Source organism: Melospiza melodia, chromosome Z (assembly GCF_035770615.1).
Source record: "Melospiza melodia melodia isolate bMelMel2 chromosome Z, bMelMel2.pri, whole genome shotgun sequence".
In the NCBI taxonomy this organism is placed as follows: domain Eukaryota; kingdom Metazoa; phylum Chordata; class Aves; order Passeriformes; family Passerellidae; genus Melospiza; species Melospiza melodia.
This window is the reverse complement of record NC_086226.1, coordinates 31,686,567-31,758,655: the sequence shown is the minus strand read 5'-3', so window position 1 is coordinate 31,758,655 and position 72,089 is coordinate 31,686,567. Positions and strand designations below refer to the sequence as shown.

Genomic DNA, 72,089 nt, shown 5'->3' with positions numbered 1-72,089 from the left:
TCAAGAAATTATATGACAGTGCATTTAAAGCTCCCAGAACGGTAAAGTAAAGCAGCTAATTAAAATAGCCATGTACTACATAGTAACCTGTTCAGGATATTACTGTTGTAAGTGTTTAAAAACTAACAAGTTCAAAGAATAAATTTTGTCACAGAACTTTGGAATTTCGAGTTAAAGCTCACATACTGTTTGGCAGTCTGACAAAACCGGAACTTTGCCTGGATTGGAATGAAAATTTGATGAAAATTTACTTTGCTTACGTACTTGGCTTCTTTTAGAAGAAAGTTGTTGCTACTGTTGTGGAGGAAAGTAAAGCCTTTTATCCACTGGAAACAGGCAGCTGGATGTTTTGAGTGAATTGTTAATATTAATTTCACTGAAACCTACATATTTAGTTATGGTGGTGTTCTTAGCTCTAAGTTGCTATTAAGTGACTAAGGAAGTATGCTTTCAAGTAAAGTTTACACTTTTTATAATGCATATTTCTTTCTTCAGACCTTAAATAAGGACCACAACAGTAAAGCTATCAAAGGAACATCTTAACACTTTGCCTTTCCTAAACAATTTGGGCCTAGCAAATCAGCATTTGTTTCAACAGTTGCAATCCTGATATACATTGACTCCTGTCACATTGCAGTTTGCACTCCTGATGAATAACTTCCCTTTCTCCTTCATCTATCTTATTTGTGACTACACACAAATAATCATCAGATTGGCAAACTGTGTTGCAAATGGAAAGTAAATACTAGTAGACCAATCATCACCACTGGCACTGTTCTAGTAGGAAAACAACTCCCATTTGTTATTTATTGACTATATTCAGTCGACTCTTTACTTGCTGTTTTGAAGTTTATAAGGCAAAGTTTGTAGAGAGAGGTGACAACACTTTCAGGCCAACTGATGATAGAATTTTATTGGGAAAAAAATACCAACTCGATAAAGAAAGTGAAAATGGAGACCTACCCTCGGTACTTCCAATGCTCTGAATGGCTATCTGTTTTATTTATGTATGTATTTATTTGTTCTAGCCTCTGGACATGTCTCACACATTGAAATAAAACTACTAAACTCAAAGTACTTCAGTGCCATCAGAAGGCAGTTAAAAACTACTCAATCAATTCCATGTTTGGTTGCAACTTGTTAATGAGTTACAGATTACTTCCTTAACAATAAAAATCAGAGCAGCAATTTATTTTTCCCAGTTTTTAGCTGAAAATTTTCAATGTCTTCATTTAACAGATTGACCAGACTGGTATTCCAGACTCTCCACTTCAGAATCTGATCTGCAAGTCACTGCCAAATTTATGACACCTTCTACTTCTGAGAAAATTCTTAGGCTGTGATCTTTCATACCTTATCAAATGCTGGTTAGGGTTAACTGCACTTTGTGGCAGAAACACGTTTCATCAGCTCAATGACAACAACCAATCATAATTCCCATTCTCAGTTATGTTTTGACTTTGCATTGGGAATGATTTATGTATAAAAGAAATTAAAGCAATGGCTACCAAAAGGATTTGGCAAATGACAAGCCATTGGCCTGAGAAGAGATTAAAGAAAGAGTTTGATGTGCTTAGTTTGTAATCAAATCCTAAAAAGGAATCCGATTAGTTATTTTAATTCAGAAAGCTCTTACCAGAGAGGGAATATTGGTTAAAGCATATAAGTGGAAATTTGTATAAACTGGTTATAAATAACACTAGTTTGTAAATAAGAGTAGAGTTTTGAAGATAAGCCATTCTGGAGTAGCATTTGAAATAATGACCACAAGGAATAAAATATTTTATGCTAGCAACTCACAAGTGTGTAAGTGGGACTTGATGACAGGATATAAGTGATCCTGTTGTTCAAAGTTAAAACTTGTGATTTATATCTTTGAGTGGTTAACTTCTTGTATCTGTAGCAGAGCCTTGAAAGGAGACTGCATTTCCATATACCTTTTTTGTACCATGTTTTAAATACTTTAATGCTGCCAGCTGTTTACCTGCAGGGGCCAGATTTACATTTGCCTTCAGTGTATAATTTGGCTTTTGGGGAGTGAAGGTAGACAGGGTTACTTTCTTTGAAAGCATCAGAAAATGGCCACAGAAAGTGATGGGATACTGGGGCAGAATTTACTAGTATTTTCATGATATTGAAAAAACCCCTTGCCTGCTTCTGATCAAAGAGGTTCAAAGAGGACCCTGATTGTCAGATCTGTAGTCATAGAGGTTCCTATCCTGTTTTCATAATGGAGTTAACAATCCTGTCTGTTTTCTGCCTTTATACATGGGGTTAGGCAGTGCTTACTTTCTAGATCCACTAGGCAGTTTCTCTTAAAAATTATCTCCTATTGCTAATGCCATGGTTGGGACAAGGGTGGCATGTTTAATTTTCCCACTTTTACTCTCACGTATTATCCTCCATGGTAGATAGTGTGGTATTTTTGTTTGGTTTCTTCTTGTTTTTCCTTTACACTGAATCTGCATTTACGGAAGATATTTTTGTAGACAACAGCAAAATATATATCCATGGTTGGCTGTGATTGATTCCAGGTCCTCAAGACTTGTGATTCTTATTATTTAAGTTCACCAAAGAGTTGTTAAACCTCTGTGAGTGTGATGAGCTGGAAAATGTTTGATGCCCTAAGGAACTTTAAGCATAGTGAACTGCTCCATATGTCCTTTGCCTGAACATTCTGCAAATGTGGAGTTTGCAGAGGAGATGTTTAGGTTTTTTGTAATGTAGGCACTCTTAATTCTCTTGTAATCTCCTAAACTCTAATTCACCAATTGATCAGCTAGAAGAGTAAGTTCTAGCTTCTGGGGATGCAGGTTTGTAATAATCACTTCACCTTGGTTTCCATTCTAAATTCAGCATATAGGCATGTTGGCAATATATCCAGATTTGGTCTTTGGAGAATGATTTTGAAGATGTGAGGTCAGAGTCATAGTCTTCTATGCCAGAGGGCATAAAAAACATCTTGGCAACTTACTTATCACTGATATTTTCTGGTACCATTCTGAAAGCAATGTAAAAGATTGGACAATGTGCCGTAGGGTCCCTGCTCAGCTTTCTAAGATGCCATTCACCACCTCCTATCCTTTGTCTTGACACTTGGAGAATACAGGACACTTCTTTTATTGCTTCCAGATGTATAAAGGCAACCTTTAGTTCTAGAATTAGATTTATGATGAGTGAGACATTTTTTGGAGGAAGAACAGTCACTTCTACTAACTCAGCTCATTTTATGTATTCATCAGCACCTTGATGATGCTGCCACACACATAGCAAAAGGAAATCCTATTTTCCCTTGAACGTGAGAAATTCCGGAGCTAAAAACACTTCACAATATATTACGAATTTTCTGTTGAACATACTGACTAACCAGAACAGTTATTCAAGAAAGGATCAGTCTTGGGAAACTACTCTGAACCACCCTGCTGGAACTAATATGATGTCCATTCACTAAGCAGACTTGTGAAGATCCCAGAAAGAACAGTAATTTATGCATCCTTAGTTGTTATTATGATATCATCTACTTGGAATTACAGCTCAGCTGTGGATAAAATGGGATGGGATGTAGAGAGAATACCAAGAGCTGGCTAACAGTATGCAGACATCAAACCAGTTGGACACCCTTAGGGAAACATCTGAACATAATCTTATTTGATTAAACAGCATTTCAATCTTTATTTAGCTGGATGACAAACATCACTTCCTATCACTGGATTAGCATCTGCAAGGTACCAACAGTGAAACACACAAACACACAAACACTCACTCTAAGGACACTCCACTGTTGCTCTGATGATCACTGTTTTATAGCACCAGTTTGTGCAGTGACTCTTCACCTGTTGCACACATGCCACAAATGCACAGACAGAATACTTTGTCCTGAGTTGTTAGATGGTCTTCAGTGGAGTCCCAGATATCTCCTTCGTTTATAATTCTGTTTAAAGCTTTGAAATAGCAGCATGCTGCCTTCATGTATACAATACAATGAGCAGTTAATTTGGGGAAATTGAAATGAGAGGGAAAAGGTATAATATATTCTACTTCTGGACATAACTTCATTAGCAGGAGGTAATTACTTAGTGTCTGAAGATTAAAGTAGTGCTTTATCAAAATAAGCATACAACCCAGACTTGTCCCGCAGGGAGCAGCATTTCATAAATACATAAACAGGTGGCACAGTGCATACTCCAAAGATGGGAATATTTCCAAAAGAAGTTGCAGAAGCTTTTATGAAGTAAATCTTTATCTGACTGGGGAGAAGGTTCTCATTTAGCTATCTGTTAACATAGAGTATTTGAGTTAGCAATCCATATGGGTTCATTTTGGGAGAAAATCTGTAGTACTGCTTGCAAAATGGTTTGTTCGTTCTCTCTTTCAACAAAGTCAGTCACCTCAATCAGGGCTGGGAATATTTTAATAAGATCCAAATAACTGTAAAGTGTTCTAACCATAGAATGGTTTGGGTTAGAAGGGACATTAAAGATCATCTAGTTCCAACCCTGCCAGTACACCTTTCACTAGACCAGGCTACTTGAAGTCCCATCCAGTCTGGTATTTAACCCCTCCAGGAATGGGGCAGCCACAACCTCTCCAGGCAACCCTCAGAGTAATGAATTTTTTCCAAATATTCAATCTAAGCCTACTCTTTTTCTGTTTGAAGTCATTTCCCTTTGTCCGATCATTACACACCCATGTGAAAAGTGCTTCACCAGCTTTCCTGTAGGCTCCCTTTAGGTATTGAAAGGCTGTTCTAAGGTATTCCCAAGGTCTTCTCCAGACTGTGCAGCCCTGACTCTCTCAGCTTGTCTTCAGAGGAGATTTTCTTAATAGTAATGAAGTTATTGACATAAAAAACTACAACTGCTTTAAGGAGAAATTTTGTTTGAAATTAAGGAAAGGTGAACTTCTCTTGGTTTTCAAAAAGTCGAATCAAAATGCTCATGAAGAATTATATATTCACACTAAGATTTAAGAAACAAAAAGAGTTAAAAACCAGTCCTTGTACATTTCAGTGGTAATGCTAAGTACATTAAGGGCTCAATAACTGCAGTAATGCTTTTGAGACTATAAGAAGCTGGACTAATAGCTGCTAAATTAAGCACAAAGAAACCTTTAAACTTGCTCAGACTACTCAGGGAAACAGCAGGAGAGCTTATTTGGATGAATGTAAGATTGCAAATCTTTTTATCAGCATCACTGCAGGTGAAGGTTGTGAGAACAGCCTTATATATACTGCAAGAGGACTGTTCCACCTGATATGCTAGAATGTTTTAGTCTCTGAACCAGGATGCCAGGCCAGAAACACTTGCACATAACAAAGACAAAATTTGGCTTCAAGAGAAACAAGTGCACCCCATGTCACATGATTAAATATTCTCAGATTCAGGTTATTATTGCCCAGGGACTTCCTTAAAATTGAAGCAAGTTTAACTGATTGCTATTGATGCTCTGACAGCCAAAGTTTACAAATTCACTTCAGTAAGATGGGGTTAGAAATTGGATTTCTTTTTCTTTCTAAGCTGAGATTTTGGCAGAGAATTGTGAGGCAGCATATTCTGTCTGTGATCTGGCAAAGAAGATACTCTAAATTAATTAGAAGTGGGTGGGGAAATATTATCCCTGAGGACCTTGTCTGGAAATAAAACCTGGAGCTTTTGAAGTTCCTTGCAAAGAAAAACAGAAAAATAGTAAGACAGAAATAAACTACAGCCATTAACAGTCACAGCAGTTTCCTAGGAGACATTAAGATCCACAACTGAAGTTCTGGCTTCAAACCAGACCTGGGTCATTCCTACACAAGATGAGCAAGTATCCCATCAGTATCTATTTCTTTGTTTCAGTCAAGTCAGGGACTGTTCTCTGGAACAGTCCTATTTCTGTAAATAACTGGGTATTCTGTCAGCAAAAAGAGGAATTATGTAGCCTAACATTTAAGGAATTCACCTGGGTTGTAGCAGCAGCATGTGCCACACCCTTAACTGCACCTCCCCAGATACTGTATTTTCCTGCTACTGGCTACTCTCATGCATGTTTAGTGGTTTTGATCTGAAATCATTCCCAGGCTGCAAAATATTTCAAAACTAATATTACTTCAGATTGAATCTTTCCCCAAATCACAATGATTTCAACAAATCAACATTTCCCAATATTACCTAATTTTTTGCAGAGTATTTCCAAGCTGCCAAGACTCAGAGAACTTTTTACATTGCTGACAACTCAAACAGCAGGGCTGTAATAGGTAAGAAAAAAAATCAAAATGACGCCTAAAACCAACACTTAATTTTGATTTAGCCTGCTACTAGATTAGCAATACGCTACAGATTAAAAGAATCAAAAACCTAGACACAACTAGTAATTCTAATCACAGATGAGACAGTTGACTACACTGCCATTTTATGCCCTCAGGAGATGGTGAAGGTCATTTAAGTGCACCAATGTGGGACGCTGAGCCCACTGGCCAAAAAAGAAATTCCAAACTCCAGCAAACACAGCAGCAGAATAGAGAATACACAACCACATCACTCAAAGACTGACTGTGAATCTTTAAGGCAATGCCTATGGAAAAGAATAAAAGGCCCAGGAGGCGCCAGTAAGAACTGGATTTTTGTTTCTGTGACACCATTTGTTTTCTGTTATGGGGTATTTGTGTCCTAGGTTAACATTCTTCTGAGATAAGGCCTCCTACCTGATAACATTCATCCCCAGGCCAGGCCACTGATCTATGCCCCTGGCACGACACAACTGTTTCTGTCTGGAACCCAGAATACTTCCAAGAACACATCACTTTGAGTAGTTTTTCGTATAGAGAACTGGTCAGAAAAATGGTCCAGTGAGAGAAAAATAAATTGTGAACCTGGAAAGAGACCCTGAGCACGTATGAAAGACCATATGGTAACGATTAAAGCTGAGGAAAAACAAAAAGCTGCTTTCCACCTGCAAAAAAATTGTCTGAAGATAGTGAAATGGGAATGCTTTGAAGATAAGCCATCATGTAGTGTGGGAAAAGGAGGCAAGAAGTGAAACCTGGTATTGAAACAATTTCCTAAGGTGCATTCTGTGATTGGGGGGTGGTGGAGCCAGGTGCTGATTATTTTCTACCCTGTTCTAACATGTAAAAATCAGCAGAAGAAGTGGTAATTGTATTTGTTTCCCGCTTTTCCTCATAACCGGCTTTCCAGTGTATAGAAAGCAGGCACAGGTGGGTCTAAAAATTATCTTGGCTTTTTTTTTAAATAATACCAGGTTGTAAAGTAAATCATCTGCCCTTCCTGAAAAGAAATTCCTATATTATCTTTCTTCTGGTCTTCTGGCTCTCTTCAGGAAAATAAAGACTTGATTTCAAACACTGGGCCAGCAATTTCTCTCTTCTGTGCTTCCTAATCAGCCTGAAATCTGAAGATAGGCATTGATGTGAAGATGCTTTTTTTGAGGGTACCTGAACACAACTGACTACACCCAACTTTTTCCATGCCTCTGTTGCACTGACTGGGTCCATCTATGCCTCATTCAGAAAGCATATGGAATTTCGAGACACAGGCAGGACTTTGACACCAAACTAAACTACTAGTCTGGAGGAAAGAAAAAAGCAAAAAATAATTTCTTAGCTATTCTTAGTAACAGCAGAGGATGCTTCAGCCATCATTTTTTAAACAGGCAGGATAAAAACCTGAAGGAACTTCACATAATACAACAAAATAAAAATATGTAATTCAACCCTAAGCTGTGCAAAGCATGGAATTTCAGATATAGAGATATGAATCCAACAGTTTAATCATCACTCAGATAATATTTAATTCAACAGACATTAATTATCTCTCAGACATGAAGAGTGGTATTGATGACTGAACTTCAGGTGTTTACACCTGAGATGGCAGTCATTTAACTGGTCTCTGTTTACAGTCATGTAAGAACAAAAGGTGGTTACGGTGGATCTGTCTAGCTCAGGTCCTGTTTCAGAAGGGGAGCAAATGTAGACAGCTGTCTAGCTTTGCAGGGATGCCTGCTGAGTCGTGTTCCTTTGCTTATTCTGACAGCCTTCAGCCGTTTGTGCTTTAGGGAATTCTATGCTGAAGGTGGCTGCTATGTGTTTAAAAACCCCTTGGGGTTTTTTTCCCCCCCCAAACAACTTGTTTAGTCTCTCTTTTGAGACATGCACTTTTAACATTCATTCACAACACGCCCACAGCAATAGACAAGAAGGTATTTCTATAGCTCCATGCATTTTACCTGTTCAGATTTCTGCATCAGCTAAATTAGTCTAAATCCACCAGCTACTAAAGGAACCCAGTAAGTTCCTCATATTTTGAATATGTGCAAATATCCTCACACTGTGAACAGGTGGGCAATTCTCACTTCACCTCATTTTAAAACAGATACTCTAAGATTGTGGATTTGCAATTTTACTCCAAGTTACAGTGATGGGCTGCAACAAAGTTGTTTCCAATTTACTCTTATTTTTAAAATTTGGATTATATTAACAGTAGCAAGTTTTGATTTCTTATAGCCTACTTATTTTAAGTAATTTTTAAAAAATCATTTTACTTAGGTAGTTATTGCACCTTTGCAAGTGCAGCCTGTGGAATTCAGTTACTGTGCATTCTGAATGCTGTGGTTCAGTATTCTGAGGCACACGTATCTTTTACTCCAGCTTTGCTTTATGCATAACTGCAAACAGCAGTTGCAAACTAAGAATAATTAGAAATCAGAAATTACCCCCCACTTCCTCCCCCCCCCATTTAGTAATTTATTTTGTAGTGGCTCTGTGAAGCTCCTTAGATTGTGATGAGATTTTATGCCTGTTCTAGAAATTGGGTATTTTACATGTCTGAACACTGTACTTTGGGGTGTTGACTGGTAAAGGAACATTGCTATCATATCCCAATAATAAACTGAAAAACAAAAAATGCACCATTGGAAAGCTAAAACCTGAATGTTCCATGCAACAGAGTAACGAACAAGATATTCTGAAATGTCAAGAGCACTGTAGCATTTCTCCAGTCATACCCAGAAATATTTTCTCAAGCACTGTGCAGACATCCCAGGTGAAGCAATAAAAGTGGTCAGGTGGGGGAAAGGGTAAAAAAGCAAAAATAAATTTCATTCATAAGCAGACTGTAATTTTGACAGAACTATTTGGGAGCAACACTGGATCATGTAAACAAAAATAATGAAGCATCCAAGAACTTATCAAAAAAAGGTGCAGGAATAAGCACAGAATTTAGTAGGGACTGTTTGCAATAAGAAGTGTGTCCTGGTTTTAAATTTACAGTGCTTCTCAGTTTGATGTTTAACTTCCCTTAGCTGGTTAAGGAAGAAGGCAGCAATGACAAGCTTGCATTCAATTACAGAAATCATCTCAGTAGACTGACTACAACTTTGCATACATATTCCGGTAACAGACAACCAAGGCATGCCAGAAGACAACTGCTTTACTTGATAGACATGATAAGAATTTTCTCATTTTCTCTACCTAATAACAGAGAAATTAAAATATCTTCCAGTATTTACAGGCACAGTACCAGAATAAACAGTTTTCTTCACGTCTTCTAAATGACATTTTCAAGAATAATTGTAGTTATTTATCAAGACTAGCCATTGTTTTACCAGAATGTTTTAGGAGGAAAACTGTATCTGAATCTTCATTTAAGTATTTCTGAAGTCCTAGAGAATACTCTTGAATCAGTGGAATTTGGTTACATGTAGGTATTCATTTTAAGAAATGCGATGATCACTAAAGATCATGATGGTCAACAGTGAATGTTGTTCAGCTTCAAAGTGGGAAATGTTTGTGGTCACTTCTTCAGTAAGAGGGATGTATTTAATTATCACAAAACACTGACAAAACACAATAGCATACAATGTTGGAACACCATACTGGCAAACAGTTCAAACAATATCCATTCTGAGCCAGATCAGGATAGACACCTGAACAAATCCAGCTTCGGCAACGGTTGATAAAAACAGGGATACACTCCAAGGATCCAGGATACTCTAGGATACTTTCCTAGCTGCAGCATGTTTAGGTCAGGGATTTTACTAATCAGGATACTATTTTATATTTAATGCAGATTTTTATAGCATGCATTTTTTGTATTGAATCTAGTGTAAAGCTAGTTTTGGCAGTCAAAAAATTCCCAATGAATTTCAAAATCTGCTATGTGAAAATGCACTTATCCTCATGAGATTGTTGATGTACCTGTTTAAAAGCCAGTGAATGATACAGTTTTCCCTGGATTACTTGTGATTTTAGAGGCCACCCATACTAATCCTCAATCCTCTCTCCTCCATGTTAAAGATTTGCTCCTCAAAAAAAGATACTTACATCTTCAGGTGTATTATTTCTCTGTAACTTTGCAAGAGCCTTCTGAAAGCCCTCTCTAAATCAAATTAACTACTCAAATCATCCTGCCCCATAATCACCAGCTGCAATGAAGAATGCGAAAATAATTATTTTTAGGGTTTTTCGAGGTGTAAGGAGGAATGAAAGAAAACCCAATAAACAAAAAACCCCAAACTATGTCACCTGTTATTCAGAGGAGACTTTTAAGAAAAATGTTTACACCATAAGTTATAGCTACACAGTTCCAAATTTCAGTTACTTCAAGATTTCGGTCTTATTCTAATCAACTTACTTGTACTTATTCTAATCAACTTGTCCTAAAAGGTGTTAAATTCACTTTTTCACTTTTTGTGCAGGAGGCATTCACGACAGCAATCTGTTTACCTTCCCTCATGATGAACATGGATGTGAAGAATCAGTATTTTACATCCACTGAAATCAACATTTTAATACCTATTCAAAACTATTTTGCACCCCCTTTTATATACCACATACCTTATAGAGTTGATGGGAGTAAAAAGTAGCATATGGGAGGAAAGATATTGTGATGCTGCTTGTTTCTTTGAAGAAGGAACTTTCACCAAGACTTGACAGGAATAATCCAAAACTCATTATGATATGCTGGCTGAGACAGCAATGACAGATAATAAGCCTCTTTCAGAAAACTGGCGGCTCTGTGGAACAATTTGCTAGAAATGGGAAAGGACTTTGTCTCTAGCAGCAGCATACTGCCTCCACTACTTCACACAACATAACTACCGAAGCCAAAGCGCAAAAATACTTCAGATCAGCCCACTCTTTGCACAGGGCTTTCCACAATAATGGAAGCTACCAAACTGGAAGGAAAACATCTCAATTCTAAAACAGCTCGGTGAAAGAATGTAAATGTAACATTTGTGGTAATTACTCTGTAATACTGCAACTGCCTAGTAATTCTTTAACATTCTTTTGCTATTGCCATGTAAGGTGGCAAGACATGTGACCTGCAAACAAATCTCACTGGGTAAAGAACATATTCAGTCTACTTGTGAGCTTTACACTTTTTCTCTACTCAGTAATGATCTTTTTACTTTCACAGGTTTCAAATATTCCTCCCATTAAAAGCTTAGATGCAGCACAGCCAAATCTATCACCAAAGTGAATTTGTAATCTCATTCAACATTCTAATTCTCCTTCACATGAACTGCTAATCTCATTCATCATAAATGACTAATTATAGTAGTTTACTTGTTGTGCCTTTTGACATATTCAAAGTTCAGGAGCAATTTTACTTATCCCAATACATTGTGGACTAAAGTAGAAGCTGGAATTCACCTATCAAATATTCACTTCAGAAGGTACTTAACTAAAGACAGTCAAATCATGTACAATTTCAGTTCCAGCCTAGAGTTGTAATAATTTTGTAAATTAATGAAAGAGTAAAGAAGTTTAGTATCTAATACAACTTCTGATCTCTAAAATATATTCTTGTTGCAACTGATCCTTTCCAAGGTCAGTACTAGTACTCAGTAGTACTGCCCTCAGTACTACTTCTCAGGTTTGAAGACCGAAGTGACTACAATCAATTCTATTTCCACTGTCACCAGAGTCATTCTTAAACTATGCAACAGGATCAAAAATCCAAGTCCTAGGAAAATGGAAAAGGAAAAAGAAGATCAGAGCTCAAATACAACTTAAAGACTTCAAGGTGGCATGAATTATACACAATCATAAAAAAAGAAACAAACAAAAAGATTTCTTCCTTAAAATTCTCCTTTTAAGAATTTACATTATCTTTCCAGGAGAAACGAAGAAATAAGAAACTGTGCTTTATGTGAAACTGGTTTTAGTTATGAGAAGTCTAAATTAACAGACAGCAATTTCACTAATTAGGGGTCCAAAGATAATGTCAGGTATCTAACACTTATCAGTCAATTCCACAGACCATGTAATTTCAAAAACCAAGCTGTGTGGATTTCTTACTTTGATAATCTGATCATGCTTGAAGATCATTAAATTAAGAACTTGCTGCTCTTTACTTGGAAAAAAACAGAAGAAAAACACTCCAATGAATGGCTTTTGCTTTTACTGTCTTCTTTGTAAGACAAGCATATTAAGCTGAGCTGGAATACAAAAAGATGCAGTAGATTCTGGCTGTTAAGATTCCAGTTTGGTGCACTTTGGCATTCCTGGAGGACTTCAGGCTCCACTGCAAAATACAGCATTCAAAATTCAACAGAAGATGAATTGGAATAACAGTTTTTGTCTGTAATAGGAAAATAGCAACTTCTTCCAACTGGTTGATTATGCTAAAACTGGGTAAGAACCAATGCCTTACACAAATGCTAGCCAGCATATAGGGAGCTGGTTAAACCTGAAACAAGAATACACAATATAATAATAAAACCTGGGCAGTACAAGATAGTTTTATGCCTTCTTTTCATTAAAATCTAACACAGCACTCACACCATTACTTAGGTCTATGTGGAGAGAGCTATTTCAACTGTATCTTTTGTGACATCTGGGATAAAACTTCCAGTTGCATAGCAGAAAGGTGTACAATCCCCCATTTTTAAAACGTTTTACTGATCATGTGCCAATGCCATAACTTGTTAAGTTAAAGCAGATAAAGCAACAGCCAAAGATATGTAAACAAAGATTTCAAATATAACATTATGCACTTTTAAAATGAATCATTTAATACCATTGAAGACAAATTGAGTGTACAATATATACTTGCTGTTAAGGCTGAGATGCTATCACCCACATCTCCTGTTAAGCAACAGGAAACCTCAATTCAGATAAACATGTAACCAGCAATAAAATACCCAGAACTGTAATTATGTAATTAGTATAAGCTGATACTGTGTGAGGCACTCAAGTATTTTGACTTCATTTGTGAATGTTTAACTGGCTTAGTTTCACTTCTCAAGAATATCACAGAAAAACAACTACAATCTTAATCTTTCAGACTAAACTTTTGTTTTGCTCCATAAGCAAAACAAAACCCAGTGCTTTCTATTCCAGTCATGAATGCTTCTGGAATAACGACAGTATTAATTTCAGCAGAAAGGAGTTATATAATACACATCTATACAGAAGAGTCTTGAGTTATACCCACCCTTTGCTCTTCAACTGCCAACACTGTCTTGCACAGAAAGAAAAAACCACAGCTTTTATTGAAAGACTTTGTCTATGCAAAGCTTACTGAACTTGTTAAACTTCAGAAGTTTAAACAGGATAGTAGATATAGAATTACCATCAAAGATCAATCATAACCTCTAAAGTTGCAGCTGATTTCAAACATTCCTTTTGATAGGAATGTACAGCAAGTTTTTAGAAGTAAGAACACTTCAAATCTCCTCTATTTATAGGGAAGTTTGTAACAGGTTCAATTGGAGATATGAAAACCATTTTAAATAGACATCACAAGATGCATCTGCAGTTTAAAGGTCAAATTTATTAGGAGATTAAGAGATGTATTATACATGGACTATAAATACAGCACAGCTGACTTTATTCACAGTCACACACCCAATGCCAACCTATTTCGTAGACACTCTTGTTCTTTTGTTCCAAGAAAAATTTGCACCATAAGACTTGGATTTAGGTTTTGGCATCTTCTTCTCTTCAACATCATAACTCCAGCCTAGAGGTTATGGGGTAATGGCAGGGTGAGACAAGAAAGAATGAGAATTATATCCTCAGCATACAATATACAGCAGATCCAACTTAAAGGCTTTAACTTTAATATGTTTTTTTCAATGTAAGCACCCACTAATCTGTTCCTTTCTAGTTGGCAACAGAGAATAATAAAATACCATAAATGTGGCAAATGACCATTCTGTGAGATGGCAAGACTTGACCATACTACAGACCTCCATGCAAAAAATCCTGACAGTCTTCAATGAAAAGCTCAACAGGGAAGATTGACTGTCCTGTAAGTTCATGGCACCACTATTCTACAGCACACAGGAGCACTAAGGCTCCTGTGCATGTTGGCACAGGAAAAGAAGAAGGTAAGAAAACATATGCCATAAAATAACATACAAAAGCTCATTCTCAAAGGCTAGGAGACAATGGAGACCTTGGAAAGCTGATAAAAAAAGAAGGGTGGGAGGGAGGACCAAAAAAACTAAAAAGCAAAGAAAAAACTTCAACATTAGAAAGGAGTTTAATACTTAACATTTTAAAGAACTTTAATACTTAACATTTTTTATAAGAACATAAAAAATTAGGAGTAAAAAGAAAAGGGAATTAAGTGATAGAAGACAAGTAAATTATGCGATAGTTAAGCAAGAGAAATGCTTAAAAATGTCAGAAAAGAGGAGGTGGAGACATTAGTGTTTATGTAAATCAAAATGCAAATTGATTGCAGTCTCCAGGTGCCTGGAAAGTTGCCAGGGCAGCACTCAGTATTCCGAAGTTTGGTCTCTTTAGCTGCAGTATTTCACTCAAAGTTGAGATACTTCTGTTGAAGCCAGAAGTGGTTAAATATGCAGTTTTAAGTGATACTCATAAGACACTACTTTACTTGGTTTTAAAACTGAAACTTGCAAGCCCTAAAATTCTTAACATATATCTGAATTTTTATACTTAAGGTGCTCGCAGTAAACAGTCAAGATACAGCTACACATCAAAATATTCTGTAAGATACACAAGTTGTCAAGTCACTGCATCAATTTTGCGTATTCACAAACGTCACATAAACATTTTCTTCATGTTTATCAGCCTCAATCAGTGTTAATTTCCAAGTTAACTATTCTCTGTAAGAAACACTGAACAGGGACTTTAAAAACATATTCTTTCCATCTGTGAAAATACTGGCTTTTGCCTCCTGTTCTGATTAAAAAATACAAGCTTGAGTAAACAGCCAGAACTAGATCCAGAGACAGACTTCAGTGTTGCAACATTCAACATTGTAACACCTAACATTGAGACACTTGGCTGCTGGAATGGAATCTACAGCCCCAAGGTATTGCTTCATCTTTTTATACACCAGATGGAGAGGGGCCGAGTGCCTCTAAAAGAGATTTGCAACTGCCAGCACAATGACTTGCACTGCCACAGATAGCCAAAATGCATAAAGTCAGTTACATGTAACTAATGACTGCAAGAGGCCACCATTCTTTGGAACAGACTCCTTCAGACCAGCATTTTGAGGTGTTCACAACAGAGAGCAGAGGTCACTTTTATAAAAATACCAGAATGCTGGGAGAAGTGACTCTTGCCCAGAGCGCTGCTATACAAGCCAAGTAGACAGAAAGCAGATTTCACCTTCTCTGGAAGAACACCCTCACCACCTGACTAAAGGTTACTGTGGAGTAGAAAAACTCTCCATCCTTGTTACTTAAGCTGTATGTTTTTAAACAATTGCTTCAGTGATTCGGACAGGACAAAAAAATTTGGTCAACAGTCAGAATTTTTCATTTCTTCCAATTAAAAATGTTACCTCCCTGCCTAGAACTCAGACCATCCTCAGCTGTAATTTTGGACAGCAATGTCTCCTGTTACTGTATCCATTGCTGCTACTCCAACATTAGAAAACACATCAGATGGGGCAGGCAGAAAGAAATCTCCTTAAGTTGTTAGGTGAGGAAGAACTCTTAAGTTCTTAAGTTTAAGTTTACTAACTGTACCAAAATAACCTCCAATATCTAGAATTTTCAGAAATTACATTCCAGGTTCTTAAGGAATTTTGTCATGGAAAATTTGTGCGGTTCACACAGGAGCCACAGGGAGAGGTAGTTATTTGTGGTCCTAGACATAGCTATGTCTCAATACTATCTTGGTTATGAAGCTAACTTCCAGTGTAAATGTCTGCCTAAATTTCTAATGTCTCTTAAAAAGCAGAACTAAATAATGTAAAATTTGTATTTCTCAATATTGAAGCTATCACTACAGAAAATACTATGCACGTATCATACACAAAAATGAAAAATGAAATTAAAAGTTAGGCAAGTCAGTGTCTACAGAAAAGTACAGTGCATCTCAATTATGGTAAAATTAGAAGTGCAAGCTAAGTGAATATTGAACTACTAATATTAATACCAAGTCATAGCCTTAGTTTAGTTGGTTTCATGCACAATGGAGTAATTTCTAACTCAGGGAAGGCATAAACTTTCTACACTGAACAAATGCATTTTACTTAGTCTGCATTTTGAAAAGATAAAACATAACATCTACAAAGAGATGACATAAGCAGGTCATTACAATAATTTTTTTCTCCTATATGCTGAATTGTTCAAGAAATAATATGAACAATACAGAAACATAGCGCCAAATTCTCCCAAATTTCATTTGTTCATAAAACAGTAAAATACACTAATAAAATTGCACAGGTAATCCAATGCAAATGTGATCCTATCCATTTCTTAGATAATAGAACCTATTTTTCAATAAAATTAGTACTACTAAGCCAAAAAATTTTCCATTTAAAGAGGAACAGACAAATTATATTCTACCTTTTACTATTAAAAAGTGCAAGTAAATTGAACTTTAAATGGTTTAGTTTCTTAGATGCACAGGCTAAAGGACTTACCGTGTTTGTGATGCATAATATCAACCTCTAACAACTTTGCATAATTTGGTCCGGCCAAGGAACTTTACTATTTACCCCAGCCTAAATATAGTTGAAAGCTGCACACCACAGGGAAGATTTCTGAAGAACCTTACACTTCATGTACATTATTCCTGGCTTTATCTCAATGTAATTAATCACCTTCACATCCACAGGGACTAAGCATCAAGCTAACCTTTTTAAGGAAAATGAAGTTGATTTAAAAGAAGAAAAAAAGAAAAAGAAAAGAGAGCAGCAAAAAATTCATGCTAACAGAAAAAAAGGACTGCTGAATATTCAAAAGGCTGAGATTATGGGTATGGTTTGTGGTACCTTCATTCTGTCAGGAAATACAAGCCTAACTAAGTTTACAGATAAATTTCCTGTGATATAACATTGCCTTAATAACTATTAAGTAATTACACTGGCTTTTCTACTGTCTTTTTCACAAATAAGAATAATCACCAAGCATATGTGTTTAGACTCTAATGCTGGGCAGAGTTAGGTGTAACATCCTAAATCTACAGGTTCCTCATGGGGAGCAGCGAGGGGATGTGCTCATCTCCCCTCTGGTGACCAGAGACAGGACACAAGGAATAGAATGAAACTGCTTCTGGGCAAGCCCAGACTCAACAACAGGAAAACCTTATTCACAGAGAGAGTGTGGTCATGGGAACAGGCTTCCCAGGAAAGTGACCAGAACACTAAGTTTCTCAGAGCTCAACATTGGGGTGACGCTTTTAGTCACATGGTTTCCTTTTAGGTAGTCATGTGAGGAGCAGTGAGTTGGATTTGATGATCCTCTTGGGTTTCTTCTACAATAAATCTATGCTACAATATAGCCAAAAATGAAGTCCAAGATGCTTACTTGGTAATAATTTAATTCTGTTTTTTTTATTATCAAACATTCACAGGACCTCTGACAGTTTTCCTTAGTAAGAACTGAGATGCTCATATTAAACCTTCAGGCAAAGATCACACCACCATGCAGCTGGAACACCAACCCTGGGATACACCTGAAGTATTAACTTTCCTCCAAGACCTGAGCAAGGTCTGATTCAGCTCTCATTTAAAACAGAGACAGGTGCAAAAGAATTTTAACATTAATATTACATTTCAATAATAATAATAATAATGGCTGAAACACCTTTCTAGACAGTGGAAAGTCTAAAGTCAATGCCTTCAGCACCCCTGAAAATATCCTCCCTTCCCATTTTCCTCCTCCCATGTAGAACACTAGTTTACCAACTCTGCAGAAAAGAGGGAAGGTACTTTATCCTGTACTTATTCTATTGTTAATACTTTGAGATCAAGATTGCCTATGGAAGGATGAACCTCTCAAGGCCCATACATACAATACATACCATTTTTTTCAGCAAAAGCAATGGCATCTTCTTTAGTAGAGAAAGTAAGAACCATGTTGGATAAAGGGTCAGCTCTGTAAGTAAACAGATGACAATTTTTAGGTATACTGGAAATAGAAAAAGATTGCATCTGTATCTCAAATGTTAAATCAAATACTGTATTATGCAGCTCACAGTAGTATGCCAACTCATAAAACTATTCAACAGACTTCTAAAATTTATCTTCAGGGTCAACACTTACTTTTGGCAAAGTATTGTTTTACTCTTTCAGTGCATTAGACTTCCCTCACAGCTACTTGCAAAAATTAACTGCGTTGCTAGACACACACGTCTAACCACTTGCTGAGGTTATAGGAAGTGCTCTGCAAGACTCTGTAGTTTAAATCTGCAAAATTCCTTTCTTTTTGTAAGATCAGGAGGTCTAAAGTAATTCTGAACATTTCAAGGAGACCAAGTGTCTGTAGACTAGTTAGGCGAAGAATAATCTTGGACAGAAAAGAACAGAATACTGAAGTGAGCAGAGAAGGAACTAACCAGAAACTGAAAAGCACATTAAAAAAATATTGAGAGTACTGCTTTAGCGGAGGTCACATGACCCCCACAAATCATTTCTACACACACAGCAAGCAGATCACAGGCCACAACGGAAAATGAAGCTCCAAAATGCAAACAGCTAGCTAAGTAATTACATAGTAGCTTGTTTTAGATGACCAGCTATTCCTCAAGTGCATGAATGAAGTACCATAAAGGTTTTTGAAACAAATTAAATTCTCAGTGAAAACACAAAATTGCCTTATTTGTTGCTATAAAAGCTCAATTTACGAACAATGACAAAGAATAGGGGAAAAAAAGAAGAAGAGTTCTAACTCTTAAAGAAATTAGATACTGGTTGTAGCAAAACAAAGACAGATAAAACCTCCCTGTGACAACACTGCCTATGAGCCTGGGAGACAACTGGAAAGACGACCAAATTGCAACAAACTATAGAAGGAGCTGCCTCTCAACTCTTCTCTCTTTGAAGCTAGAAGGATAAATGAAGAGAAAAGACTGAAGATACACTGAACTCTCTACAATAAAGGGCACAGCCTGTGACTGGAGAAGGGGGAGGGGAAAAGGGGGAATCTCGCTTCCAGCAAAGACAACAGTGTAATTTTATCTCATGTACACGTGGAAAAATGGAGTTCACTACATATCCAATATATTCCCCAATAAAAATATCAGAAACAAATAAACAAAAACCACACAACAAACGAACAAACAAACAAACCTAGGATAAAGACAGAAATTACACTTTTGCAAGCCACTGCGGATAGGTTCTCTTAAAGATATTTAAAGATTTCTCTTATAACAGCATCTAAGTGAATTAAGAACTAAGAATTAGTTGATGACATGACCAGTGGAGAACTAAGTGGCCCCAGTATACTGCAATATTGTGACAACTTCTGCTTATTGTTATTCTCTTCCATAATTGGGGCTGGAAAAATCTTTTCAACACTGCTAAAAAGGAACAAAGAAGCTTTAGGTCTGAAGTGTGGTGAGGGACCAGTGCCTGTTCAGAACAGCAAATATGGCAAAAGCCTTCCAGGACAGAGGCAGTTGGGAAATGAGAACTGTGCAGACATTATTAGTTCTGTTTAATGTGCAATCATCTTTCATTCAATCTAAATAGGTTTCTGATTTATTTCCATAAATGAGCTATCTGTGTGAGAAAACTGGATTTCAGGATGTCCAGCATGACGTCCTGATAGTGTCAGCAGTACCAGTGTTGCAGAATTTCCCATGCCTATCCCCATTTGTTCTATCAATCACTGAAAATTAGGATTCCATGTTTTGTTCTCCTATGAGATCTCATACAACGAAAACTTCACACTTCCCACATTTTTTTGTTTACAGTTTTAAATTAAAAGGTGTACCCAAGAAATATATTTAGCCATTCTCATAATGAAACCTCCCAATTACAAAAAAAAAAACATGCCATGGGTCCATTTTACTTAGATCTGTAACTGGATAATTTTCACTTTAAAAAAGCTGGAATAGCCAAGAAACAAGTGCAAAAAACCTCCAGCCCCAAATAAGACTGCAAAATGACAGAAATATAGGAAAGACCTACAGGTCTTTCCAATATATTGAAGTATATGGAGTTCAGACAAAAAAGGGCTTTAACACGTAGACCCTAGAGAGCTCTTACCCACTAATCCCATTACATTACTCAAAAGTAAATGGAAAACTGTCTGTGAGATGTTTTTTGCAGAAATTAAATCTCAATGGAAGAAACTCTTCTTGGGTATTTTTGGGTGTCAAATGGTAACACCAGAATTACTAGAGTTAGTACACTAACAGTTTTCACAAGCATGCCTTAAAAATGAATGGATACAAACTAATTTACAAAACCTTTAACCTACTAGCATTGATTCTCAATGGAGCACTTTTTTTTTATCTTACCTGGAGCCTGCTTACCCATGAGAAATTCCTTTCCCTACCCCAAAATAAACACATATGTAGAGCCTTCTCAAATTTTTATGAGAAATCAATGCAACAGGAAGACTTAATTTCAGAGTTACTTTGAACTAAATTTCTGGATACATTTATGTTATATATATATAAAAAAAAATTTCTGTGACTGGATTTGGAATGTTAATACATCTTAAAAACGCATCCTGAAATTATTTCATGTTTAAGGTTTTACAGTTTTTTTCATAACATTTTGTGATATTCGATGATAAGTGCTAATATGGTAGCAAGCAGATATTCTCAGTACACATAGTACTCTTTACTGAAGTTTGAAAAAAAATCTATAGTGGTTGATTTCAGTTTATGTCTAACCATTAACTATTCTGAATATTGCCTCTGAGATTACAATATTGTCAGAGGAATTGCTGATATAGTTCTCCGAGTCAACAGGAATTCTAACCACACCGTGAAATGTAGGTACTGTATTCATATGAAAAAAAAAATTAAGAATTAGATGCATACAAGTTGCAATTACATTTCCAAAATACAGCATATTTAGCTAAGACTAGTACCTTTCTGGATTTTTCGTGTATTTAAATATTTTAATGCTAATACTGACAATCCTGTAACAAACAGAATAATATTTTAAATAGCTGGGCTTCTTGTGGTTTTTTTATTAGTCATGACTCCTCATTTTAGATCCTCAGGATAAAAAAAAATCTGGAAATATTGTTGTTTTTGTTTAAAAAATGCAACTGAGAGCTAAGAATGATTAACTACTTTATGGACCTTCTGGTCCTGATGCTGCCACACAATAACATCATCCCAATGTAATTACTGAAATGTGTGGTTGTTAAAATCTTTTTTGAACTCTTCCAGATGATGAAATGAGCTTTAAAAATCTGTTTTTAAACTTAACGGGTCATACAACAAACAAACCCAACCCAACTTTCTGTAAGTACTGTTATAATACAATCAGATTTAGGTAGAAATATTTGATATTTCAAATTTAATAAGTAGTGAGAGCCAAATATAGAAGAAAAGTACTTTCAAATTCAGTAAGTACTCACGTAGATGCCCAGCCCATTAAAGGGTTCTCCCAGCGCTCCCTGTTATCAAATTCCATCTTCCATTTCTTTGTATTGTTAGCTCCTGACTGCATTGCATTACGTGCTGGAACAAAAATGTGAACTTTTCTGGTTTTGATGTGCTCATCCGGAACACCAGTTAAAGTAGAGATATCCTAGAAAAAACATAATGTGACTTTTTAGAAAAGAGTTCATCCGAAACGTGTAAGATAATACTGCTTATGCTTTATACATAAGTTCATGCTTTATATTTAAAGTTACAAAGCTGAAAAAAACTTAGAAAACTAAATTGTAGTTTCAACAGAACACAACGGAAGGTGATACATGCTAGGGCTGCTATTATTCTGCTTCCCCTGACTGGTTAGATTTTGCTCGGACCAGTTACCTGAACTTGCCCATCTCCCATGTACAAAACGGCTACAGCCAGAGGAGGGACAGGACATTTCCCCCATCCTTCTCTGTCCACAGCTGCAAAGTCAGGACGGCTTCAACTTGCACCAGCTAAACCAAATGAGGAAAAGTGCAAATGCTTTCTTCCTTCAGGAAAATATTAAGAGTGTTGACTGAAACATTGACAAATTCCAAAACATGAACAGGACTATTCACCAAAATATTTGCCAGCCAAGTATGCACTGCAGTATAAGCACTTTCCCTTGGGCTTAACTCTGTATATTGTTCAGAGACAGCAACACCTATGGTGACTCAAGAAGCTATCCTTTGCATGAAGGAAGAGGCAGAAGCTAGTATCTTTTGCACAATATGCTACTGATTGTTTGAGACTGCAGAGAAGGTGCTAAAAGTCAGCTCTTATCTCTCTAGCCATAAGTAATTAAATAAAGTTGACCCCTCGTCATGTTTCAAGTTATGACTCAGCATTTGACAGTCAGCTCTTCTGTTGACATTCAAGATCAACAGAGGGACATTTGATGCTGGTAACTTTCTTCAGTGTGTTTGTGAGGAACAAAATGATTAAGGAGATTCCAACCTTCAAAGAAAAAAAAAAGATTTGTAACATTGTATATAATCAACAGTAGGATGCCCTCCTCTTCTAGAGGGATAAGCCTTCAAAATAAACGTAACAAAGATAAATCCTTCAAACCAGCCTAAAAATATTAACTGACTTTAACAAAGCATAAGATAGGGAAAAACCTCACAAGCATTGCTGTGAAAAATTACCCTCAGCAACATCTGATATAATTAAAGTGAACATTTTTGCTAAAAACTAAACAGTAATTATGTAAAATTAACTTGTCAGTTCACCCTAGTAAAGACTGAAATCAAACATCAAATCCATCTCCAAGGAGGTTAAACTACTCCTGTTCCTTACATACTTAAAAGGCCAGTGGGAGCTCCTTAGTCTCCCTTTGCCCCTCCCCTCCCTCCAGGAACAAGTTCTAAACTGGTCAAATTCCAGAAGGCTGCAGCAAAACTTTCGGCATATTGAACTTATCTTGACAGTATTGCCATGACTTGAACGAAATGAGAACCTTAAATAGAACACTGTCATTTTACATAAATGTACCTATTAACATTATGGGATTTTCCTTTGTGGCAAACGTGAAACTTCCTGATGCAGCCACCAGATCATCCTTTGAAAAGCAGCAGTTCTCATTTCCAATTTTATTTTACACAATTTGGGAGATCAGTCCCTTAAAACTATAAAAGGGAAGAAGTGTAAAGCATTTGACTTGCATTTACAATTAGGACAGCAGGGGCAACAAACAAGCATCCACACTCTAGCTTTCCAACTTCTGACATTTCTACCCAAATGATCACAAAAAACTGTCAAAGTATCTTAACGATTCCATTATAAATGCCTTCATTAGGACCAAGTCATTTTAATATGAGTTAGCAGTGATATGAAAGAGAAGCAGTACCAGCTACCAGAATGTTGCAGCACCTATGCAAAAATACCTTCTGACAGACTGGCACTTCTCACTGCTGAAGCTTAAACTGCAGTTTAGGAAGGAATTTGCTTAAATTTTTCTGATTTGAATTGGCAAAGTGCTTTGTTTAACAAAAAAGAGTTTTCACCTGCAGTAAAGTTTGGTGAGGATTCAATGTTTCAGCTTGCTTATTTATACAAATAGGTAGAAATATTAGCCTTTATTTCTGTATATAACAAACATGAGAAAATGTAGTAATATTCACAAAAAATTTCTTTTACTGCTCTTTAACAATATACTATGTGCAAAAATGCTGGGGTTGTTATCATCAAACACTTTCCGACATGTAAAATCCAAAACAGCCCAAAATTATTATATTTTTTTACTATTATTACTCTCAGCAACTCTTAAGTCCATTATGAATTTTATGCTTCAGTTTTAGAAGTTTTTGAATTCTTACAGAATAATCTGGAACTACTGAAAAAAAAAGATACTACATTATATAACATCATGGACATAAACTATTTTCTCTTTTGAAACCTTAACACAAGGAAATCATAAAAATGTTATACAGTGCATACAGAACACAATCTAAAAAGAGGGTTAAAATCAGCAAATGCTATATTTGTGATATTACCATAGTAAAGAAATGCCTAGACTTGTTTATCTGGATGAAAGTAAAATGAAAACCCCAGACATAGCCTTCAAGCCATGTTTTTCGGGCACTCAGTTGGCTCTAAATCAAGGTTATTTCACTAATAATATAGGATTAATCCCATAAAAATCTTTTCAAACTTAAAATTAAAACCTGCCTGCTTTCCCAAATTGAAATATCTACTTGGTGTTGCTAACTCTCCATACTTACACTCATTATAGCTAGAGTTTCCGTGCCTTCTAGCAATCATTTATTGATATCTTCCCCATTTTAAAAGCTGGCAATTGAACAGACAGTTGTTAGGACAATGAGTTTCTGGTTGCTGAAGCTCAAGTTGTCCTGACATAAAATCACTGATTTTTGCTTGCTGTAGACATGTAAGGTACTGTAGCATAGCTGAGCTGTTGCCAAAGATATGGAATAAAAAGGCTTGGCATCTATCACATACTTGACACCTAAAGAGCACAGAAGCTCTAAGATTCCTATTCCCTGTAGGCGCACTCTTAGTCTAGACAAACTGATTTCTCACAGTTTTAAAATGCATTACAACACTCTATTGTGATCATTTCATCCACACAGCTCCAGCTAGTGACAGAAGAACCTGTCCTTTAAACGACATTTCAATGGGCTAAAGCTCCCGCTCCAAGATGCCATTAAAACAATATAATACTTGAAAAGAACTATGCTGCATTGGGTTGAACTCTTAGCTGGGTCTTCAGTGCTTTGTTCTGAGTTTAAGTTCTCATTGAAACTACCTGTGAACCAACTTTCCAAAACAAAGATATTTTTGACAGCTGGTTTCACATTAGAACCTTTTTTTTTCAAGTGTTCCTTAATTTTGCTGTATTAGCAATTTAAGATACTAGTGAGGTGTTCAGCATTCAAAATCTTAAAGATATTAGATGACAGTAAAAAAGACTTGAGAATTGAACTGTATAGGTTTACTAAAAATTAATAAACCTGTTTCAGATTTTTAAAATTGGCTGCCATCTAAAAAGTGCATTCTGACACTGTTTTTCTTAATATATATGCCTTTTGAATAGTAAATTCTGATTTATTTTTTTTTTGTAACTCAAGAAAAATTTAATACTAATTTTGAGGCATTTTGTCTCTTTTTGGAATAAGCTCAAAGGGACAACCCCCCTTTTTTTTTTTAAAACCGTGGAAATCATATAAAATTTCTTAAAAACACAGGGGTTTTTCTTTATTACAATTTAGATTACTTAAGAATGTTTGTCATGGTGGAAAGCCTGCTAAAGCTGTTCTGGAAAGGGTAGTAACAGACAAAATGTGCTATGCAGCAATAAGAAAACTGATTCATAGAGGCAGTGTCAATGAAAGCACTATTCAGCACGAAGATGACTTTTAAAGGGAATGAGAATTTCCTTCTTTTAAATATTCCACTAATAGCAGAAATTCCAAAGGGGACAAGAAATAGAACTCTCTAATTAAAGGAGATAGACAAAATGATTGAAAGTAGCTTTGAAAACAAATGCTTTCGAATAGATGGGTCAGGTATCCATAAAGGTGTTATGTTTCTTCTTTGGCATTTCCTTCACCATGAAGACAGAAACTGTACATAACTACTATTAACTACCTACAGTTTAGCACTCCCCCCTTTTTTTTTTCTTTTTTTTTTTCTTTTTTTTTTTTTTAATAAAGGAAACAGGGAACAAGCAATGGGAAGTTGATGTCAAAACACAGAAAAACCTCCCAGCAAGCTTCCAGCAACCACCCAGGATTCAGAGTCTTGCTAGCCGCTCTCTTTTCAATACCAGAATTTCACACATTTCAATGACCATTATGACTTCAAAGAATCAAATTTTCATCATTGTCCGTCATCTGCCGGTTGATTTGTATAAAGCAGTTCTTCTGCATGCATTCCAGACAAAGGGCTCCTTACTTTCGTGGCTATATATCAAGTTTAAAAGTTCTATTTGTGACAGTTGTGTCTGTGGTAAATTAGGGTAACACTGAAGGAGTGCAGCTGCTCCACAGGAACCTCCTTTTTGGCATCATTTCACTTAAATAAAAACTGAATAATTAGTTTCTGCCTTTATTAAACCACAAAAATGCCACTGGCCTTAGCAATTACTTCCGGTTGCCCCACCTACTTAACCTCAATAGTTTTACACTTGTTAGAATGGAAAGTAGAAGTTTTCTGTACTTTATAAGAGTTTACAACAGCTTGCTCTCTTCCCCACCTCCAACATGTTTTACCAGACTAACTACGTAAAGTTTTACTATAAGTCCATGTTGCAATTCACTTTATTTAGAAGTTGTTATATCAAAGCACAGAACATCTTGCATAATACCCACAGAGTAGATGCTGTGAAAAAAGTTTTTTATTTAATGCGCTCAGCTGCTTAACTGTACGTCAGGATCAGAACATTTTTGTTTCTATATTTCAAAACAATATTTTTGAAGGCAATGCAAGAGAATAGAATCTGCTATGTAAACTGCAAATGGAAAAATGGAGCAGAATGAACTAAACATGGTCAGACAACATTTATCTAACAGCTACAAACAAAACAAGGGGAAAAAGCATATTTGCCCTTAGGAAACTTTGTATCACACGGGATACAGTTTTCTTCCAGACTTCACAATCATTTTGCATTATCACAGTAAATGATGAACAACGTGGTATTATTCATAACATATTCTTCCATGTAGCCATCCTGCAGAATGATTAATAAAGAGGCTGAAAAAAGCACCTAAAGAACTGGGTTTTTAAAAAGAAAACAAAACACTGTAAGCAGAAAACAGAATGTGATAATAACAAAGATTTCATGAAGGTTTCCATTTAAAGAAAATCTCTTTTTACAAGCAGTTTGGTAAAAAATTAAAGAGAAACTCAAAATGCAGAAAAGTAGGTCTAACAGAAGCAGAAACCGTCACATTACTGGAATCAAGCTAAGTCCACTATAATACTTTTTAGGTTGCTGACTGCCATTATGCAAAGGAAGTGTCAGCATCCAAAACAAGCACTGGTAGGTTCAGCATTTCTATTCATTAGTTTGTGTTTCACAGCTGAGGCAATACTATAGTAACCATGATGTCTGAGCATTCACTGCAGTTGCAAAAACTCCTTGAGAACTTCCCTGTTGCCCTGCTCCAATGGCTCACTACACTTCCCCAATATTTTACATGCTTAATATTATTCTATACTTGCTGGTATGAGACACTTCAAATAAAATTATGTAACACATTTCAAACACCATTAAACCAGCATCTCTTTGAATCTGTGATTTGAGAAAAACACCAGGAAAGAGCAAACAGGAATAAGGACTAGAACATGACTTCACAATAATAACTAGAAAACATCCTTCTCACCTGCCCTTTTTTCATGTCTTTAAAACACTTCACTTGAGGCTTGCAATGCACCCCCAAATTTTCTAGTCACATCTCCTCCAAAAGTCACAGAAAATTGGTATTTATAAAAGTGATTACTGGTAAGTTATAGAAAAAGCTGCTGAGTTGTGCTTTTGTTAGTTTAAACTAAAACACTGAAAAGAAAAACAAAAATCCATGATTTGCACTTCTCAGTACCTTCACAAGACTCGAAACAGAGAGGCATTTTTCTTGACACACTTGCAAAAAATACCAACCATTTAGTCTGCATTCTGATAGACAAGTAAACAACATTTTACAAACTTAAAAATGAAACAGTTGAAACACCTAAGTCCCACTTTCAGCATCGACAGGCTATTTCTTGTTCCATATCATTTTTTCTGCCAATAAACAATTGCAAGAAACAAAAATGTATTTTTTATTAATACCGTATTTTTTTCCTGTAACAGTATGTCTTAGCTGCGTAGATATTGTCTAAGTAAATAAAAAGATGTTAAAAAGAAAGGAAATCAAATACCTGGGTTTATAATTTGATTTCCGTATATATCTCTATTAAGAAAATCACTATTAAATAGAGGAAAGCAGGGGCACTCAGGGGCAAAGAGCATATTTCATAAAATCAGATATTGCTACTAGTACTTATAAGAGAATTCAGTGTAGATGTGATGTTCTTCAAAGTGACAGAATGACAAACAGCATGATTATCTTCAACAAGATGGAAAAAAGTCTGAATTACAGAAGATCTTGCAAATTACTTTTTATTCTAACCCAACTATATTTAGAGAAAGTATATTTTCTAGAACTCATCTAAACCATATGTTAGCAAATTTTTTGCTTGCACACACAGACAAGTGTGTGCAAGCAAAGGCTAGGTCTTTTTCTGAGGCCTTTTAAAAACAGTTTTCTACAGTGCACGGATTTCAAGCACTCTACTATAAATTCACAAGAAAGTGCAAGAAAATCAATTACTGAAGAATAAGACTACAGCCACATTTTTAGATGACAGACTTTCAAATCAAAGAAGAGGCAGTCTTAATTTACCTGCATTTAGAAAATGAAAGAGGGTAACCAAACAATTGAAACAATCTCATTTATGTTAGAATAATTTACGTTATGGTAACACTTCCCTGCTGTACTACCATAAGCAACTGCTCGTACAGACACTATTACTCAATGAAAAACAAGAGAATAGGCAGGAAAAGCTTTGAAAGAAAGCAGACAGAAGTACTAGCAGATAGACACTACCTAGGATAAAGAACTTTGTACCTATTCCCCCAGTTAGTTCAATTTTTTATATACTATTAAATAAATAACATATTGTAGTTTACTTGTAGCTCAGTGATGGCATGTTTTTCAAACATAATTTATTCAGTTTGAAGTATTTATAATACAATCCTAGCATAAGTCACAGTAAAGCAGATTGTCTTGCAAAGCTAAACACAGTATTTCAATAATATCCTGGTGAATTATTCATTACCGATGATTTATAGTCTATAAAATGCAATTTTGATCATGGACACCAAGAGCCTTAACCAGCAGTTCAAGATGAGGTCTTCATATCTGAGGTGAAAGCCAAAATTCAGGCTACTCTTGTGCACTGGAAATAATTTCTGTATTTTTTGTGTGTTTCTGATACCATTTTAATAAAATACTTACTTTTAACTTTCACTAAAAGTTAAGCGTATTTACAAAATAAACCATAAGCATATGACTCAAATGAATTTTTTAAGGTTACGGTTTTTCAGGAATAAGAAAATGAAAAATTATTATCTACTTAATGCCCATCTGAAAAACTTACAATGCTTCCTTAGAAGTACCAATTAAAAAAATTTCCAAATAAGGCCTCAGTAGAGTTCCCAAATTCAGGTACCACTTGTTTCATAATCTTCAGCTTTCAGAAATGGCTTCAGTTGATGTTAAATATGTGGCTCTTTCTCAAAGCTCCCTTATCCACTGAAGCTGCAAAAGACCCAAGGGAGAAAAAGACTCAGAGCCTGCATGGAATTAGGAAATTACTTACACACAGGCAGTGGAATTGCTGCTGCAAGGCAGGAACACCTTGATCAATTCCTAATTTAACCTGGACAGCAAATATTCTAAGGTCTGAGCTACTGAATACCCATTTGGATGTACAGCAACATCTTAGGAACTGATAACTCTGGTAAGACTTTTTATGATGAAATCATAAGAAAGATTGTCACTACAGTGTATGAAACACTAATTGCGAATTCAGTTTTAACTAACTAACTATGTCCTAAGGCTGGAAGCTAGAGCAAAGAACACTAAAATTCAAATCTCGTTATTGTGCATTTTCTAGTGTTCTTTTCCTTTCACCTCACAACTACCAATTAATTAATTTCCTATTGAATGGTAGCTATGGAGAAGCATTTAACTTTAAGGTTTAAAAATTAGCAAACAATTCAGGATTCTGTTTATTAAGATAAAGATACTCATCAAAGGTGAGGGTAAAAAAAAAGGCAAAAAGTAGTTTTTAAAGTTTATCTTGACAGTTCTGACATACTACTTTATGGTCTTCTACTAAGAAGAGTATCAGGAAATTCAACCAATGTCTGCCTTAATTGTTCTCTATTCTTCACATCTCTTTTATAGAGAAAATGATTTCTGTAACAGATCTTTGCCCATATAGTTACAAGTGGTGTGAGACGTAAGAGACAAAAACAGAAGCAAATCCCCAATCAAGAAATGCAAATTTAGAGCAAAATCCCTGTTAGTGCATGCTTCTTAGAAGAAGAAAAGTTGCACTTCAGAAACTACAAGGAAATCAGACCTGTTAAAAGCTGCCCCTTACCCTAATGCAGGATGTAATGCTTCTGTGTAATATGCATGCACTTTAGAAGTTGAAAGGAAGCGCTAAATAGTGTACATAATTTCCATACACAGCAGGTAGTGAAGCAAGAAAAGAACTGACACAGTTACCCTCATTAAAGAGATGCACAATAGAGAACTGTTATGCAGTGTTAGCATATTGAAGGTCTATGCATCAGGGATGTTGCGGCTATTAACAGCTTAAATGTTCTCTGCATTTTGTTAATTAGTGCATATAGCTTTCAAACCTTAACTGTGTTTTAGAAGGTTCTTTTCTAGCAGTAGCACAGCCATTAATTACTTCCTGGTGAGGATCGAAAGAGTTGATGGCGCTTCAACTGTTTCAATGTTATCAATAAAATACATCTAAACTCCATTGGACAAAATGGGTTTTTTTCACATTTATCTATATAGCTAGTTTAAATGGATGGTTTCAAAAATCCCTCTCTAAAAAAGCTGAAGTGTAACTAGAATATATTGTATTACTTCGCAACAGGTGTTAGCTAGTTACCTCTAGAAATACGTTCGTGTAATTAGTGCTTTGGCCTTTATATGCTTGGCCTTTACTTACAGGAAAGAAATTATGGTCTTATACTTTCTAATAAAATACAAAGAAATCCATCATCAAAGAAAATTAACTTGAAACATTAAGGTTTCCTTTCACTTTTGCATTATTGTGGGGGGAAAAAAATCAAGAGAGAGTACAATGCACATTTGTGTTTACTAAATGGTGATAAAAAATTAAGAATTTTTATTGGAACCAGACATTAGAGAGAAGATATTCAACTTCTGACTCAACAGAGGCAGAATGAGTTGACTCAAAAATGCTTTCAAATAGAGTCAAAAACAAAACAACAAAAATGTGGTCCTAAGAAAGAACACAAACCAGAAGAATAGAAAATGAAACACTAGTGCAACCTACAATATTTATCTTAAAATAGCTTCTGCCTGGTTAATATGATACGCAGTAAGAACTTCAAATACATGATTTGTATACGGATTATGTTTGCCTACATAGGAAAACAGTTACTTATTTTCATACATGAATTTATGTGCACATCCAGAAAATGAACTGATAAGTAAAATTAACAACTTCTGCAGAAATTTTAATCTGAATTACTACCAGTCATAATTTTTCAGAACTATCTGAAACATCTTTTAAAAAATACTGTCTTTGATATGTCTTACTAGTATTTTGTAGAAATTCCTTGTAGCTCAGTTTCTTATCACCTGTTAACCAAGTTTTCAGGCTAACAGGTAATAGGATAGAAGTTATTTTCCAATCAGCAAAGACTTCCTTTTGCTTTAAGCTTAGAGTGAGTAAAACTGAGTATGCCAAAAATATAGATAAGAGACTAAGCAACTGCCCTACTGTGCATGTTCCACAGCACAAGAACTAAATGGCATATTAAAACTCTGGTTCTGAACATCAGATGCTCTCTCCATGGTCCCACTCTCCATTAATACAGGTTAATTTGCCAGTTTGAGAAAAGACACATGAAAGTACTTCAAAGATTCCTCAGAAACATGCCATAAAGAATTTGAAAAACATTTGATTCCGTCATTGATGATATGAGTACAGCCAGAAAGCACTGAAGAAGCCCCAGGCTCTCTGGCAGCATGATCAAGATGTTCAAGAATTCCCATGAAACTACCAGGCTTTCCAGACAAGAAAAGCTTTTCCCTCCTGACTTGATAAAATGGTTCACCTAGACCTCCATGACTAGAACCAGGTTTCATGTCTGTACAAGAAACTTAGGATTTGTGGTTTTCTAGCCTTTCTTAGGCTAGGATTTGTGGTTTAATTCTACAACTTAGTACTACATAAATGCAGAAAGACCCACCTGAATGCACAGAAAAACTAGCAATGTACAGGGAATTTAATCACTATTCCTGGCAACACAAGAAGAATTCATGTCAACTACATTAATAACATAACATGGGATACTAACTTGGGTTTTTTAGAAAAGGTTCAGATAATGGAACTGTTTTATGAGAACATGGACATATCCTCCTTTAAAAACAAAAACTATTGAACAAAACAGCTCTAAAAATGAAGTTACTTCTTACTCCTGTTGATTACTTGGTTGTACCAATGACTTAGTCTTATTCTTTCTAGCAGTTAGAAACATGGTTTGCATATTTAGACTTCCAAAGCTGAGTAGGCGTCTAGATGTTGAATAACCCTTTGGAATCCAAACTAAACACAACACAATGATGCTCCTTTAATTTGTTCTGAGCAGCCATCACAGCAAACTCTTCAAAAGCATTATTCGTTCACAGAAAATGAAATACTATGCAATGAAATGAAAAAAACCCAACCCTAAAAACATACTTTGACCAAGTAGACTAGACTGAAACCTTGAAATTTTTGCACAGTAATGCTGTATGAAGGAAGCCCAGACAAAACAGACACTCCGAAGGGTTGTGTAACCTCAATCACAAACATTCCTCCTTCCAACAGCCAGCAGAGAGAGCACTACTGTGTACCAAAAGAAAAGATTCTCAGACCAAGGAAATACAATTCCTTTACCCCAGCCTAAACCCAAAATAAACCTACACAGGGATGAGAGGGAAATTGCTCTCATGGATACAACGATCCTGTCACTTTATACAGGGTTCTGAGCTACCTGCAAAATGTAGTCTTCTAAACTGAACATCAGAAGTATCTTCAACTGAATTTTAGTCATATAGCAATATTTTTTGCTCTTAGAAGACAGATAAAGGTGATGGCATTTTCTACTTGGACTGTCCGAGTTATAGAGAGCTTCTTCATCACAGGGAGTAACTTGTTGCCTACAGACATTCTTACAGAAAGCACTTTATCACACAATTGGGCTTTCTAAACCACTGCAAGCCTCATCGAACTACAGCTGCTTAGAAAAACAAGTTGTAGCAAGTAATACAGACTGAATTGAGTTAGGATATTCCAACTAAGAAGGGATTTAATTGCAAAACAACAAAAGATGATAAATAAGCAGCATTTAAAATATGTACGTAACTAGATAAACTGGTAACTACACCTGAACTTGTACTGTAATTAAGCCCAAATGCAACTACCAACGATAAATATAAAGAAGAATATGTCTAATTATTTCAATTAGAAACAAACAAAAAAAATAATGTTTAGAAACAAACATATACTCTGGCAGACCAGAATGGTGTACATGAAGTAAGAAAGGTTATCAGCATCTCCAGAGTCATTAAACCCTTCAAATATTACACTTCACTTAATCTGTTTTTTTAACTTAAACAAGGTTTTTTTCCTCCCCAAAGCAGTATTTCTTAATCTTCACTGGGTGAGGGGAGAGTGGGCATGGTATAACAGAGAAATAGAAAAACAACTTTTTAATCTATTATGTTTTGCAGCAAAAATGCAGTTTCACACATAAACTATCAGTGACTGCAGAGTAAAGGCCTTTAAACATTTAACCCTATGCAAGTCCACCCTTAAATTAGACAGTTTTATTAATGTAGATGTGCATTTTCACTTACTAATGGTCTTCTCTTTTGAATATTTCACTTTTATAGAAATAATTGAAGTTTGAAATAATTCTAGAATGTAGTTTTATACCTTAGTCAGCCTCTAGCATCTTTCAAACATCAGGGCAGTTAAACACAGAACTGTAGATGACCAAAGGCAAACAAAACACTTTTTATAATTTTGAATCTCAAGTACAACACAGTTCAAATAAGCTGATCACCTGCTTACTCAACACAACCATGACTGAAGAAAGTACTTCTCCATATCAAAGGCTTCATATGCAAAGCCCCTCTGTGCAAAACTAGAAACTGTTTCTCAAAACGTATTTGCAAAGTAAAGGATGAAAAAAAATCTTGATTAGCCTAATTTTACATAGCAGCTTTATTATTTTTTAATAATTTTCTACTATTCTATTAGCAGGCTGCTAATCTAATTTAGAGAAAGAAAAAAGAGAAGGAAGACAAGCCAAAGGAGGAAAATTTGAGGCTAGGGGGAGGGAATGAGTAAGTCTAAGCCCTCAAAGAAATTACCATCCTCGTCCTGCATATGCTTTGAATATGACAATTCCTTTTCAGAGCTATACATATAAAGTACAGAAGAACTTGTCAGTTAGATCCTCATCTACAGAGCAACACTGTCCTGAATTGAATCCTTTATGGTAGCCACTTGAATAAAGCAGAATGGAAAACAGCTAGAATGGATTAAATGAAAGATTATTGTAAATTCTTTTATTCCATTAAGGTAATTTAGGAACAGCTTCAACTCATCCTTAAGGAATTAACCCACAATGGGTTAACAGCATTTTAAAAACCAAAACAGAACATCCACTATATCCTTATTGTTTAACATAGTGGTAATGCTTGGAGAATTCTTGGCTAGTATTGAAATAGTAGTTTCAATAAAAGAAAATCTAGCAAGCCTGTCCTTAATACATACATACTTTGCCAAGTGTTTCTCCTCACTGAGTTGAAAAAACAGTTCCTACACACAGTCCTCAATGCAATGTCACGCTGTTTCACACATAATTTTATGACACATTACTGCTTTGGTTTTCTGAGTAGTGTATTATGTACTCTCAGGTCTTGGGAAAGCAATGATAACACTTTAAAATGCATGTTAAAGTGTGATTTGCTATGTCCTTTGTTTCATAGCACAGTAGAGTATCAGACTGAGTTTTGAAGAAGTTTCATCATTCCAGACTATTTTTCACTTGTTTGTATATTTTACTTTGAGCTGCAGTATTATCACTGTTTATTATAGTAAAGTCTAGGGTTCTTTAATCAAACAAAGATTATACAATTTCACTAATTTTTAATCCTAGCCAAATTTGGGATTTGGATGGTGAACAAACTATGACTCAATCCTGAAAACACCGTGTGATGTTTGCTAATAACACAGTCTTCTAGAAAAAAATGGACTGGAGTGTTTTCACAACATTTTTGCGTAAAAGGTTCATATTCTGAGAATCCTATTAATACACTGTTACCCCTGAATTATCTAGCAGTAAGGATTTAAGACAGACACTAAATCATACCTCTACACAGCCAAAAGGAAGCTGCTAAGATTCTTTACACAGATATCACAATAGTTTTAAGAGTCACAGAAATCACTGCAAAGGCCTGTAAGATAATTGAATCCAATTATTAACTCAGGACTGCCAAGCCCATCACCAAACGATGTTCTGAAGTGCCACATCTACACATCTTTTATACATCTCGTGGAATGGCGACTCAACCACATCCTGAGGCAGCCTGTTCTAATGCTTTACACCCTTTCCTGTGAAGAAATTTTTCCTAATATCCAACCCATTTCCTTTTCTCCTATCAACTGCTGCTTAAGAGAAGAGACCAATCTCACCTATGTCCTCCTTCCAAGTAATTGTAGGAAACAATGATGTGTGCTCTGAGCCTCCTTTTCTCCAAGCTGAACACCCCCACCTCCCTCAGTAAATATCATCACTTCCCCAGCTCTGTTGCCCTTCTCGGCACTCACTCCAGCCCTCAATGTCTTTCCTGGAGTCTTTCTGGAGGGGTCCAGAATTGGACACAGCACTGGAGGTGTGGCCTCAGCAGGGCCCAGCACAGGGGGACAATCCCTGCCCTGGCCCTGCTGGCCACAGCATTGCTGATCCAGGCCAGGATGCCATTGGCCTTCTTGGCCCCCTGGGCACAGCCTGGCTCATGTCCAGCTGCTGCCACCAGCACCCCCAGCTCCTTTCCAGCCACTCTGCCCCAGCCTGTGGCACTGCCTGGGGCTGTTGTGACCCAAGAGCAGGATTTAGGTCTTGCTGAACTTCACACCACTGGCCTCAACCCACCAATCAGCCTGCTCAGAGCCCTCCTACCTTCCAGCAGATGGAACCACTCCTGTTCAAGTTGGTGGCGTCTACAAACTGACTCAGGGTACACTCGATCCCCGTGACCAGATCATCAATACAGAAATCAAACAGGAATGGCTCTGATACTGAGCCCTGGGGATATACATTTATGATCAGTACAAACTGGACTTCATCCACCACCACGCTCTAGACTTGGCCTTTCAGTACTTAACTCTTGACCATCCAGGCTTCCCCTGAGTGAAAAGTACACCCATCTGGGCCATGGGCAGGTATTTTTTTTTCAGGAGGAAGACGTGGGAAAGGATTTACTAAAATTCATGTAGATGACATCATGGCCTTTCCTTCATCCACACTGACTTACATCACTGGTCTAGGCTGCTGAGCAGCATATGCTGATTTTGAGTGCCCTTTCAAAAGTATGAACTGCTCACCCTCAAATAAAGGGTCAGATATTCTGTGCCCAGTTTGGTTTATACAAGTTATCTTCAGTGAGTTACACAGTTTGTCTACAGTCTGACAGAAAATGATCCTTTACTGAGGTTCAGTACTAAGACTTCTGAACCATTACTTAGAAAAGATTAACTAGCAGTATAGACAAAACATCTTCAGGACACACGATGAAATGTTAATAGCATCATTCTGTTTAGCCTTTCATGCTTGTAATAGTCTGCCCCTAGATGTTCTCACCATGCTGAAAAAACTACTTTAGTACCGTTTAAACTGCACGGTGTAGCTCTCTCTGGAATGCTTAACCCTGTGCCCTAATATATATATTTTTATATATATATATATTCTGTTTTAGCAGTGCAACAGATAATTTCTGACAGTAGTTCTAATCTAGAAACATTCTTGAAATATCATCATTTAACCAATTAAAAAGGCCTTTTATTGGCAGATATTGGTGGGAACCTTTCAGCTGCAAACAGCAACCTCCACCAAAGTGCCTACTGGGAAGTACTGACTGGGAAGCCTCCTTAAACATTCCCAGACATGCTGTACTGGATGACTTTTAGCTACACACAGTATTGGTGCACCCTACTCACAACAACTGAAATAAATCACAGGAACTAGAATAGCTCAAATTCCCATTTTCAGGCAAGACCATTTCAACTTTTTATAATTATGATATAATGATTTAAGTTATACCATACACACAGTTAAATAATTTGGAACATTACCTGAATGAGATTTGCTGCTGACAGCCTTTGCCCTCTATAGCCCAGATTTCCTAATGCAAGCATGGTCTCAAGAGACTACTTTTCACACAGCTATTTGCCCAGACTCTTGGAATATGACCTAATTGGTGGCCAGAGAATCAAAATGGGATGCAAGAACTGTATTTCTGTTGAGCTTTGTTCATTTTGTGTGTTATTTTATTCAGGTTTTACTGTTCATTAAACGTTATTTTATTCAGTATTCACTGAAAACAGCTAATAACTGAGACAAAGATACAATTTCTTGGATATGTTCTACATAGACTCAGCATTTAACTCCTTTTACATTAAAGAGACACACCTTTTTTCTAGTGTGACAAATGAATGTGGCTAAACTATTGGTTCTCCTACTATTTCATTAGTACTCATTTTTCTGTTGTATTCAACAGAGTAGAGTCTAGGTTGTAGTAACGAAGTGACTGACTACTGCCTAATTATTCAATCTCAGGAAGCTCATACATCTTCTATTTAATTTGTGTTTCTTAATACAAGGAATATTTTAGCACTGCTAGAACCAAATCATTCTGTTGAACAAGTTCTAGCATATGCATGTACACATATGAATACTGGGTCTACAAGAGCACTGGAAATACAGATTAATTTCACTACAATACGCAGTTAAAAGTTTTCAACAACTTTAGCATTACTCTCCCAGCCTTGTAAACACCAAGTCACAGAAGAATTCAGTTTCAAAATAAGTCACAAGATGAGAGTGGCTCACAAGGATAACCATATCCCCTCTTCCACCTGTTCTTGCTCCTTCTGAAATGCAAGTAAAAGGTAATGAGGTGATGTCCAGCTTTAAAAGTAAAAAAATTCAAAATATGGCAAAGATGAAAAATTTGTCAAAATACGATTTAATAATCTGTAACAGAAAATAAGTACTTTTCAATTAAATGTAATGCATCAATTTCCACAGTACAGTTTAAATACAACTTGCCTGGAAATAATAGTTTTCTGCTTTGTAACATTAATTAACAGAAAACACCTGTAATATGCTAAATTAATTTCAATTGGTAGTAATTAATCATACTTAAACTTAGGAAATATATTGCAGCAACCTAAAATAAGGTAAGATAGCACTCTACATTAAAATGAGATTTAACAGGTGTCTAGAGAACTTCTTCTAATGCTGAAAGAGCTGAAAACCACACCAAACACTGAGACAATTTTCCTTGCTAATGTGATATAATTTTTGCCCACTAAAAGAACATGAATTTACAACATTACGGAAACTATTCCCAAACTTAAATGAAATCTACAAATGAAGTTTCTAATTTTCTGTCATTTTGTTTCAGGTCCTATAATAATTTAATAAAGAAAAAAAAGATTTTTGCATTTAGCATGTGGGCCTACGTGCACAATATTGTAAGAAAACACTATTCAGTCTGACATTTAGCCTAACACTTAAAGAAATAAAGATAAAATAATAATTTAGATACATTATATCTATCAACATAAAAAAACTTATAAATGGATGCTATATGAGATCTCAAAAAACCTCAGGAAATATGATATTAGAGTTTTCAACTTGATGACAATATATAATGACGTTAGAAATATGCACTCCATGTACAGTGTATTTACAATAACACTAAAGGAACTCAATAGCTGTACTTCAAACTAATTTCACTTTAACTCAACTGGAAGTATAAACTCTCATAGCTAGACAGGGTGACAAACAAAACTAACTTTGGATAATGTACATTTGAATTCAATATAGAATAGTATTTCTTTTTGTGGGTCTGTCTTTGCATTGTAGTCTTTTCAGACGTATGTGTACATCACCCAGGGCCACCACAGGGAAACATGATACTTTCCAGGTGATATAAAAGCTGTATTAAAATATATATATATGTACATATGTATTTTAACATTAAAGAACAGTACATTTAGAAGTCATTTAGGAAAATGTATGTCTAATGACTTGTTCAATCTTACTTACACACTGACTCAGGATCTCTACAAATTTCCCGATCCCAACTTATGCAACTAGACTAGCAATATAATCATATCTGTGAGAATAAAGTACTATTTTTTCCTTAATTTTTTAAATCCAAGATTATACTGTTACTTCTCAAATTCAGAAAGAAGTTTATGAAGTAACGGATTAATTTTTTTACTCACATGTAATTATTATTGCTACATCTATATACAAAGCATAAGAGAAAAAAGCCCTAAAGAGCAGTTAAAGTGTGGTTTTTTTCCAACAGTCTGTTAAACTTCAGCTGTTTCAACTTGTACATATCATCACAAATGCACAATTTATAAATATAAATTCCAAAGATTTCTTAGGTAGTTCATATAGCTTCAGGGATACAAAAAGATAAATACAATGTGAACTGTCTGGTACATAGGATAGGAACATTTTTTTCCTGGAGATTCAAAAGCGATATGAAAACCAATGAAAGGCATGCTTCTGCTGTGATGCATTCCCCCAAGAAGTCTTACAAAAATTATACTATTGAATAATGTAAACATAAGTGTCAGGTTGCATCTAGAGTAACAGACCACACATTATGGAAAAAGTTACAAGAAAAGATTGCCAAATTTCTGATCTGCTACTGATTAGCAGAAGAATGTTATGCATTTGTTTCCAGTTGTAATCTAACTTTCATGCATATTCAAAAGCTAGAGTGTATGTGCATAGTAACAATAATCTTCCATGATATATCTTTACACAGTATCTTGGGCACCAATGAAGAAAATTTCAGGAAGCTGGCAAATTCCGTATAATTTCACTACACAGAAAATATACCTAAACTTCAAAAAGAATAAACTCATTATCAATTACAGCTCACATTGGTCTTTGACTAAAATATAACAATAATAAACAAGGTACTCATCATTTTACATTGTTTAACACTTTGAATGCCATATTCATTTGCATACTTATGTTTTACTGATGTTCCACTTTTAAAAGCGTATAAAGGACTGTTGCTTTGTAGTTCACATTTAAACAGCTTTCCTAGAAGAACGCAGAATACCATACTGAATGCCTATTGTGCAGAAATAACCCTGAAGGCTGTATCATAGTATTCAGTAGAAAACTCTTACCAATTTTTCATCAACTGTGATGAGTTGCGTGTCTCGAGTTTGGTTCTGCGCCAGCCGCCATGTGGAAGTGCTCAGTGACCTGCAGTGCAAGACTTGAAGTTAAAAAATGATTCATGCAATGAGAAAATAGAGGCAGACAAATCTTACATAAACAAGTTACTTTAACAATATCCGTCTTGTAAAAAAAATTGAAGAGGGAGAGATGAGGGCACAAAAATCCTTTTTCTCCCCAATTAGTTCTGTCTGCTGAGTTTTTGGCAGACTCCCACTTAGCAGTTCACAACAGGCTGCACTTTATGTCAGCCTACAGGCTCTCTGTCACAGAGAGACTGCCAGTGGCAAGGACTGTACTGCTCTATATGAATGTACAGTAGCTGATTTGTCACGAACAGACAGAAAAATACAAGGCTGCTGCAAGCATTCTGGAACTCTGATCCTTAAACTGATGGCATCAGAGGAAAAAATCCTAAATCTATTTGCAATGGTAAAGCTCCAATTCTACACATCAATAACAGGACATTAACAAATTCAAAAAAACCCAAGCCAATCAAAAAAAAATGACTAAACAAACTCTAAGCTGATACTGCAAACATAGTTTTCAGGTTGTGAGTGGGCAAAACAACTATTTTGCCTAATTTCTAAATAATTTTGGGTCAGCTTATTCATTTCCAAGAAATACAATTTATCTTCTTGCATAACTGCTAAATCTGTAAGATACATATGGAAACAGAGAACACAATTCCACATCACTGAATTAACTAGATTTGCACTTTGCTTACATTATGTCACTAATGACAGGATTAGGCCCTTTGAGTACAAATCATCTTTTGGCGAAATAATGCAACAGCAGGTGAAACAAGCCAAGAAACTTAATTCTCTGACCTCATGATAGAATACCAGGTTGGAAGAGAACCTCAAGGACCATCTGTTTCAACCTTTCTTGGCAAAAGCATGGTCTAGACAAGATGGCCCAACACCCAGTCCAGCTGAATCTTTGAATTGTCCAACTCTGAGGAACCCACCACTACCCAGGGGAGATTGTTCCAATAGCGGACTGACTTAACTGCACTGTGAAAAATTTTCCCCGTGTCTAATCAAAATCTCAACAGGAGTAACTTCTACCATTAGCTACCATTAGCTTCTTTTGCATGTGACTCACTGTAAAAAGGAATGTCCACCTTCTCTGTAACCACCTTTTAAAATACTGGAACACGGTGATGGTCTTGAGTCTTTGCTCAAGACTAAACCAATCCAATTTTTCAGCCTTTCCTACAGGATGAATTTCCTTTCCAAAGTGTCCACTTCCCCACTCAGTTTGGTATCACCAGCAAACTTTTATCAGGGTTTGCCAGGATCCCACCATGGATCACTTATGAAGAAATCAAAGAGTGCTGGGCCCAAAGCTGATCCCTGGGGACCCCACTTGCAACAGGTTGCCAATGTGAAAAGGAGCGAGGCACCACCACCCTCTGAGTGCTGCCTGTCAGCCAGTTCCCCACCCACTGCATGGACCACTTCACTAGACTGCGGTGCACCAGCTGTTCTGGGAGGAGGCTTTGACAAAGCACATCAAAACCCTCGGAGAAATCCAGGCAGACAACAGTGTGCTCCACATTTGATTAAGGCCATTTTAAAGAAATGAGGAACAAAAATGCAGGAATTTAGTTTTCTCTACAAAAACCTTCTGAAACTAAATAACTGCAACAAAGTTCAGTTAAATATCTAATATAAATCAATACTTTCAACACAGATTACATTCTATTTAATTATCTTCCCTCTGCCTTTAGCAACTTCAAAAACATCTCCAAAGCACAAAGTTTATATACTCACATAACTCTGTGGCATGGACAGACAGATCTATTCCTATTTAAAGTGACAAAATCTGTCAGGAAAGTTACTTTATTTCAGAACACAGAAGTTTTCCAGTGCAAGGAAGCCAAATTATTTCATAAAAACTCAAGGTAACTACTTTGCTAGCTCAAAATCTCTGTACCAGAATGCTTCTGGCTCAATACAGCCAGTATTTTTTAAGTTGACATGTAAAAGAATACATCATAAAAACAGAATAGAGAGATACTGGAGCACTAGGAGAACAGGCTGTTACTTGGTCCTTATTCAAATACACACCAAGAGAGATGTTATCCTAAGAGCATGCTGAACAGCAGCATTACACTTGTGTTCCAGACTTAAGCAGCTAAAGCCAGAAAATATTCAACCTTAAATAAGGAAAAAAACCCCAACATTGCAACAGGAAAATTATTTTCTTTTCCACTACAGTAGCTTTACTATCAAAGTAATATTCTGCAGGTATTCCTGGAATTTCATGTGATACAGTGTTCACTACATTACTTAACATCTGTCCATAAGAAAGACATAGGATTATGCAATTTAATTATTTCGTTCTCTAAAGAAAACTCGTCTAGACTATGAATCAAGAAGTTCTCTGAAGATTGTTCTGTGGAAATGTCTAATCAATATGTAAACATTCAGGTATGTAAAGGTTGTAAAAAGGCTGATCAGGAGGATACTTTTTCTTGTAATACAAAATCAGTTATGAACAAAATCTAGCACAATTTAGTTTGAACATGGTTGAGAGTGGCTTGTTTTGTTTTAAACTGGAAAAGCATTTATCAGCTTTAAAAAGTACAAAAGCCATGCCCTTGAAAATTATTTCCACTCAGCATTACATCATTAGACATTGTTTTTACTAACACCATGATAAAGAGCAGGGTAAAAACCCCACCAGATTAAAGGTGGACAGAATCTCCTTCTGAGATGCTTCAACTTTTTACACAGAGGGAGCTGGCTTTTAGCATGAGATGACTCTGTCAACTGGGAAAACTTCCAAGGCATCATACCTTATAGCTCTCCATGATATTCTGGCTATTCCTCAAAAGCACAAGGACAGCTTACTAGCCTAAGTCAACTTCTCCTCTTCATAATTCTCAAACACATTTCCGTTGACTACACAATTCTAGAAAACACACAACTGTTACTGGAATTTACAACCCTGTACACTTCTTAAATGAGCTGCCTTCTGTCCGTCCCTAGACTGCAATGAGTTGGACAGAACACACTTTCTCTAAGAACTTCCTAATTGAAGAGTGGTTGAAAACTGGCTTTTGGACTAGGAAAGTGAATCTCAAGCCAGTGGAGGAGAGACCTCCAGGTGAAAATACATAGAACACCAGTTATGCGTTAAAGATAACTGGCTTATGATATTTCTATTTGCTGCATCTCTCACAGAAAGTAATCTGAAGTTTGGAAAAACCAGCAACTCTAAAATGTCATGTGAACTTAAATACTGCTATTTGAAAGTTAATAGGAAGTGTAGCTTGATTCCCAGAATGCCTGTTCAATTTTCAGCAGGCTTCATTGCAAGTGTGTAGCTAATATCAGACACTAATCTGAGGACAGAACCAGGAAATGCACCTCTTTCACACCAGGCTCTCTTCTCAAACTCTGACAATGGCAACTTTATAATATCTATTATGCCTTCAAGTTAAATGAATTTGCAATCTAAACCACTTAAGTTAACACTTGAGTTAAGCCTTTTATTTCATCCTCAACAGTACAGTAACTCTCACAAAATTACCTATTAACATTTGCCCACATCCACCTTGACTTTTAGGTAGTTTTTCTGATGGATAATCTTGCAGAAGTCTAGAATACACATTTGCAAACAGAATCACACAATCACTGGGTTGGAAGTGACCTTCAAGCTCATTGAGTACAACTCAGTCCTAACTGCAACTACAACCTCAACTGCAACTACAATTCCATTCTCACAAGATCCTACTGCTTTTTCCTATCACTAACCTCTGGAAAGGAAATCTGCTTTCTTCCTTTCTCTCTGTGCATAATATGGGTATATATTACCCATTTGCTTCTTTTTGACTGCTTATGCTTTTTTTCCCCTGTTAAAATATCTTGGGATGAGAGGAAGTTCTACTTCTACCCTCTTCCAAGTCTAATCAAACTCTGATTTAGAATTATGGTACACAGAATACTTAGAATAATTACAAATAGACTGCTTAAATAATTCAGAATTTCAGAAACCATAGAGAAAGCTTTACATGTAGCTAGCAACAATAAATCTTGCTATTTTATAGGCTCATTAATGACCAATTCAGAACACATACCAAATGAACTTCCTTCATGGTTACTATCTAATAAACAAAGTGTGACAAGGTTCCAAGCTGGCCAGAGCTCTGCTGTGAATATGCCCAAATGCTTTCCTTATAGTGAGCTTGTCAGTGATGAATAAACAGACGTTCAAATGTAAAAATCTAGGTTTATTGTAAAAACCCGCCTTTTAAAACAAAAACTCTTCAAAATGATGTAAAACAAAAATTAAGGTTTACTAAAAAAGTCACCTCTCTCCTTTATGATTGTCCATATACTTTCCAACAGTATAGCAGTTCCTTTATCTTTTGAGTCCACCATCTAAATGTCATTTCATTCATATTGGCAAAAGGATTTTCTCCCTATCCTATGCCATTATGTTGGGAATCTCAATTCCTCAATCTTGATCTATATAATCTTATACCATTGTTTTACACTACTGTAAGTTAAGATTATCTGTGGTTTATGATAATTTCATTATACTAATTTCTACAGTTCATTTAAACTGTAACATTGTTTACCAAAATTTTGTCTTTACCACCTATCTGATTACTTCAGCATAGGCTTTGTTATATATATATATGCTACAAAACAATATACTTTAATGATATTTCAGGGTCTCAGTGTTACGAATTTTAAAAAGGCCAAAGTAACTTTTCCTTCCACTGTGAACAGTTCTTCAGTGAGGCATAATAGAACTGGACATTGCATCTAGAAATAATTATGGCTACCATTTGTTATTTTAGAGTCTCACAATAAATGTAAAATGTTTTTACACTGTATAGAGAAGACAGGAATAGATATTTGGCAAAGACTAAACTACATGATCTTATTAAATATTGTAACTCTTATATCAGCTCAGTAACACAGAATGAATAAATGAGGACTACCAGAAAAAATATGTCTTTGTAGAATTCAGAACTTTCTGTAGGTACCATGTGTCCGGAAGAAACAAATGCTGTGATCAACTAACCAAGTCTTCCATGATAAGTATGTATTCCCTTTCCAACATTATCTGTAGTTACACCAAAGTCACAAATGGTTTCCACATCCCTGCTACACAAATGAAGGAGTCCAGTGAGAAGCTACTGAAGTTCTTCAGTCTACTGGAAAACTACAATATTCATAACAGTATCAGGTCTCTCAACCATCTTTTACCACTGTGGGATAAGGACATAGCAGTTCCTTGCTGCAGGGAAGATTCTTAGGTCTTCCCTTCTTAAGTTATAGGCCCCAGCTCTGCTGAAGCCATTAACTTCCGTTGAACAGAAGAAACCAAACAGTAAAAAAATGGTCAGTGGAGGTCTTTTGTGGTATCTGAATTAAGGCATCTGACTCGAACCTATTACTTGGTTATTTTGGGTATATGTATTCAACGGCTAAAACTCAACAAATGTTACCACCATAAATATCTGCTAAATAACCTATGTTTAACCCCTACATAGTAAGAAGATGCCATATTTACACGGCATGAATTTGCCTTCCATGGAGAGCAGTGCTCTGATTGGAATGTTTACACAACATCCAGATGTGAAAACTTGTATCTACCTGACACAATTCAGTAGATGGAACTTGAAACCATTGCACAAAAACTTTTCCTTAACCTCTTTATGCAACACATCTGACTGTTTGATCTATTAGCACCCCCTTTTGGTCAGCTGTTGGAGATGTGGTAAAAAAACCCCAGGTATCACCAAAGAGGTAATCAAATCATAACATATAGGTAAAACAAAGTCTTGAAGAAAGCCCTATGTACTACATGAGAAATAAAGACAGTCATCAAGAAATAAGTCTAAAGGATGTTTTAAGTATTTTGACACTGAAAAACCAGGGCATCAGTGGATGTGAATATACGTATATGCAGAAGCCATGATGAACAATGCAATAGACTGAATATTATTAATTTTTAGAAAACCAACCTTTTAAATATTATTGCATTTAATATTATTGCATTTCTAATAATACAAGCTTCATAATGTGCAGCCACCATAAAAACATTAAATTCTGAACAAAAAGAAACACCACCAGCTAACAACTTCCACAGCATGCAACCTAGTCATACACTGTGATTAAACAGACTAAATACAAATCAGTATGAAGTTCCGGCACATAAAATACAGGAAATAATGATGCAATGTTAAATACAATACAGATCACACTATTCAACATAATATATATTTTTTTTAGCCCCAACAAAATGCATTTTTATAAAGGCAACTTGCAAAGTTAAACTTCTGAGAGATTAATTTGAACACAGTGGGATAATATTTCCTTGGTATTAAAGTCACTACTGTAGTTGAAGTGATAATGACTTAACAGAGTCAATGGTATTTTATTTTTACTTATTTTCACTTACTAGTCTTACTACTTTCCAGCACAAGTAAAATATGGAGCATAGTGCCAAACACTGCCTATGGCGACATGTAGCTCTATTTTGTAGTATGAACTGCAGGATGAACTTTCGTGTTGGGAGGAAAACAAAGTTCCTCATTAATAAATAATATTTTCATACTCTGATGAAGTTGGCTGATCATACTTTCTCCTTTGCCTAGAAAATGATGTTAAACAGAGTAAATTATGTTTCTAAATGGATGAATGCAGTATTAATTTATCTAAACTACTGAAATTTCTGTAGTAAGTTACTGAAATTATATAAATTAAAATATAAATAAACAGACACTGTCTTTACTTGCTAATAAGTTCATATGCAATAAATTATTTTTTTCTAGTTGCGTGTTTGGAAAACAGGGCAAGAACTGACTATGCTTTCCTGTCAGGCAAAACTTACAAAAAGAAGCAATGGTTATATAAATGTACTAAATTAACATGGAAATAAGCATTTGACTTGTGGTTTGGAACACTGAAGCTAAATATTAAGTTAACCTGTCTTTACAAATACTAAACTACAGGCCTGTCAGTCTCACTTCAGCGCCTGGTAAAGTTCTGGAAAAGACCATTCTGAGAATTACTGAAAAACACCTGAAGAACAGTCATGAAGGAACAGTTCTGCTTGACAATTTCCTTTTATGACAAGGTAATACACCTAGCTGCTCAAGAGAAGCCAGCTGATGTGATCTTTCTGGATTTCAACAAAGCTTTCAATAATGTCCCTCATAGGATCCTTCTGGACAAAATGTCCAGCTCACAGTTGGACAAGCACATCATGAGATGGGTGAGAGCTGGCTCATGGGTTGGGCACAAAGGGTTACAGTGCATGGGGTGGTATCAGACTGGGGATCTGTCACTAGGGGGGTCCCACAGAACTTCATCTTAGGCCCTAAGACTTTCAACATCTTCATTAACAACCTGGATGCAGGACTGGAAGGGATACCAAGTAAATCTGACAATGATACTAAATTGGGAGGAGCTGTTAAAGGCAGAGAAGCTGCACAGAGGGATCTTGACAATCAGAAGAACTTACAATCACAAACCAGATTAAATTTAACATGGGCAAGTCCTGGATCCTGCACCTGGCATGGGGCAGCCCTGGATGTACAGACAGGCTGGGGAACGAGAGGCTGGGCAGCAGTGCCATGGAAAGGGCCCTGGGGCTCTGGTCCATGGCAAGCTGAACATGAGCCAGCAGTGCCCTGGCAGCCAGGAGGGCCAAGCGTGTCCTGGGGGCATCAGGGACAGCATCAGCAGCCAGGCAAGGGAGGGGATTGTCCTGCTCTGCTCTGCCCTGCCCTGGGGCAGCCTCACCTCCAGTGCTGGGGGCACTCCTGGGTGCCACAGTATAAGAAAGTCATAAAGCTATTAGAGAATGCCCACAGGAGGGCAAAGGAACTGTTGAAGGCTCTTGAAGGGAAGCTACGTGAGAAGCAGTTTGGTCTGTTCAGCCTGAGGGAGAATGAAGAGACCATATTGCAGTGTGCAACTTCGTTCTGAGAGGACATGGAGGGCAGGCACTGATCTCTTCTCTGTGCTGACAGTACTTGAGGGAACAACAAGAAGCTGTGTCATGTGAGGTTTAGGCTGGATGTCAGGAAAAGGTTCCTCACACAGAGGAGTGCTGGGGACGGCCACAGAAGTGGTCACAGCACCAAGTGAGACAGGGCTCAAGAGGTGTTTGGACCAGGCACTCATGCATGTGGTATGACCCCTCCTGTACAGGGCCAGGAGCTGGACTCACTGATACTTGTGGATCCCTTCCAACCCAGAATACTCTATAATTCTTTGAAATTAGCTACATTTTCAAGTAGTGAATATGTCATCACATAGAAAATAATAAAATTTTAGTTATTTTAGATTCTACTTTAATTATCCCACAGGTGACAAAATGCTGTTGACCTGCTATATTCAAACAAGCATCAGCTGAACCACTGACAATGTAAAGAAATGGTCCTTCCAGAACTACCACAGGATCAGAGCACTCTATATCCACGCCTGTAGCCTAGTGGATTCCTCAGGACACAAGTCAGTTCTGCGAAGACATGAACTGCCCACCATCAGTTTTCTTCATTTAATCAGACTTCCTGCAGTCAAGACATAATAAAAAGGCTAGCTCTGTCCTAGCACCATGCCTGCACTTTCCCTGACTCAAACGGAGCCCATTTGAGCAGCCAGCTAACTGAGGTGACATGACTGGGTGCACAACAAAGACCAGTCCTTCAGAAGGCTCCACATGAAGCAGACAGTATGTCCAGGCCAGCTCAGTCACTCCTCTGCCACTGCTGCAGAGCTGGTGTCTTTTGAGATTTTGAGTATAAGCTTATGCTTAATGCAAACAGCTTGAGCTGAGGAAAAGTTCAGCCAAAAATCCACAGAGCTAGCCTGAAGGTTCAAGTCAGCGCACTCACAAGCAACAGCTGCACATCCTAAAACAGTTCTCTGCAAGTCTCAGGCTGGTATCAAAACATTTCTTGAAGTGCTTAGATACAAACTGAGTCATTACTTGCAACTAAACTTCTAAAAAATGTCATGTCAGTGCTCCTTGACCCTCACATGCACATGACTCAGAGCACACCAGTGGTCTCTGACATATCACAGAAAACAGATTAGAAACACTTTTGAGAGAGCGGCTTAACATGTTAAGAACAAAATTACTCAAAATTATTTAAACAGTTTTGTTTTAGAAATAAAAGAACTCATTATGAAAGGAGACCAGATATACTACAATTAGAGCAATATAATACCTAATTTGCAAGATGTCCAACAGCTATCAGGTCACAGGAACTCTGAATTACTGCCACCCATACAGTTGCTAATAAAGCATTTCATTACACACTACTCTCCAAACTGGAACACCTAATCTTAGGAATTAACCTCAGTTCACAATCTGAAAGCAGCAGGCTGTTGAGAACCAGAAACTTCTTATAGGCAAGTTATTTGGAAGACATATAATACTACAAATGTTGCACAGCCCATAACAACTATCAACTAAATTTACATTCTCTAGTTAGAAAGCCTAATAAAGTTAAAAAAAGAAGAGAGAAAAGTTGTGGAGGGTGTAAAGACAAAATACCCAGGTGACACATTTGCTTTGTTTGTGCTTTCTAAATATCAAATTCCCCACACACACATTCAGGCATTCATAGAACTTGACAAAACTAAAAACTGTGCTCTCTTTATAGAAGGAACAACAAAAGTCAAAGGGTTTAATTTCAAAACTGTGAAGAATGAAACTAATGTTCCACATCCCACCTCTGTCTTATTTTGTGCATTTTGAAAAAGAGCCTTTGAATCATGTTAACATTAAACAGAAAAACAGAGTAAAGATTCCTCTGTGTTTGTAAACTGGTTTATGGCACAGCATGGTCCTGCATTTCACCCCTATCTACTCCTATTGATTTAGCCCTTCAATCTGACTGCATTTACTAGCTAAATTAATTCTTATTCTAATAATCCAAGGCCTGTAAAACACAGTATATATATCGATATATATATATATATATACACACACACACATAAAAGGCAACTTGTTTCTTATTTAATGCTCTCAAACACTTGAACCATAAACGACAACACAAAAAGGAATTCTTTAAAGTGTTACTGGAAAATTACATCTTGGTTTATAATGGTTCATGAATGTCAAATAAGCTATTTGGCAAGTAAGCCTTAGCTGTTGGGCAGCAATGACAAACTGTATTTAAGAGCTATATATTAATGTTTGTAGTACAAGCCAGTTAGAGAAAGCCAAATGCCTTACAAATGGAACATGATATACAGGTTTCTTTTCAAAACTGTATGCTCTTAGGAGTTCTAGATGAGAATGGGATAATCTAGGTAATATTATTCTGCATGATTTAATTTCACACTTGCTTTGTGAACTTCGCCTTGTCTCAGCTACCTTTCTCTTCAATTTCCTTTCTGACACTAAGCCTTTGTCCTCAATTCCCCTTTGAACTCTTGCCATTCCTCAGTTATCATGTACCTCAGCTACACTCCATGTCATACACCTTAGTCACACCACTTGATCTGTCAAGCCCACATGGTTCTTATACAGCTCTGAGGAGAAAAATCTCATGATACTTCAATAAATTTTTGACTACTGAGTTATATTCAGAGAAGATACACCAATGGTGCCACCTTAGGTGCAAGAACATAGTCTGAGTTTTCAAGTGCTCTAACATCGACAGTCTGAAGACAAACTCTCTCAGACCACGCATCAGGACACTAAGGGCACCAGCAGGTCTTAATGGCCATGACCAGCCTCATACAGGACCTCCATGAACAGCCCCTGCCTATGGCCCTGGAGCTCCATTTAAAAGCTCAACTTTGGGTCTTCAGCCCTTGCTGAAGTGGCATCATTAGGTGCACCCACCTCCAGCCCTGGTTCTGGCTCTTGCCCTGGTCAGTAAGGGCACTGTCCCTGCTGGGGTCACCCTCACTTTCCAGCTTGCCTTACCTTCTGGAGTAGACAGCCTTTGATGCTCCTCGACACTTTGCTTGTCATTAATTCCTATCAAATAAAATACAATACTGTTTTTTTCCAGTCTATGCAATTAATCTGCACTTGGTTTTCAGCTTCATATTGCAACCAAAGCAAAGGACTTAATTTTTATGCAGTCTCTCTATAATGACTGATTTTAAATCTTACCTTGTTTTAAAATTATACTAACCACACAAGCTTTTAGTTGTGGGTACTGCCTTCTACAATACACATCTGAGATGAAAACAAACAGCTGGCTGCAGTGTAAGCAACCTATGTGTCTCCCACAGGAGTTTTGAAAAACAAATTATCACACCAAAACTTTAACTCCTATTCTACACACAAGTGCAAGCAACAATGGCACTAGCTAGGAAAAAAAACCTCCTCCTTTCTTTTGCATATTGCATCAGCATCTGCAATCTTGGAACAATAATTCTTTAAATTGATGGACAAATTATTGTGCACTTCAAGAGAAATATAATGAAACGACCAAGCTACATAAATGAAGTCTACATTCAAAGAAAGCTTGACTGTTCTGTTTTTCCATAATTATCTGATTTAATTTTATTTCCATCTGTCATTATTTATTAATGTAAGCACACTTCAGAAGCATTTTTGAGAACTCACCTTTGAGAATAAAAATAACCTCATCAGCTACCCTATTTGTGTGTTCACTTGTGCACCAATCCTCATGCACTGATCCCCTCCTCCTCCACTAGTGCAATTCTTTCTTACTTTTCATATTCTTACTATCTAATCAGCTGTTAGCTCTCTCTCTAAAAGGAGACTACAAGTACTGATATTACTCACGCTTTTATAAAGCCTTAAGGCAACACTGGTGCTTTCGAAGCAAGCCTCATTCTTGAATTTCAGATCAAATAACATGCAGATTATTTGTCTCTTTCTCTGGTAGGCACGAAAACTGGCATATGAAAATATACCACTCTTGCAGAATTTTCCTTCCAATAACTTACCACAGCAGATGCAAATACTCCTTGAATATGTGACAGAACGGTCAAAGCTACTGCATGAAGAGCTTTCTGCCTTTTTCCTTCATTTGAAATGCAGCAAAAAGATGGTACATTGTAACTTCTGAAAATGCAATATCCATAAAAATCTTAGCTTAAAACTTACTGAAATCTATAAAAAAATATGAAGAACTCAACAGCTCTCATCTGCAACAGAAGTTTAGTCTGGATTTCAATATAAATAGCATCCCTAACACTTAGCGGATTACTTCATTAACATTTAGCAGAAGATTACTTCAATAGACTGATCACAAATGACAATGCCAGAGGTGTTCACATATAAAATAAACATTCATAAAAGGTCTAAAAATATTTGTATCGAATACATAAACCCTGACTTTAAAAAAGGAACCAGACTTGTTTATGAACTCTTTCATGTTAAGATCCCAGTAATAGGCAGCTGCAAGAACTGTTTGCCCACACACATTCTGGAGCTGCCTACAGACTCTCTTGTTGAGTCAAAAGTTACTTTACTTCTTCAACATCCATCATAGGTCAAATGAAGATTCAGACACAAACTACTGCAGCCAGAAAGAGCTAAGCAAATAGTACCTAAACATACTATTACACTGCCAGGAGAGAACAACTGCCCTTTGAAACTCAGACAGAAATAATACCATTAATTTCTTAGAAAATATGAAAACACACATTATAAAGAAGAAAATGTGAACTCTTCAGCTTACCTCCTGCTAGTTTAGAGATTTCTTTATTTAGAAACAAAAAAGGATGCAATCTTAAGATACTTCAGAGGTATATTTTTTAACATGGTCAGAACCAAATGCTTCCAAAAGAAATTTAAAAACATAGCAAAATCCACTGTACTATCATAAGAATGAAAACCTACACATGGGTAAAACATATAAAACATTTAGCTATAAAGGATCATATAAATTTACCGAAATTATTAGTACGAAATAGGAGTTGTTAAACTTGGGGTTTTTTTTAAACTAGTTGTGAGTAGGTTCACGCTTCCCTGCTAACTACAAAACTCTCAGCATTTCAGTCTCTTAAAACAGTCAATTTCATCTAAGATGGACAATAATAAGGTCAACTGAGTCAAAATGCTCAAACCTATAGTAAGGCAAAATCAAGGCAATTTTTAAAATCTAAATAGCCATATTTTTCCACTGTGAGTTAAATCTGTTGAACATGTTATATTAAGCCTACATCAATAAAGCAAATTTTATTATTTTGGTAACACAGATTTGAAACACTGTCCATTGACAGTTGGCATAATTATTCCCTTTCCCCATGTATCCATCTGGTATTTCATAATCTTACTACTGCCAATTTATTTGACAAAAAATGTGGTTCAACTTAGTGCAACAAGTTCCACAATTACATTTCTCAGACTCTGAGATATCAAATATTTGGTATTAGGATATACCAACATGAAAGTCTTTTCTGTAAGAATGTTTGAGGGATTTTCTTGAAAATAAAGGGTCATTTTTCAAATGCAGTGTTAGATTCTATTTTAAATTGTCTAGTCCCTGAAGGAAAGTATTATGTCCTTCTGTTTTAAGATACTACTGCCAATAAATCTCATCTCGACCCTACAAAGCTTTTTTGAGGCTTTGTTTGTTTGTTTGTTTGTTTGTTGTTTTGGTGCAGTTTTGAGGGTTAAATTCTATCTCTACTCCACTTCAAATATTTTAAGTAGAGAGAAGATTATTAGGTTCTCAAATCAGTAAATTTTTGAAAGAAGTTATTATCACGTGTAACAACACTTTTAAAAAAGTATGCCAGACTTTATGTAAGCAAGCTACAGTTCTGATCCCACAATAGTTAGTTGCCACAAAACGGATTAGAAGAGCATTCACTTGTTTTAGTGGAGAAGGAAGAGCACTGCTTATTTACTAATTAGTTTTCAACAAAATATAACTTACACATCTGTCTGTTTGTCTCTGTTTAACCTTTACTCTCTGAAAAATGTTATTCCTCTGCTCTGGGTTTCCAATTCCAAAACTGAAGGAACTGAATACAATTAATACAAGTCACCCAAGTCATATGATCAATAAGAAAGAAAAATCTAAGAAGCCTTATCAGGAACATTTTGCTGTCATGATGCAAGTTCTACTTACTTCTCCATAAGTACATTAGAAAAACAGCCATTTCCAGAACAACACATCTCCTCCTTGTCCCCTTCTCAAACTTTGGCTCTCCCAAACTTTTTTTCCTATCTGCCCCTCTTACTTGCACATTTCCTAACTGTCCTCTTCCTCCTCTAGACGAATACTGAAAATATGCAAACCTTCACAAACATTGCAGGAATCTCAGACACTTTAAGAACTCAAATGAGATGAATGTGAGCTAACCACCAAACTACACAATACATGGTATTTTTCACTTTTTCACTGTGATGGAATTGTTCACATTGACAGCACCGTTCTACTGCTCCCATGCTTCATTAAATCCAACATCTTCATTACTCCATGGGGGCCTTCCAAAGCTTACTCTTTCCACTCCAAAATAAACAAGGAGCACTCCTACACCCTACTTCCAACAAAATCAAACAGAGAAGGCAAAAGCAGGAAATCTAAGACACCCTTCTGGTTCACCATAATGGTGCAAACCCATGAACACAACAGACCTGAGTAAATTATTCTGTTGCAACTGCTCAAGTACTGATGGATTAGCAGCTTTGAGATACTACATAAAATACTGCAAAGGGACTGAAGTCATCCTCCTTATCAGAAATTTCCCCCTCTCTTCGTCAAAGCATGCAAAATGGTTGTGGAAAGAGGGCTGTCCTTCACGAGAGCCAGACACAAGCCATTGTCAAAGGACCGGTGACTATAATAAATAACCACTGATATTGCTTTCAGTCACAGTGAACAGGCAAGACTCGGCTCCTAGACCCTCTCTTAACCACACAATCACTATCTGTTTTTAAAGGAATTACACACTTCAGATACATGAAATACCTACTCCCAAACTATGGCTTCAGGGTGTCTGCAAGACCAGACAACACTCACTGATGCCTTGGAGTTTTGTTTTTAAACTCATGCTCATTATGTGTATGAACTGTAGTGGATTTCACATTTTTCTCCCCTTGTCTATGTCTATTTGTCTCTCCATATCATTCACCTTGAGTCTTCTCCAATGCTCCATGTCATCACAATCTCACAAGTAAAAAAAAAAAAATCTGCGGGAATTTTATTCCAGATTTCAATTTACTCCAGTGCTATTAAGAATCTCAGTAGGATACTGAGACTCACTGTACTTGCTCTGATACACATTACAACCAAAATACATACTTAAGATAAAATTGTAAAATTCTAGCCAAATACATATTTTAAAAGGCAAATACATCTTTTTTTCCTGGTAAATAACCAAAATGAAACGATCTATAAACATCTCTTATACAGCTAAGGCAAGACTGCAAAAAGACTACTTTTTCTCCTGGTTTTTAAATTTTATTCGAGGTTCTCTATGTAGATCATATCAGTCACTGGAAGTAATTTTAACAAAGATAAATGATACAGAACTGTGTTTTTTATTAATGAAAACCAAAGCTTCTGATGTGTCTGAGCCTGACAATACCACACATACTTTTATATACTTTGTGGTATAAAGGAAGCAGCAGACATGTATTACAGATGGATGAAATAATAAATAATACAACTTCTGCAACATGCTGCTTATTCCAGACTTGACAGAAACTTCACACTGGCTACCACTGGTGAAATAGTGTTTCTGTTAGCCAGTCAGGGCTTTGTACATCTTTAAATGGCTCTCTGCTGGTCTCTACCCACACCTAGCTCCGCAAGATCTACTAAGCCATATTTTAACGTGTGCTTGGGTATTAAGATGCAAGAAAAATGTCAATATTATTTCATTAAAGAAGAAGAACCAAACAATAACACAAGAGAGTAAGCTATTATCTTGCAGAACTATTATTTTTTTTAAGTTAGTAAGCGTTTTCTCTATTTTTCATGGAAGGACAGGATAAAAAATTAAGACAGGAGTTTTTTTCTGTTTTAGAAGTCCTTTATTTTGCCACAAAAATGGCTACTCCCTTTTTTTCCTGAGGGGGAAGACTGCTTATAAAGACAGTAACTGAAAACTGAGATATAAATGGCATCCCTGATTTCCTCAATTTTTTGAAAATTATTGAATAATAGGCTTCGTACGACACAAGTGTCCATAATTCTTTACTTTCATAACCTCAGATATCCATTTATGATTGTGTCAGAGACAGAAGACAAGTCTAAGGCCTGACATATTTGTCTGCTGTGGTACGGGAAGACATACAATGTAAAAGACGTCATGATTAGTTGGTAAGACTAACCTTCAGTAATGAAACTATGTATCAGTCACTTGGTGGGATTCATCCCGTGAAATGGGAATAACACACAATAAAACTGTTGTTGGCATGGAGGTGTGAACATGGGCTGTTATGATCTCATCTCATGCGCTGGCCCTGCATGAGATGATGCTGGAACTGGCCACTCCTGAGGAGGTGATACAAGGGGTGGTTCTGGGGTGGACGGAGAGGAGGACATGATGCATGCTGTTTTCATCCAGGGGATGCCCTGAAGGTGCACAGTCTACCCACCCGCCCTGACTGAGCACCACGCTCCATCTCCTCCTAGTCGGCAGCTTCTCAAACATTCAGGGCTTGGTATGCATTTATGCAAAAGTGACTAACAAAATTGACTTGCTTTGCAATTCCTACTGTGTCCTGAGTTTTTTGTGCATGGGCATCCTCCTGAACCCATAACAGTGATGAACCAGCAAAACCTTTGCTGTCATACTCAGAGTCTTTACAATAGCATCACAAGAGGAAGGTAACACATTTTGAAAAACCACTAAAAAGTGACATGAAAAATTATTATGAAATGCAGAGAGCATGTGGCCATAATACACCTGCACACAAAACATTCTTCTACAGCAACAGAAATTAATTCTGACTCAAATATATTGTGACAGAAAGGGCTTCTCAAAAAAACACTCTGAAGTGTCTTAGAAACCAATATCTGATTCCCAGTTCAGCAGGAATTTGTTTGACGTTTTCTTTTCCAGCTTCAACTGTCCATATTTCTAAGGGAAGGAAACACTGCAATCTTTTAGGTCAAACTAGTGAGAGCGTGTTCAACATAATTTCAAGCCTCCTGAAAACTTCACAGATCTTACAGCATGAAAGGTTCAAAACAGTTTTTGGGTAAAGGAGACACTTTTACTTCCTCAATCATCTAGGGACTCAGTAACCACTGCTTAAGTGACTTAAAACAAGCACTCGGGATTTCATAAAGATATGAGGAATGTTGCTGCATGTTCTCTTAATTTCAGACTGAACACTTACGTCCATATTGTGGAAAAAGCCAGTACCAGTTTAGAATCATTGGGCAGCTTGGGCAAGTGTACATTAAAGTGCCTAAGTATGTCCCAATAAAAGCAGTATTTGTGCTAGATGATGTCATAAAATTTCTAAGAACCAAATATCACAAACAGAAATCAGAACAGAATCTCTCTTGTAACTCTTGGGAAGTGACCACATTATAATTTAATTGAACTTCTGAAAACTGGAGCACTATAAGAAGTTTCACACGCAAAGATCTACAGAAAAATGCACTGCAAATAAAGATACATCTTGAATGCTTAAAATTCAATCCTGCAGTCCAAACAATAAGATATATTACTCTCACAACCTAATTTAATCAAGTAACATGAAACCTGCATTAAGTTTTACTGAACAGTCAAACTTTGCTCTGAATCTAAGTAAACAAAAGTGTAGGGCTGGAGTGATATAACAGTCATTCAAATGCCCTCACAGTTGACAGTTCCAGAATCTTCTTAGGTCATCTCCTAAGAATACCAATAATTTTTGTTGTTAGTAATTGTAACACCTGTATTTACTTAAAGATACACATCTAGCATACTGGTTATAACACACTCTTTGTACAGTTTTACAATGACAGAGATTACTCTGTCATTGTAAAAAAATCAGACGGACAAATACTTCCAAAGGGACTCCTTGTACCAAATTGCATCTGTCAAAATACTTTTCTGAAAGGAAACCAGTATTGCAGGATTTATATATCCAATTGCAAGATATGCAGCAAACTACTGGCTTCTCCAAGAAGTAGTCTTTTGGATAGGTGCCGATCACTTCAGATGGAAAATAAACTTAAGTGATCTTTGGTAAATGTTCAGTTCTGTGAGGTCAGGAGATGTGATACACCAAAGCTAAAAATGAGACTTGTACAATGGCAAATTTTGAGGCATCTATCTGTATACATAAATTTATTTAGGTTTCTGATGAAATACAAAGAATTACATGCTCTGCATGAAAGATTATAGGGTATGTATCAAAGGAAGACAAACACTTGCATACGAGAAGCAATACAAAGTGAAAGAGATACACTTTCTCCTGTCTACTTCTATCTGATTTATCACCTCACAATGAGCCATAGGAAGACATTTTCAATTTAAAACATAGAACCCTAAATGCTTTTCTGTAATTATGTATGCTGATTCTCACTCCCAAGTAGAGAGACTACATAGGCTGGTTAAGAATAAAATTTCATATAAATATTTTTCATATAAAGGTATTTTATATCAAACAGTAATTGAAAAAAGATTTAAGTTTCAGTGCCTACCTCACCAGGGAATAATTACTTTGCAAAACTTATACAATAAATGACAGTCCTAAACATTCCCTCATACTGCCAAAACAATCTTATTCTGAAGTGTCTTTTCCTTATTCCACGGAAAATTTCTCATTCTAACAACAGGGATTACAAAACTGTGCACAAAACTTCGGGAGAAACTCATAATGCCCTCCTTCTTCTTCAAGAAACTTGCCCACCTATGATCAGGTCACCGTCCTAGAGAATGTGAAGCATAAGTTTCAGTCCCACTCAGGCCACTCTCCTCAACATCCCCCTTACTGAAAACGCTAAGGGACACTAATTTTTCTTCACTCTCTGCGGCAAAGAGAGTGACAGAATAAATCACAACTGTTTCAAAGAAGAAATCACAACTGAAGTGTACCCACCTCACATTTCCATATGCTTCTCATACCCAGCCCTGCTACATCCTACTATTTTTTTTCTGAAATAATTACTTGAAATATAGCATGGCAAGACTTTACAACAAACAAAATTATTTTTAGCCGGAATTACTTGACTGATGCAATTCACAACATGGGACAGGCAATAGTTCTGTCAATACCAGAGGAGTAGAAGGGCAGAAGGTAACAGCTGAACATGAACAGTAAGTTTCTGGATTGCTGCAGAGCAACTCCTTAATTCATACCCACAGATTTCAAAGCATTTTTAAGAGACTGACAATTAACCTTCAACACCATCAAACAGGTGCCATTTTAGGAGGAAGAAGGCAGCAGTATCTAATAGGAAAGTCAGAGAATAAAAACGTGCAAAAACAGCAGATCTATAGTTCTTGCTCTGCATGTACATATAGTTTTCTCTGCATGGCACAGACACATATTTATAGACACATATTTAAAAACCCCAAGAGATTAAAAAAAATTAAATTACTAGAGCAAACCTGTATCTGTTAATATCTAAAGACCTAAGGAGCACAAAGAGCAAAACCTCCAAAACACAACTAAAGGCAGTGAGCTACATTATTTGTCCTGGCTAGACTGACACAAGCCTTGGGCCTGTGAGATGCACGACAGTAACAACATGCACGCATCTTCAACTCGTGGTTGGGTCACGTACAGGACTTCTAACACAGGTCTCTGCATTAAAGAAACAAATAACAAAGTGCCACCTAAGATTATAAAGACATTTCCAATATTATTTTTAGAAAATCGGCGAAAAAACAGATATATTCAGCCTCTGAAAAAGGTAACATTGTTTCGAAAAAGGGATGGCGAGGAAATGCAACACGATAGAAAAGAATGTAGTGGGGAGCAAATCTCTGGGAAGACTGCTGGCGAGGTGACGCTCCCCAGCAGAGAGGCCGTGACGAGCAGAACTCGACCTCCGGACACGGCAAGGACATCGGGCGGGCGGTCACGGCGAGGCAGACAGCAAGGACGGGCAAGGGCACGCACCGACAGACGGGAACAGGCAAGGACACGCACGGGCACACAGGGACAGACAAGGACACGCACGGACTGACACGAGGGAAGCCCCGGCCCCGCGCCTGCTGCCAGCCTGGCCGCCCCCACCCGCGTCGAGGCCTACGCGGCCCCCCCGACCCAGCTCCCCGAGCGGCCGCGGCGGAGGTACAGGCCCGGGACGGCCTCCTCGGGCCCCCGCGGGCGCCGGGGTGCGGCGGTGCCCCCCGGGCGGCCGGCGGGGAGCCCGCGGTGCCGTTACCTGGGCGGCGGCGGGCGGACCGCGGCCGCTCCGCTCCTGGCGACGAGGCCCCTCAGCACCGCTGACATTGAGAGAGACGCCGCCATGATGCTCAACGCAGCCGCTGGGAGACGGCGGCGCCGCAGGGCCAAACCTCCTCCGCTCGGACAGGAAACGCGAAGGCGAGGGCGGAACGAGGCGGCGGGAAGAGGCGGCGGGAAGAGGCGGTGGAAAGGGCGGGCAGGGAACGGGGCTAGGATGGGGAGCGGTGGGGAGAGGGCTCGGCAGAGGCAGGAGGGAAGTGCGCTGCTGGCCTGGTGGGAAAGCAGAACTGATGTCCGGAGCTCCGGGAAGGCGACACTCGGGTGTTTGGGGTGCAGGCCTCCTTTTTCCCAGTTACATGTTTGGCCCAGAAACATTTTCTGGCAGCGTTGGTTGTGGCACCATCTTCTTTATGGGCAGAAGCTCAAAGACAGGAAATTTAGGTTCTTTATTAGAAGGACATTCTTTACTGTGAGAGTGGCGAGTTACTGGAACAGGTTGCCGAGGGAGATTGTGGATTCCCTAATCCTTGCAGTGTTCAAAGCCGGGTTGGATATAAAGCCTTCAGAAACCTGGACTATGGAACCAGAGATGTGTCCCTGCCCCATGGCAGGGGCATTGGGACTAGATGATCTTTAAGATCTGTTCCAACCCTTAACTTGCAGATTCTGTGGCTATGGATGGCAGGACAAGCCTCAGGGAGGGCAGGTGTCTGTGCTGACTGGTTCCCTGTGCCTGGAGCCCTCCGTCCTGGGCACAGAAGCTGTGGGATCAGGTAATTTTGGCCCCATTCTTTCCCATTATATTTTGCTGACAAAGTGGTGCACTCTGTACAAAGACTTGAAAGTGTTGGTACATCTTCTTGCACCTGCTAAAAGCATACTTCTTAGATTTGCTGTCTGAAATGGATTCACATTCTTAGTTCGCTGAGATAAGGAAGCCTCTAATGGTACGGTGGCACTTTCAGGAGTTCTTTTCTGTTTTTAAACCAATTCCTGCCTTACCTCCTGTAGCAAGGAAGACTGACACGACCGCTGGTCTCTTGAAGTGGAGTCGAATTTATAATGCATTAACTGTAAACTGGAAGCAAATAACAGTACTCATGCCCTACAATAATGAGGGTTCTGTGTATGCGGCTGAAGACAGATGGCTATAAATCAGAAGTCAAGTATGATTCTGTTCGGTGCCAAAAGCTCAAATGACATAAAGTTTCCAAAAACACATGGTGCAGAAGCAGTGTTAGAGGACGATCTGCAACATTGTGAAGAACTGAAAAGTTTCTGGTTCTGATGGTGAAAATAGATGGTATTCTTGAAATTACTCTATTTTTATATTAAAAATCTGATGACCTCTTTAAAAAAAAAAAAAAACAAACTTAAATGACGTTTCAGCTTTGATCTTACTTTAAAAAGAGAAAATATTTAGAATAAAAACAAAAAAAAAGCGCTAATAAATTTGTACAGAAGGGGATGTTGGTCTTGACTAATTGTTTCTGCTTTGCTCCAGGAGAAGCAAGCCTTGTGCTTGATTTTGACAGCAGAGTTTGACAGGGTCAGGTATAAAAATTCTGCGCAAATGAGTAAATTCAACATTTTCTTGCTCTAAATGAAGGAAGACTGAAAAATAGTTCAAATGATAAGCTAAACAAACTTTCAGCAAATGTCTTCTGCAGTATCAAATCAACAGAACATTAATTTTCAGAGCAACACCCATACACTATATAGTCCTAATGAAATGTCAGACCTAGCGCCATTATTTCAGTCTTTGTATTAGGCAGTTGCAAGTCATCCAAACTTTCCACTGTAAAGTGCGTAATTTTCTATTCTTTCTTCCCGTCAAATATTTTTGTTTTATGTAAAGTATGTGCTGTTTTCTCCCTTTTAAAACAGAAACAATGCTGCAGAAAAAGGAGTAAAGCAAAAAATCTGTCTGGGCAGCCCAATAGAGAGACACAGTAACAACAGCAATTTATAAATTTGGTGGGTTTACAGACGTGAGTACTTAAAATTATTTTTTCAATTGTTAGTGAGTATGTTCAAAGTCAGATGTAGTAAGACAGAGATAACAGGAGTAATTTTGTAGTAATGATGAATTGGAACAGGTCATTGACGTAGTGAACTGGAGTCTTTTGTTTAATGCAGGTGGGAAAACCCCAGACTTCTGAACATAGCAGTTTTTGTCCAATGAGTTTGAAGGAAAGGCTTGAAAAACTGCTTCCCACATTTATATGAGATGGTTTTTTCACAGCTGTATTAGTTATCAGCCTAATAATGCATGTCTCTCACATCAAAGCTTCAGTCACTTGCAGAGAAGCATAGCAAGAATATCTACATCTCACAAAATTTGTTAGTTTTTCTCTCTTCCAAAGTCTTTGTCCAGTGCATGAATGATGGCAGCATTCACACCAACTCAGATTTACTTCATCTAATCCAAACTTTTTTCTCTTATGGTGCTTCAGCCAGGAAGAGTGTTCTGTCATTTTTGTAAGCTAGGGAAGATTTTATAGCTGTTAATAAATGGACCAGTGGTTTGGTGAAGCCAGTTGCCTTTGAGGGCTCTATTGTGAACTGAGGTAAATTGTCTGGGTCTGTCTATCAGCTGACAGATTATCATAGCTCAGCTGAAGATCTTTTGGGTAGATCCAGCTTTGTGTCCTCTCTTCCTGCCAGGGAGGAAGCCAGTGGTTTGGGCACTGTGTGAAGGCTCCTGTGTTTTGTGTAACCCAGTTCTCCAGACTCCTGCCCTCCCTGCTGCCTCTCCTCTGGCTGGGGAAAGAACAGAGGTAGCACATGGCAGCTGGAACTTAAAGTTGCCACGTTATGAACTGAATCTGCCAAAGGAGGGTGCCAAATTCAGGAGCTGCTTTTGGCAGCTGCAGGGACAGGATGGTCCTGTGTTAGATCACAACTGATGGGCTTGAGCATGTGTGCAAGTGAACGTGCTGCTAATTGCTTGCACAGCCCCTGGAACCGTTTTGACCCTGACTAATTAGCACCATCCCAAACAATGTCTGAGCACAGTCTGGGAATGAGCATGGGCCTGGGACTGTTCCTAATAAGCTGTGTGGATGAGGCCTTTCTGGGTTTTGGGTTGTTTTTTTGAGTAGGGGAGAAGAGGAGAAAGAGTTTAGCTCCACGGGTGTGAGCTGTGCCATGAAAGCTGAGCCGCATCAGGGGTACAAAAGGATCCTTAGACTGTTTATTTACTAATTTAAATGTAACCATAGCAGTTGTTGATGAAGTATTTCTGTATAGTAGTCACAAAATGGTGAGAGACTATTTCAAAACAAATAACTATAGCTGTCCAGAAACAGCATTTGTGGCAATTCCAAGCACAGTTTACTGTGAAATTAATATGCACCAACAGTCCCTTGCAGTCTGGTGCCTGAGAAAGGGAGAGACATGAATTTTTCTGTCTCCCACTACTAGCCCAGGTTTATAAGCAGACCTGTAAGATACTCCTACGCAGGTTAAATGTGTACTGTTTTATCTGATTGGCTTAAATTTGTGTAAATGTATTCAGACATATTATACAACACCTTTTTTAATCACCATGTCTTAGGTTAAACTAGTGAATTTTTGTGCATAGCAGTCTTAGAAAATGGAGTGTTAAATGCCATGTTCCTCAAAACAGTTCAGTGCAATTTTTTTGAGGTGACTGCAGAACTATCACTTGAAGTCAGTACTTTCACGAAGGCTTAAACTTTTCATTCATAAATCTGGCTGCAAGCTAATCTTCTGTCACTGATATACTCTGAAGCACTGTCCCTCAAGACTGAAACAGTTCATGTGCCAGCACTTATTGTGCTGTACAGTATGCTCACAGTTCCTATTGTCTCACTCTATGAGAAAGCTTATTAGCTTAACTGTGAGAGTTAGAGTCATGTTTTCTCTTCACATATGCGAGCTGCACACATTGTGAAAATCGGGGAGCAAAATTTAACTTTTTAGTATTTTTTCTGCTAGGCTGAGATTGCACAGCCTTACTTCATGCCCAAACAAACCAGTTCTGGTAGAAATAATTTCACAGTCTCAAGTAAACTACCGTTAGCAGTGATCAGCACAACTCTTGAGCTATTCCTTAATGTATTGTTGCTTTGGATTAGTTTGTTTTCTACTGGGTGGCAGAGAGGAACTATGTAGGAAACAAAAGCATCAGTCTCAATCTCGACAGTCTAACAGGGCAAAGAACTGGTGGTAAAGGGATCCAAAATGCAAGAAAGCTGATTATATTGTCTAGAGCTGCATGAATTCCCCGTTCCATTTTATTCGTAGGTTGCATTGATTTTACATACAGAAGCTATGATTTCAGTGTTGGATATCTTTAGATTCTACCCTTCTGACAACTAAGCATGACAGTTTAACACAGAATAAATAATTAATTTACTTTCATAGGACTAAGGTTTATTTTTTAAAATACTATGGTTTTGTTTTAGAATTTTATTTTGAAAATATTATCTTTGTATAGAGCTTTCTCTGTAAGTAGTGACTCTTTTGGCTTCATTCTGTCCCAAATAATTTACTTTGCTGATGAAATATCAGCTGCACTTATGCTTGTAGGGTTTTTCAAGTATTTGCAGTGGGACAGAGACTATTCCTATGTAATCCTTTGCAAACCTTACAATGCTTTAGGTGTCAGGGTAAATTTAATGGCAGAATTTGTCCCAAATGTCAGTTTCTGCATTACAAGATGAGTTAGCATAAGAACATGATGTTTTGGGATTTTAGTATTTATTTACATTCTCTATATGGCAGGCAGGTTGGTAAAAAAGCTGATGGTATTCTCGAAGTCTGTTTGATTGCATATGAGATGTAAAGTGCAGTTGGAGCTGTCTGGATTTAATTTTTCTCCCCCTTTGGTATGGGAGAATAAAATATCTCAGCTCATACAGGAGAAAAAAATTAAAACCAGGCAGAGCCAGCCCCATTGTAAGCTTCACATGCAATCAGACGTCCTTGCAGAGAAACTCCCCTTCCTGGCTGCACTGCTGCCACTAGTGAAACACAATTTAAAAAAAAAAAAAAAAAGAAAAGAAAAAAAAAATCACTTTTTATACTTGCTGCTTTCAAGTTAGACATTGACATGTGAACCAAAATCTTCTTTTTAACTATTGCCCGGGAGGCCACCAAAGAATCCCAGCTGACCCCCTGCCATCAGAGTGAGTGATGGTCGGCTGCTGGTGTTGCAGCTCACTTCCCCCAGGCTGCCACCCTGAGAGATCCCACCATCCACCGTCGGTGTGAGTGACATTGGCCCACTGGGCTTTGAAAACACTTTTCAGGTCGGTCATTGCAGAGAGATAGCTTCCTTCACACACACCATCAGGGTGAGTGACGTCAGGCCACTGGGGTTTAAAATACAGACCCTCAGGCTTGCTAAGCTGACACTGCTGAGAAAACTGCTTTTATTGTTGTACATCAGCAGGGACCTCTTTGTCTTTTTTTGCATTGTTTACTTAGAAGCCAGCCTTCCCATTCCCCAACTCCCACCCCAGACAATTATTAACATCTGTAGGGTAATTTCTATGTCTTCTTTCTTTTCTTTTTTTTTTTCTTTTTTTTTTTTTTTCTTTAACTGGAGGTAAAACAGATTTCAGTCTTTGAATTTTTATAGCCATCTGCCTTCTCATATGATTTTTGAAAGATCCTAGGTATGGTGGTATTTGTTAGTGGAAGAGTCTTAGAATAATAAAAGTAAGACAGTTGTTAATGATTCTAGTCCTTTTAGTTGTCCAGATCAGACATTCTTTCACTGATAATGATAGTCATTCTTCCTTCTCAGCTTTTTGTGAGGTTCCTGGAAAATTAAGTCTTCAGGAAATTATTTCCTCCAGTCTTGACATAGTATGACTTCCCTTGTCCTTGTAGTTCATGCTGCAAGAAAGATTTCTCTGTTGCTAAGTGTTATAGAAGTTTTTACCTGACATTTTGCATAGAATGCTGAGTTCAGATGATGAGATTTTAGAGGCTTTTTGAAATACTACATGGTATTAGTATAAAAAAAATCCTGACTTAAACTGGTTAATGTGGAATAAAAGAATTTTAAATCACTGTTCTGTAATATTGCTGGAAACACTATATTTTATAATAATGTGTAGAGTGCAGCAGAAGTCCCATTTTTCTGAGCTCTGTTTCTCTTTCATGCAAAATTAGGAAATGTTTCTTGATATATTGGTGAAAAGTAGTAATTTATTTATATCTATGAGATATATATTCTATTAATATATACTATAGAGCTATATATTATATCTAGTTTTGTATCTATTAATATACATTCTATATTTCGTATATCCCTTATATCTGTAAGATTTTTATGTAAAGGATTTTGATTCTTTATAAAAATGGGAATCATAAGTAAACAAAATAAATACCTGCATTTGAAAATTTAGGAAAATAAATTATGAGGAATTTCACTTTGTTAATTATTAATTTATTTAAAGGTACAGAATTGTATTGAAACCAACATTTTTAATCTAATTTGTGACTTCATTTTCTTTCCTTTACTCTGGGCAGTTTAAAGCTATTATCTTACTGATCTGATCTTCATTTGGATGCATAAATTCATTTTATACTCACTTTTTTGCAAGAGTACTGTTAAGAGCACCACTGCTCTGTGAGAAATTTGATCATTGCAGATAGTCTCTCCCTTCAACTTGCCTATTTATTGAATGGAATCAACTGCAGGTAGATACTGAATAGCTCCAGCTGCTTTGATAAAAGAGGCTTTTGAATGTTTTCACCAAAACCAGTTGTATTCAACACAAGGAAAACCCACAGAAATAAATTCATATTTCATCTGAAACAGAGACTGTTATACACAAATAGGTCTTTTCAACTCAATTCAGTGTCCCTGTTGAGTTTAGCTGTAACTGATCTGGATGGCAAAATCAGTCATACTTGTGCCTTTTGAGTCAGATATTAACATGTCAAGATTTAATTGGAGAGCTCGAACTCATCCATTTGTTGTTAAAGCAAGGCTCTTTCATGAAAACGGTATGATCATTACTTTTTTTCTTCCTGCTCTCCACTGACACAGTTAAGCATTTAGTAGATTAATTGGCTTGTGAATTTACCTCTTACTAGTTCTTTTCTTATTGTATCAATTTATTTATTATCATTTTCCTTACCTTTCTTCCCATGCTTTTTCTGGCCTCTAACTCTTACACTAGCAATTTTCTTCCTTTGAGTAATTATTTTTTAAAAATTCATTTTGGAGAGATTATCCCATTCCATGAGGAAAGCAGAAACAAGTTTAAAGGAGATACAGTTCACCAAAAAGATTTGTAATCCCTTTTGTGCCTCTGTAGTCTTCATGTCAGTTTGGGAAGTATCTTTAAAGATCCCCTTCTTTCAGACTTCTTTTCTTATGTATTTTCCATTTTATATCAATGAAGTGCTGTGAAAAGCAGGCAGAAAGCTGTAATTTTAAATATTTAAAAATTATGATTTAAGTTAAATATTCTCCCCATCTGATAAACAACAGGCTAAATACTACTGTAGCTCTCATATTTCTTTCTTATTACTTTATTTACCATGTCACACAGTGGAGACTCTTCCTCATTTTCTATTTTCCTCATAAAAAGATAAAGAGTAGTAGTATTATAGGAAGGTAATAAATTCCCTGTTCACATGTACGTGTCAGCGATCACAGAAATTGTGACTTAAATGACAGATACAATAAGTGTTCTTCAGGGTCTTTTGTTAGTTTAGATTTAGGTCACAAAGTGTATTTCCCAGGCTGTCATTCTAAGAGGAGCCAGTCTCACAATATAAATATTGTTTTACTTTTTCATAACACGGGTTTTGTAGCAGCATTGAATTAAGAGTTTTCAGAACTTTTGCAATGCTCCTAACAATCCCTTTTAAGACATAAAGATTAATTTTTAAACAGTACTTTTCCTGCTCAAATCCTCTGCCCATGTTTCCATATGGTTTCATTTTAATGCCTGTTAATCCATACTATTATTGCTTGCCTCCTTTTACTGGAATTCACTGGAGGAAAGTGCTATTAGGGTTTTCCTTTTTGAAGAAGAGGGTAGTTGTTCTGAAAAGAGAGTGCAAGATGAAATAAAAGAGTACATTTATGAACAAAATGGACGTAGTAATAAAGGTTTTCCATTGAATCTCTGTGGTCTAGAGAGGACCACTGGCATTCTGAATGATAACAAAGACTCCCAGAAAAAAATTTAAACATTAGCAAAATTTTCAAATTTCATCTTATGTCTCATATTTCTAATTCTGATGATTCTTAGAAATGGCAAAAAAATTATATCTGTTCACAAAGATTATTTTAGTTGATATGTGTAACAACTGTTTAAGTAGTATCTGACAGCAAAAAATTTCAAGGAAGTCCTTTAGCCTCATATTTAGTTATTCAATGTATTCCTAATTTATATTAACTTTTTTATATTACCATGTTGAAAACCAAATGCATTTTAACAGATATTAATGTAAAATACTTTGTAATATTGCCTCATATATGTTTAAAATCAAGATCTGTTTTTGACATTGATATTATATAGAGTCCTTCATGCATTCAATTGAGCTATTCATAGCCCTAAATAAACTTGGAATGTGCTAATATACTTCACTGAGTTGAGGCCTCTAATTCCAATGACCTAAAAAACCCCTTCAAAACACAAGGAAACAACTGCAAAAAAAAAAAATACAACTTTCAGAAGAAAATATAAATAAAACTTGCCATATTTTATATATTGGAAAAAACAAATGCAAACTTTTTCAGTCTCTTGAAATATCCCCTTTATTGACAAAGTTGCAATTTGCACTTTAGAAAACAATTAGATTCCTAAAGTACAGTGAAAACAGAGAAGGAGTTTTCCCTTTTCTTAGTTTTCTGTCTTTAGGAACACAGACGACAATGTGGAAGCATGCTTTCACATGTTTCTGAATTTCAATTTTTAGGGATATTCTTGGGAAAATTGCAACTTAGGAAGTCCATACGCCACATTCACAATTTCTGTAGTTTTAGAATGAGCAATGTTTGATTTTCCAGAAGGAAAATTATATATCTGGTAAACCCCTACAACCTTCTATATTGGTACTAACCTTTGTTTAATTGTTACCAATTTGCTACAGAATGGAGGGGAGAGGAGCAGCGTGGATTTCAGGAATGCTTATATAAATTATTTTGAATTTTGCATTGATTAATTATGACCTTCTTCATCACCACACCTTTTAGTCTTTAAGGTCTCCCCGCAAAGGCCAAGCCAGTGGTTTCTTTCATGTACTTATTCTGTTTTGGCTGTTGTCTCATCAGGTTAAAACTTTCTATCACTGCTTGGATTTCTGTGTTCAACTTCTTTCCTGGAATGCTTTAAAGGTTTTGCAGTGATAGCTTCTCAATATGAAAAACTGGAACAATAAAATAAATTTTAATATAAAGTTGTTTAATGCAGGTTATTGTCCTTGTAAATCACATTTTTGGAAATAGTGTCAAAATGTTTTGGTCATTTTAACCAAGAGTATATAGGATTAAAAAGAATCTTTTGGCACACCCAATCTCCTCCTACTTTAGGCAACTATATTACATAACTTTTTTGATAAACTTCCGTCTTAAGATGATCTGGACTTATTTTGCCACTTTGCTTCTTACAAAAGTCTTTTCAAGATCTTCATTGCTCTTTGTATCTTGTTCTGCGATTGGGTTTGTCTTGAAGTTTGTTCATATCACACTATTGTCTTGTATCACTTTTAGTTGTTCCTCAGCTGCAGTCTCATTCTTTTGTCTGTTTTCACTAGCCAATTAATCATGGTCATGTAATTCTTTCTGGGTTGTATCTATGTCTCTATCTGTAGTACTAGCATGTATCCTAACATTTACTGTCAGCATCTGTTTACTTGGATTTTGTTTCAAGGTAAAGTCGACAAATATATTAAACAAGATGGTTAAGAGGCACTCAGATGGGATATTTTATTTCTTGGTACCACTTTTGACTATCTCATTTTCCCTCCATTTGTCTTTTTTTTTTTTTTCCTTACCTGCCTTATCGTCTTTCCAGTAATCCCCACCTTCTTCTAGCAAACTACGAATTTCCCTTGTGGAGTCATGGCATGATTTTTGTTGATGAATTATCTCTTTAATTTCCTTTTTGAGAAAATATGTTGTTTATTTTAAAATGTGTGCAATGCTATGTCTGATCAGAGGTTGTCATTATAAATAATAATCTTATCTATAGGGAAGCCTCATGGAAGCTTTTTCACCCAGGTCTCAAAGACCAAGAATTACAAGGTAGAGATATTCCAGAATGTCATTCACTTCTTCCCTTGCTATGTCAACCAGCTGAAAGCTGTAAGTCAGAAACTAAAATTTGCTTATTGATGGAAAAATGTGACATTGGGATTTCTGAAGCTGTAAGTCCCAGTGAAAGTTTAAATGCTTTGATGTAAAAATAAGCTCCAAACACAGACTTTCTAGGGAATGTTTTTATTGGAAGTTGGTTCTAGTCTAATCCAACTTCTTGGGTTTGTATTAGTCATTCCCTTTTTCACAATTCACCAAGTCATGCTTTTTTCTGGCATCCTCCTTTTTGTAGCAAAAGCAGGCAGAGAGGAGTCAGTAGAAAGGAATCACAAAAGGTCCTTTTATTTCCATATCATCCCATGTAAATATTTGGAGGAAAATTGTATTTCTTTGTAGTATTGTAGGTGTTTGATGTCCCATTCACCAGTTCTTGATGATAAGTTTCCAGAATTAGAATACAATTGCCATGTAACCTGTCCAAGAAGGACTTGAAGACCACTTAAAAACTTTACAGCAGCTAAAACGCTACAGAATTATGGTTTTTGAGTGCAAACTACAACCACTACTCAAACTACTACTGTTAACTAGCAGGATGGTTATAGTAAGCTTTCAGAACTTCCACCTATTTGGTCTTAATTTCTACATATTTTTTAAAATATGTGTGACTTTTTTTTTAATTTAAAGATCATAATTTCTAGGGATGTATATGATTTCCATAGTAAAGTACTTCTTGACAGTATCTTTTAAAGGTACACAAGCAGTCTAGATACGTTGATGGAAATAAAGATGGTGTTAAAAAAAGGCAATGGGCCCACAAATCCTTGTGTCTACAGGAAAATGGAACAGTCTTCTCTTCCTCCATGCATGGGCCAAGCAAGCTAGATCAAAGCTTAATTTTAAGG

The 72,089-nt window shown here is 36.8% G+C and overlaps 1 protein-coding gene across 1 annotated transcript; it reads right to left on the bottom strand.

The window, feature by feature from the left end:
* Positions 1–13,755: 13,755 nt before the first annotated feature.
* On the bottom strand, positions 13,756–61,059 carry NDUFS4 (NADH:ubiquinone oxidoreductase subunit S4). The gene is made up of 5 exons (XM_063181507.1): positions 60,907–61,059; positions 40,589–40,667; positions 21,760–21,932; positions 18,239–18,312; positions 13,756–13,964 (listed from the first exon to the last, which is right to left on the bottom strand). The coding sequence occupies exons 1-5, from the start codon at positions 60,990–60,992 to the stop codon at positions 13,861–13,863; spliced, it is 516 nt and encodes a 171-aa protein (XP_063037577.1). The 5' UTR covers positions 60,993–61,059; the 3' UTR covers positions 13,756–13,860.
* Positions 61,060–72,089: the final 11,030 nt, after the last annotated feature.

Bases quoted from the DNA above. Each gene is read 5' to 3' on its own strand.
- NDUFS4 (XM_063181507.1), bottom strand. From the start codon at position 60,992: ATGGCGGCGTCTCTCTCAATGTCAGCGGTGCTGAGGGGCCTCGTCGCC. The intron at 18,313-21,759 runs GTGAGTACTTAC...GTTTACTTACAG, and splicing joins TTAATGGGCTGGGCATCTAC to AGCTGACCCTTTATCCAACA. The intron at 13,965-18,238 runs GTATGTATTGTA...CATAACCTCTAG, and splicing joins TGCTTTTGCTGAAAAAAATG to GCTGGAGTTATGATGTTGAA.